Source organism: Psittacula echo, assembly GCF_963264785.1.
Source record: "Psittacula echo genome assembly, chromosome: 12".
NCBI classification, from domain to species: Eukaryota; Metazoa; Chordata; class Aves; order Psittaciformes; family Psittacidae; genus Psittacula; species Psittacula echo.
Window position 1 is genome coordinate 2783467 of NC_137747.1, and position 72089 is coordinate 2855555.

Consider the following 72089-nt stretch of genomic DNA (forward strand, 5'->3'; position numbering starts at 1 on the left):
CTAAAAGAAATTAAAAAGCAAGCTACTGCCCACATAGCACTCCTGCTGCTATTCTGGTCTTGTGATAGGTGTCAGTAAATGACAAGACTGAGATATGAGTGGGAGAGCTGTACTCAGAGAGGCATGTGATTGCATGGGCAATTGCATACTTCATTTACACAGGATGACTCTCTCAGTTCCTGGCTAAACAACTGCTCTTGCAATGTGCCAGTGGAGCAATAAACAGCTGGGAGGATTGTTCAGGCCAAATGCTAGTGGTTCTGTGTTCTTCATGGCCAGTATCTCAGAAAACACAGCCTGAAATTCCTTCATGTTCAGAAGGCAAAATTAACAGTAAGGCATCAATCCTCATTGGCAGAAGCACTGCCAGTTATTTGAAGTTTTGTAATTAAGTATATAGATGCTGCAGGGTTCCATCTACAGAAAAACACTTTTGATTTCTAATGAAGGATACTAGAGAAAATAATAACTCTTATTACATATCCTTGTTTCTGTTCTCTGTTCCATATCATTGTCTGTAGTGCTCATAGCCTAAAGACGAGGGTGTAAACATACCTGAGTATTTGGAAGTGGGCACTGAATGGCCTTGCTAGAAGTGCTTATATATGCATTATTAATATAAACCTATAAACCATGACATCCATACATTATTAATTAAAAAGCATTAAAATTCAAGTTAGGCATAATTTTAAATCATGAGACTTATAAAATGACTCAATACTCATTTATTTTTTTTTTTACTCGTTTCTGAGGCCTTAGATGATCTATATCAGTTTTCCTTTCCAATAGGCTTACATTAAAAAATTGGTGTTTTTTTTCTTCATGAAAATCAGAATGTTTAAGTCACTTCACTTTTGCACCAATTCTTAACATAGCTAAGTAGTTAACATAGTTAGTAGTGCTTTGGTATAACGCAGCTGTATTCAGAAATCATTGCACCACGATGGCATCAACAAAAAGTACCTGAACAAGAGCAGGGATGTCAGAGCTGCAGTGTGTCAGGACAAGGAGTGTTGACTGACAGAGTCTTGCAGGTCTTGGTAGCGCAGCTCAAGAAGCTCCTGCCTGCCACTGTTTATTACTGACTGGGGTTGGTGATAACTAGCTGAGAGGTGGGAGCAAACAAACAAGATGGCAACTTCTTAACTTGTTCCAGGTAGATCCATTTACAAAGTGTCAACTTGTGTCCTGATGTCCTGATGTGTGTTCAGTCTATTGAGGCTGCTGCTTGTTTGGCTAAAATTTTGGCACTACTAGTTTAAACAGGCACATTAAAAAGAAGCTAATAAAACTGCATTTCTCAGTGTGGGTCCTAGGGGGTCGGCAGAGCACTGGAATGAATGAATGAATGAAATGAAATTAAACCCCTTCACAGGTAACTGCACCTTAGGCTCACATAATGCAAAGCTGTTGTTTTATCTTCACATCTGACATGCCACTGGCCTTATTTGCAGAGAGCTGACCTTGTGTCAAACAAGATGATCTGAATGACATTTTCTATTTCTGGAAATGATTAATCTGTTTATAAAAAGTTCAGTTAAGAAAAGCCTTGAAGTTTCCTTCTACATTTTCATTAATTTCTTAAAGATTGAGTTACATTTCCCATTTGTTAGGAGATGTAGAACTTGCTGTTCAAAAAAATGCTGATTCCAGTGTTCTGGCATGGGCAGCAATTGGACAGTTGCATTCTTACACGTGGTTTACTTATCCTAGCACCATGACACACCTCGCTATAACCAACAGAAGCATTTTGGTTCTAAATGTGCTTTAAAATTTGATGGTGAAATACTAACAAAAACCATTCTCACCCCCCCTGAATTGTGCAAACCCTGCTTGGGAGTTTCATTTGTGTGAGTCTGACTATGCTGAAAAGTTCACAGGCACAGCTAGATCTGATGGACCAGGTCCTTTATAGAGAAACTCAGCTCTTGCCTGAGGTTTACAAACTCGTGTAAGGAATAGAGGTCTTGCAGCATCTGTGGGCAACTGCAGCTGCATTTTTACCTTCATATACAGTGTAGATAATATCCCATCTCCTCAAAGCCACGCGATGCCTTCTTTGCCCCACAGAATGGCAGTATGTGTTCTCTTCAAATTTGCTTGCATTTCATTTAATATTTTCCAGTCTGTTCTGAGCTATAAATACTCTCATGATCCATTAGGCTTATATCAGATACATTCATATTTCACCTTCTTTTGGCATTCCAGTTCCCAGCTGAATCTGATAAGCAGATCAGTCACTGCTATGTCAGCGAAGAGGAGCAATGTTGTACCTTAATATTTGTCATCATTACCCAACACACCCATGCAGAGCAAGCTGTGAGGAATGCAGGTTTTCATGCTTTATCAGCTGTAACTAAACATCTGGTTACAAAAAAAGAGATGAATCACTCAAAGTTAATGAAGGTTATGATTTCATATAATCCTTTTCAAGCAAAACAAATTCCACTGGAAGAATATAATAGATTAACTGTGGAACTGAATCAATTGAGGTTTTAACATCGCTGTTATTTACAACCTATCCATTTTCCATTCTAAGCTCAAACTTTGTTTTGTCATTGCCAGCAGGGTTTTTGCATTTCTTTTTAAATGCACTCTAAAATCCTCCACTTTGTAGTTTCCTAGAAACGTAACCACTACTCTGGCTGTGAGCTCAAACAAATTAATTCCATTTGTGTTAGTGAAATCCTGATTTAACAAATGGGGAAAAAAAAAAATACATGCATTCTTTAAATTCAGGTTATTGTATACATTCTTGATGTAGGGTCCACCTACAACAGTGGAGTAACGTGGTCTTTTATAGCCTTTCTCATCAGCAGATCTGAAATGCTGCACATACAGTAGGAATATCTTAGCAGTGCCGTGCCAGGATGAGGAAGGAAGTTTTAATTTCCCTTCCATGGATGGGAGGAACCGGGGCACATGCTGCAAGCGGTGTGCAGTGCTGCTGCCAGGGGTGGGAAGAGCTGAAGCAGGCAGTGCTGTGCTAGGCAGGAGGACATTATCCCCAGGGACAGACACCCCAGCCCTGAGCAAAATAGCACCCTGGTACCCAGCAGGGCACTCAGGCATCCCCACAGCCATGCCTGGTTTATTCCACACAGTTCCTTTGTCTCATCAGCTTAGCCTGATTTCCTAAGGAAATGAGATTTATGTGATTGTAATCCCTGCACCTCTGTCTGTTTATGTGTGCCCATCTCCCTTGTCCCCTTCCCTCCTGCAAGAAATTGCCCAATTTCAACTAAATTTGAAACAAGTAAAGGTCCCAAAGGAAGATCAGTTTCCTAACATTTCTGTGTGTGGAGTGGAAGGAAGGAGATAACTTGTAGTGTGCTGATGGAGGCAGGATCAGCTGCCTGGGTTTTCCTTGGTAGAAATAAGAGAATCTACACAGGCAAAAAGCAATGTAAAACCAGCTGTGTTCCCTGTTTGGTTTTGTGTTGTCTTTGGTTTGTGGCATCACAGCATTTTGGGTGCTGAAGGAGGGAACAAAAAATAAAAAGCCCAAGTGACTGCTGACCAAACCCATCCTTTTATTCCACCCTGTAATTCCATTCCCAGCCATCAATTCCCACTGCATGGGGATTTGGGAATGGGCAAGTTTGACCAGACTTCTGTCCTCGCTTATCAAGTAAAAGGAGATTGGTGTGAGGTGGAAGTGGGGGATTGTGGAGAAGTGTGGTAGAGCACCAAGGAAAAAGCTCCCATGAATGCACACACGCTGCTGGGAAGTGAAGGGTACTCCAGCGTTACAAGTTTAGCTCATCAAGCTGTCAGCAGAAAGGGTAGAGCATGGAGTAGTAAATGACGGAGCTTCTCTTTGTTACTCATCATTACAAATGTGCAAAGGAGGGAGCTACTTTATGCTGGTGCTCTTGAAGAGATGGCTGGCGTTGGCAAAAGAGCAGAAGAGGGGACAGAAAGTCTGATAGCAGCCGGCTGGGCAAAACCAGCAAACCATAACAGAGCAAAGAAACAGAACAGTAGTCTCTTGAATTGAAAAGGGATGCACAAGTGCATTAAAACCACTAAACAATTTTTCCTGGCACATGGGCGGCAGTATTTTTAGAGGCATGGCAGGGGAAAAGTGCTTTAATGAAGCATTTGACTTTTACTCAGCATCAAATGATAATTTACCTAAATGTAACTTCGACTATTTAATTTTTTTAAAGCAAAATTAAATAAAACTGCCTGGTTTTTAAGACTGCTGTTCTCTGTATCCCAGAGTCTGGGATTTAGCAGACTAATGGGATCAGTCATCCCCTACTTAAATACATCATGGACAGCACTCACAGGCATGTTGTTGTTTGTGTCCAAATGTGCTGTCCTCTTTTTAGCATCTCTGAAAATAAGTGAAGATCATAGCAACTGCAGATGGTGCCAGGTCTCAGCAGGCCGTGGCGGCAGGAGCATTTCTGCCAACACGCTGGCCCATGTCCCAGGAGGATCTGCTTTCCCTGGCTTATCCCTCTAGCTCCTTCTAGGCTTGTGATTTGGTGACCCCTGTTCAATGTGCCCGAACTCTTCCCTGCCCACCACTGGTGAGTCTGAGGCATCAGCCCTGCAATGTGCTGGTCCCAGTGTTCTTGTCACAAGCAGGGTCATGCCAGATCCATTTCCACACATATTGGAGCGGGCAAGTGACAGTCATGACTGCCTGGGTTTGGAGGCGAGCAAGAGGCAAAGTCTCCTTGAGTAGCAGTGTGAGCAATGCATTGGCATCTAGCCTGTTAGAGAAAACACTTCTTGAGTCTTTACAAACTCAACTCAGCCAAAATGACAGATAGCTTGTTAGAAAAAAAACATTACTCTTAGATACACAACAATTCAGCTTTAGACCCATAGCAGTAAGCTGAAACTTCTAACTGGAGGAATCCCACTGGGCTCAGCCATGTCCTCTTGTGCTGCAATATAACTCCAGAACAGTTTGCTTTAATGAATCTGAAGACAGAATGAAGCCATTGAGCATTAACTGAGATTAATCATTCAGTGGGAAAGTACGAAAACAAATGGATTCAGGATCTCGCTGGAAGGAGAATATGAGCCACAAAAATAGAGATGCTTTGACAGCCACTGTTTTGCTGGGTAAAGTTTCACGTCCTTCCAAACGACACCCAGTTGTCTCCTCTGTGTAGCAAAGGTCTCCCACTCCTTTTACAAAGCTTCCATGACTTATCTATTTTTGTTTTTCCCAGCTGTTGCTGTAAAATCTGTTATCTTTAATGTATTACCCTGAAAAACAACACACCTTTGAGAAGGCCAGTGGACTGTGACATAATTAGATGCAAAATGCACATCTAAAAGCTGTTTACTTCCTGTAACACTAGGATAACTACTAATGAATCACTGACTCTGGGGATTCTCAGTTTGTAACTGGATACTCCACAAACTTCTTATCAGATCAACAATGATTTCTGTCAAAAAAGAAGGAAAAAAAGAAGAAGTGGGGGTGGGCAGGTTTTTTTTCCCTGAAACCAGAGTTTAGCCTATATGCATCAATTCTAAAGCATTTTTAGCATGTCAGGCAGAGTAGTCATGGTGAGTTTGAAGGGATAAGGGAAGATAAAGTGTATCAAAGCAGGATCTGACACTCGTGATGCTATGCAGACCTTTCTTTCTGAGAGCATCTCGCAGACCGGACTGACAGCAGGGATTAATCCATGCAATGGCAATAAACAATAGTTGAAGTGGGGTTGAGGCCTAACACCTGGATGTTATGTTACCATCAGTAAAGAAGCCTGTTTCATGCTGGGGATGAATATATATGATTTTGACACTGTTGCTTTCTCAGCGACAGGTAAGACTCCTCAGACCCCTTTTGTGAAAGGATTCTTTTTTTTCCTTTTTTGTTTCTGTATGTGAGAAAGCTGCAGGATTCAAGTGAAACGCTTTAGCCTGGTTTGCATATGACCCTGATTGCCAGGTATGAGAGGCTTAGATGCATGGACTGGTATTTTATCTATAGAGGCATATTTATTCTTTCTGTATCGGTCCCACTAAATCAGAGGATCAATGCCCTTGTTGAGCATTTACATCTCTAGGTTGTTAAGGTTGTCTCAAGGGGTGTAGCTTGGTTTCCCACGCAGGACAGTGGGGATGTCCTCTCAGCAGTTTGGTGGTGCCAGTGGAGGGGTCAATCCTGCATCAGCAGCCACCAAGGCCATCACGTTGCATTGTCCTCAACAGGACTGAGTTTGCCACATCTGCTCGACTGTGCCAGCACCACAGAGGGGTAAAAGAAGGAAGGAGGAATCTTCCTCTATCAGCCTCTCCCTAAAGTTATCCTTTTTGGTACTAAACCTTGCCAAAAAATTTAATAAAGAGCCTGAAATGCCATTAAAGGACACAGAGAGGCTGAAACTTAACCAGGTACTGAGTGGTACTCAGGAAGTTGTAGTGCAGCTAAACCTTGTTAGGAAGTTCACCATGTGGGGGCTTTCCTCCATTTTTGACCTCATTTACTCTTGTGTATTATCTCTGTCTCTTCAGGGTCAGCCTATGTAGGTCAGGGATTCATTGACATAGATGTTCATCTCTCTTCTCTACAAGAAAAAGGGCAGGGGGGAGGAAAGAGAAAGCGGGTTGGATAGACTGACAGAAGGCCCCAACAACCATGTCCAGAAAGTGATCTGGTGGGAGGATGTGAGAGCAGGTGTGAGAAGAGGCAAGAAGGAAAAGAAAAATTCTTCAAGAGACTCTTAGGGCCAAGCAATGGGAAAACAGGTATGTGAGAGCTATTGCACTGGTCTGGAAGTACTTCACCTTGGTCTTTACAGTCCAGACCTGGTCTTACCAGGCTGAGAGCAGAGAACTCAAGACATGGGGAGAGAGCTGGAGCTCTCTGTGTGCCTTCTTCACTTGGCAGACTCAATTGTTTTATAAGACTCACCAGCCAGAAATCCTGCGGAGAAGTTTCTGTGGAGAAGCAGAAATGTGAGTGAAGGTTCCTCAGTGAACTGCTGCCTCCTCTTGGATGCAGATCTGTGCGCTGAACTGGGAAAAATAAAAACATTCCCATTTTGAGTGTTTTGACATAGAGTAAGAGACATGTACGTGAAGATGCCACGGGGTTGGAAATCTTAACAGTAGACACAGAAATGGCCTTAAAAGGACTTGTTATTTTACCAGTGTGTTTTCCTGGCAACAGGAAGGAAACTCATCTCCTACAACATGCTTTATGGAGTTACTCAGCTTATAGACTGATCCACATCCAGACTGCAACAAATTCCCAAAAGTAATTTCTCATGTAGTTCATTGCCTAGTCTCTTGGCAATGAGCTGCCAGTAATCCTGGCCATGGAGGTGGCACGCACTGCTTGGGTGGCCAAGCAGATCTGGGGCTGGAGTTCTTGCAGCTAGCTGGCTTCAGTAAAATTACTTGGAGAATTTAGTTATCCTAGATAGCCCCTGAGAAAAGAAAAGGAAATGTGAGTATTTGCCAATTTGTGTTCTCTTGCAGACGTGTTTTACATTCAGCAGCACTAGACTATACATATTGAAGGTCCAATTGCTAGGTCACTTGGCCAAGATCAAGAGCGATTTTGCTTAGGAAAGCAACGAATTAAATCCAGATTTCCCAAAGCCATATGCTTACTCCATCCTGTCAGCGTGGACTCATCCACACTGAATATAAATCAATATTTAACAAGGGATAGCTATTTGACCATAGTTATCGTGAGGTACAACTGGCTATTCCGCTTTCACATATCTCATCTGGCTCTTCATAACTACACAGTCCTTCATAAAAAAATATTCAATGTGACTCCTTTGTGAGCTGTTCTGTATCAGCTCCTGCAGAGGCGTTACCTTAAATAGGGAGCGATGATTTTTATTTTTCTTTTCCTTTGTCACTTTATCTTCCGGGATAGATGCTTAACCCAATTTTGCCCCCTTCCTCTGCTAGTTGGCTGGTGTATTTAGACGTTACAGAAGAGATTTTGTACACGCTGAATGCTTAAAAGGGCCAAAGTCTGAGGCTGGTAACCAGTGAGGTATCTGGAATACAGAAGTCAGTCTGTCTAATTCAGTCCCACTCATGTGTTACTGGAAGCCTTTCTGCTAAATTCAGGCTTAGGATCAGGCTGTTAATGTTTACAATGTGGCTCTTTTGGAATAGATGGGAAGGATTTGCAAAGTGAATGTGCCTATAAAATCTCTTATTTACATGCATCATTTGAGTGATTGTGTGTGCAGAAGGACAATGACGTGAGTTGTTTCCTATGCAGTGTATTCAGCAGTCTTTTTCATGCAGCAGCGTGGGCACAATGGGTTTTTAGGGGCATTCATCAGTGCCCTCCTCTGTAACCTGCCTCACAGAGTTTACAGCAACTAGATTTTTAAAGAGTGAAAAAAAAATGCATCAAGCAAGGCTTGGAAGTCTGGCCAGGTTAGGGTTTTCTGTAGGACCTGGGCAGCTGCTCAGCCTGGCAAAGAGTCTGCAGCCACGGGGAGTCCCATCCACTGCCCTCTGCCTGATGTTTGCACCTCTTCTAGGTCTCAGGGTACATTTTTTGCCCAGGTCCTTTTAGGCGTTTAAAAACCTGTTTCTAGAAACAAAGGCCATGCTTGGGAAGGGAATGACCTTTCTGTGGTTATGCCTTCTGGATGAGAGCCAGATTCAGCTACAGTTAAGTAGGAACCACATGATGAAAAGTCTAATGGTGAAGCAGAAGGAGGACCCCACCAGCGTGGGGTTTATCCTTCATAGCTTAGGTAGTGACTTGTGCCTTCCTCCTCTCCCAGCCCTTGCATGTCTTGTCCTTCCATGGGGACCTGAGGTTGGTGGCTTTTTCTCATTTATACAGGCTAAACAGGGCCCAGCACACAGAGGCTGATCGGAAAACTCTGGAAGCTACTGCAACACAGATAATGTATTCACAATATTGGCTGAGTGCATCACATAATAAAGCCTTCAGGCTTAAAAAACCAACTAGCAGCAGAAACATGCAAATCCTGCTCACAATTTTATGTATGTGTGGGTTGTTTTTTTTATATGATAATAATATTGCTTCACAGGTCTACAACTTTGTTTTATCAAACTGTTCCAAACTGCTTTCTACATGTTAATTCCCAAGGTCTCACTGCAGTACTGAATGGTAGATAACCACCCTATTCACTTACATTCATTGAATTACTGTATTAAACCAAACCAAAGTCAAACAAAATCTGCATTCCGTTTTACTCGGTGATGAAACCTGCTTGTCACTGCAACAGAAATTAATCTTTTGTCGGCAGCTGTTAACAGGAGGGTTGCAAAGACCCTGACTTCCTAAACTGCGGAAATAGCCAAGAAGCAGCAGTACTCTGACATCTGAATTTTAATACACTAACCCCTTAGGAAGCTTATCAGAAGGGTAGGGGGAAGTATTTGTGCAAAATGCTTTTATTTGACTGTTTTCTCTCCATTCAGGAAGAGTAGTTGCCCTAACAATGGCATGAATCTAGTGTATCAGTGAGTTGTATCCCTTGAACTCCAACTTACAGAACAAAAGACTTCTAAGAAGCATCCATGCAGCAGATGTTTAGTTATCTGAAGTGTCAGAATGCCAATTAGATATTGAACATGGCAGGAGGAGGGTGGAGTTTCCAAAACAAATGAATGATGAATAGGAACAGTTCCCGAGTTTGGTCTAAAGTCCTGCTGTTCTTTTGTAAAATGATTTGTGGCAAATTTGTTTTGTCACTGAGGCATAGTTCCCCGTCAGGATTTAAGTGATTTTTATAATCACTCCAAGGAAACTTTGGGAAAAAAAAAAAAAAAGAGGGAAAAAAATAAAAAGAAAGAATATGAGGATAAAATACCCTATTTGTTATGAAGAACAGGCACCAAAAATGAACATGTTTTAAAGTGTAACCAAATAATCCTGTCTTCCATGTGGATCATACATAGTGGCTACTCTCCCACAGTGAAATCCTAGCCTTGCATTGAAATAGAAAGGGGGTTCTTTTTCAGGAGGGAGTGAGGGTCAAGACATGAATGAATTTAGTGAAGATTGACTGTTTCAGAGATTATAAATGTTGATGCTACTGAGTGCCACTCACTAGCATCAAAATCTTGTAATGGTGACATGAAGGGAGTTGAAAAAAGAATCAGCTAGGTTACAAAACGCCTCCATAGCTGACTTGCACTTTTATTGTCATTGACCTCAGTAAATCATTGCTAGAAATTAATATAACATGGACATTTTTAGTTCAGTGGTTTATGTAACATTATGTTTAAAGTAGTCATCTTTGACTTGCAAAATGCTCTAGATTATTCGTGCTCAAAAGTCACATGCAACTTGCAAATGTACTTAGGACAACTTATCCTGTGCGTGTCTGTGTCAAATAAGAATAATACTGGACAGTATAAAATACCAGGCAAAACAGCAGAGAGGAAATTGGACTTGCATTGACTTAAATAAGCAAGTGCTGTGACAAAATTGTTTAGTTCTCTTTTGACCTTTTGAGGTCACGTTTGACTATTTATGCTATCTCCTAATGCTCTGCTTCTCCCTGCCTGGTAACAATTATGTGTTTATGCTGTTCTTTGCCTTCCCAGTTGGTATATTAAACAATCACTAATTACTGCATAAAAACATACATTCTTATTTTGGAGCTTCCTGTAAACACCCATCTACTTCCAAATACTCTATTTAAACAGCTGAATGAAAACCTACATGTTTTAGCCATGTTGGCTGATTTGTTTGAAACAAAGGCATAGAAATAAAAAAACCCAATTGGCATCAATTGTTGTTCCATCCAGATATGGGGTACAGAGAGTGAATAACAAACTATTTGGGGGATGGGGGAGTTGAATGATGTAAGTAGATTGAGATTTTGTTTACAGCAGTGTTAACAGACGAAAAGCTCAGCTGAACACAGTATTAATAGGTGCTTTGTGATCATCTTTAAGGGTAGTATTTGGCCCTTTTTTTTAGGTGGGGTATTATTTAGAAAAAATATTAGTGTAAGAACTCTCTGACTCTCTTACAGATGGCAATTAATGTCAAATCCAGCAGGAAAGGCAACAAGAATTAAGGGTCTCATGGCTGTCTTTAAGAACTTGATATTATAAAGTACTGAGTTCTGCGTCTCTGAGAGCTTTCCACATTCCCATTGAGGTTTACAGATGTTACTTAATTCAGAAGGCCACCAAACCAAACTGTAGCGAATTTAAAGTTGGATCCTGATGCTCATATTTAAGTCCTTGAGTGAAAAACATTCGGTATTTAAGTTATTTGGAGATTCCATCTTTTACTAACCAGCAGTTACCAAATACTGTCAGAAAATATGGATGATGATAAGTTTTTATGGAAAGTATCCAACCACTGTAAATGATATTTTCTTTTCCTTTGGTTTTTTTCTTAATGTTATGTCCTGTAGTTCAATGCTGCAACTTGAAAATGATTCAGGCACTTTATTGTTGCTACCATTGAGAACCAGATTGAGTGATTCCACCCAACCCAGTATTTCAGTGCATTTCAATGAGGCTGTTAAGCACCAAATAGGTCATGTGCTTTGTCCACCTGGTTCTTTGTTGTAGTGCTTAAAAGCATTGAAGTCTTATGGAAAATTGTTTACAAAATACAAATTCTTTTCTTGCACTCTCAGTTTATGAACTCTCCTTCCACACTGAATATTCCTTTAGAGAAATTAGTGGTGTGCAAATGAAAATGCTGGATGAATAATCTGCTTCCCGGGTAGACTTCACCTTTCTGCTTTTACTTTTAAAACTGCATGCAAGGGCAGATGGTTTAAAGGGAGTGTTAATTGTGTCTAACTGGCTCAAACACCTCTGGCTTCCCAGTTAACCACATAAACGAATCACCACTGAAATCTGAACATGGCTCTTGCTGTCTTGTACTGATATTAAATCAACACTGCATCCTTTAATAGATCATCTTGATACTCCAGAAGCAGAGAACAAAGCGATATGACATGCACACCCCATATTAAGCAAGCCAACATAAGCTGACAGAATCTCTGCACTTGATGACGTTACAGTACGTAAAGCAGTGAAATGGGACAGGAAAGCCATTTCCCATGCTATTTCCTGATTTCCTGCTCTCTGCATTCCTGCACATAAACCTTTAATTCATTTCAGAATGCAGAGGTCATGACAAAAAGTCAGAGGATAAATATACCCTTTTGACAAACAGAAGGTTGACAGCAATTTTTACCGAAATGCTCCTGAGGCCAGGTGTTTCCCATACACTGTATGGAAACGGGTACCTCCAAATGTTTTGTTAGTGTTTGAACTGTAAACACTCTTAGGCATTATGCATGAAAATAAGTTTTTGATGGCAAGGCAGAAATATTCACATCTGTATTTATGTGAGACCAATGGTCTAACCGAAGAGATTTGGGGTACCAGTGACCTAGGGACTGTATGGTGTAACTCAATTATCCCATTCGAACACAGCAAATGGCAATTAATGTAGAAATTATGTACTTAATATTCTCTTATGATTCAGCGATGCAAATATTTGCTTTGTAGTAACAGAGCAAACAAAGATTTAACTAAAAATCACAAAGGAGAAACTAGTGTTGAAAAAGAAAGTACCCTGCTCTTCCCCCCCCAAGCATCACACTGCTCCTGGGTTCCATAGGAGACAATGCAAGGTCTAGTGCAGAGTCCCACAAAAGTGGAGTCTCTGCACTCTCTGCAGTACAAGCCTTGTATAAACGCATAGAAAATACACTTTTAATTGTGGAGGCTATAGTGGCTACAAGGCTTCCCTGGGTGTGTTTTGGAGGCCAAGGCTGAAAGTCATTGGGAAAGCGTGCTAGAGCCTGGAGGCTCTGCAGGATGTCCCCTCTGCAGCCAGGGTGTTCAGCCTGAGCCTCCACATGTTAAATCTTCCCTCTGTGTACACAAGCTTTGAAATCTTTGCCCTTGTGTCCTCTGCAGCATCAGTGCTGCAGATCGCTGGTCATTATGAAACCACATTTGTCTCCACAGGTAAATTTTGTCAAGATGGGAGGTGTGCATAGGACACGTGTGTTTGCAGGTGTCCGTAGAGACTTAGTAAAATGTTTTCTCTCTCCCTCACTGGAAGCAAACCAAAGCCTGCCTGTTTTTCAGATGAAAAGGAGTTATACACCTTATGAATTTCAATGCCTGTATTCTCATGTTTCTAAAGGTCCATTCACAATGCAACCTGCAAAACATAGGGACACTCAATCTGTGCATGCAGGAGTGGTCAGAAAGCAGGTGTGATTTCATATTTCATCTGTATATAGACAACTGTTCTCTGGAAAAATTCTCAGCTCTTCAACCTTTGTTCTGTTGGCAGAATGTCTGTGGATTTAATCACACGTTCTTCAATTAATTCTTTGTAGGCAATTCCTAGAACTGAAGCCAGTGGTTTTACTGGAAATATTTTCTTTCCCTGATATCCATATTTAATTCCACTAAGAGCAACTACAAGACATGCTCTCCTCGGTCTTTTCCTCCCTGTTTACAAGCTTTGTTACTGTCCATACCTGCAGGTATGAGTGAAAAATGGGGTAAAGTAATACTGAATCCAAATGAAGGAGTGGCAGTAGGTAAAACTGCTGAGATTGGAAGCTCTGCCATGTGAGACATACTTTAAAATATTCATATTCTACTAAGTTTCAGCATAGTGAAATAGATTTAAAGAATATGTGTGATTCCCAAACCATTATTTTTAAGAGCTGCTTATTAAGAAAACTTATTCTGTTTCAGAACCATTGCCCCTTTTGCAAAACAAGTCAGTAACCACATTTTCATTGTATTCCCCTTTCCTACCATCCCCTATCTGCTTGTATGCCTGCTTCTATATAAATACAATTAGTGATTGAAGTTTACATATGACACATGGCTTGACTGAGTGCTGCAAAATAAAGAGAACAGATGACTGCTTCAGTGTACTGTGAATTATAAGATGAGGCAAACATCTATTACATAGATATTACTGTAATATTACTGTATTAGAGCATATACAATGTTATTAATATATCAGCCGTGCTTGCTGTAGGGTAGGCACCTATAAGGTCTGCCTCTGAGATTTGAAAGGGAAAGGAGGAAGATGAGCTGAGTTCCTGCCTTCTCTGGCATGGCATGGTCAAAACTGGTGATTTGATTCTTGGTTGCATATAGTGGAATGCATCAAGGGAGGGGAGAGGAGTTTTATCATAGAAAGGAAATAAAGGGCTTCTTAAATAGAAGATCTAAGGGCTGGAAGATGGCCAGTTGAGCCAGGAATAAGGAACAAGCTTCTGACTGATAGTAGGTTATTGCCCAGATAATCTACCAGGGCTAAATCCTGCATTATTCCTTACATGTATTTTAAAAATACATATTTGAACTGTTTTAAATGACCAACCAGAAGCATGGCATTTGCTGTGGTGTGCCGACAGCTGCACACTGAATCTACCAGAATGTAAGAGAGTAGCAGCTAAACTTCTGCAGTGAAAATGCAGAATGCATACCCTTTGGTAACCACTCAGGTGGATTGCACCCCAGGATGCTGCAGTTTCCAAAGGCATGGTGGCTATCCGCAAGTCCTAGCTCACACTAGTGGTTACGTGCCACAGTCCAAGTCAATAAAGTACATGAGTTTCGTTCAGCTAAAAAATCTTCAGGATTAGACAGCTCAACTTCAAATGATGCCCTGATAAGCAGAGAGAAAATACACACCACCAGCTTGATACTTATTTCGAAAAGAAAGGTCTAAAAAGGAAAGGGGTAACTGTAAGTGACTGGGAGCAGCTGAGGTTCAGTGATGCTGCAGATGGTCTTTATAACCATTACAGCCTACAGGGCTTCCCTGCTGAGATATTCTGGCTTAAAATGACTTAAAAGATATTTCGGTACCTTTAAATTTTGGGGATTTTTTCCCCAGAGCAAAAGGAAGATTTGATCACCCAAATGAAAAATAGAATAGGACCTGCCTTTAAATAAATCGTGATAATATGAGGACAGGTCAGCCTACCTTCTGCAAGTGCAAGATTTTGTGTTGTGTTTTCACTTGCATGAGGTGTGGGACTTGGCAGTGGTCTGTTGGACCAAAAAAAAATCTGGACTGCTAAATAGTGATAGGGAATATCAGAAAAATTGAGAGAAAATGAACTGGGGGAAAATCAGTTTATTTTTTTCTGCTCTATTTAGCTCCTTTTTCAACCTTCTTGAGGGTCTGTGTTTGTGATGCTATCCCCATGCCAAGGATTTACAGTCGTACACAAGGCACAACTGAAAAACACACAAAAAGGGTGGCATTGAGGAGCTGTTATTGCCCGGATCAATGCTTCCTGCAGCCCAAACCACTGTACTTTTCTTGAAATGAATTGATTGCATTTGTCCAGATGTCATTGGCTCCCTGGCATTAACCCTCCTCGCATCTTCCAAAGTGACTTCTCCCCTTGAAAAATTAAAGCCTATTATGTGCTTAGCCTTATACATCAGGTCTCCCGAGGGACATCTGTGCATTACTATGCCTGATTCTGACAAGGGTGCTTGTAATGGCTGATCTATGCAAACACACTCTGCAAATGGTAAATGCCATGTATAACTGCAGCCTGTGTCAAAAATTGTTTGATAAAACCTGGAAAATATTACCGAAAAATGAAAATATCCCTTTTGCACATAACAATTACTATTTGCTTTACAAGTCAACTTGGTTTCATTAAATATCAAAGTTTGAAAGACAACCCTCCTTGCTTGCATCCCCCAAATAAAATGGGAAGGAGATAAATAGATTAGGGTCCTGTTTGCTTATTGATAAGAAAAAGTACATTACATCAATGTAACCAAATATCTTATCACAGCCACTACAGACTTCAAGGTCTTTATTAACATGAGAGCAGGGAAAAACTTTAGGGGTGAAATAAGTTAATTAACAGGGTTGTTTTGTTCTCCTTCAGTTTTTATGATGTGAATTACTATGCACTGTGGATTTAATGAAGTCGTGGTATCTGCTCAGATTATTCAGCTGACCTAAACCTCCTTAAATTCCTCCTGTGTTTTAAAATGACTCATGTACAGAAACGTTTCCCCTAAACTGTAACAAGAACACTCTGGTCCCTGTGAGATTGGACCTGGTGTTTCGTCTGTGCTGTAGAGAAGACCTTGCAGTGCGTTCACACAGTGGTGGGCTTTGAGTTTTAAGTTCTTTGGCTAATATGTGACCAGAATACAGAGGAAACATACATGCTAAACTCCACAGGATAATGAGGAATTATATGAAGTTCTGGCAATTTTTATTGGACTCAAGTGACTAAAGCAGGATGTGTACTGTTATTTTGGTTGTGTTTCCTTTCGTGTTTTATGGTTTAAATCCAGAACATTGAATCATGATGTGAAGGCTTAAAATGTATTTTTCAGGTGTTGCATCAACTTCCATGAAACTTGGAAAATTAGAGAGGGAGAAAATTTACTGCATTAAGAATTTCCCTTTCCTTTCCACACCACCTCCAGTGACCTGGCTAAAGAAATTTGAGAGGATACAATGAAGGGGTCAGCACACTGAGCAGAGATGTCTAAGCTAGTCACTAAGAAAAGCCACCTTCCTCTAACAACCAGGTTCCTCCCTAAGCACTGCCTTGTCTTGTAAAATGAAGAAATCACTGTGATCTCTTTCCTAAAAGATGACATTTATAGAGGAATAATTCCAGAAGGGAACTTCCTGGTATTATTCAGTTTCTAATGTGAGGTTGCTCTGGGCACACAGCAATCCCTGACAGCCATTCTCATTTGCTTTTCTAATATGTTGATACTCTCACTCTATCATGTACTATATTCTTATTAATTTTTTTGTTACTGGCAATGTTATTAAGGAGTTTCTGGAATATTAACCAGCTTTCTTCCCAGTGCAGACCTCCCTGGGACAACACAAGTCAGACTGACTGTGAGGACCCTTTTTATTTCTAGGTATATAGTGTATGTTCCATCTTTAAGCTGCCAGTCTAGCATCTTTCATCACCATCGGTTACCAGCCTTGTTCGTTTGTTTGTTATATCTGTAATACAAAATGTTGTTACTATCTGACCCCAAGCACCTCTGGAGTAATATGTAATTCAAAGATACTTACAGGCTGTGAAACAGGTCTGCTGATGTACATTGGAATAATAAAAACAACACGGGGAATGCAAGTCCGAGATTTCTTAGATACTACCTGTAAAACTGGCATGACAAGGTGGCATTCTTCACAACTGGAATTTGATGGCTTTAGCATACCAGTGCGATAACACAGTCATGAAAATAGTGCCAAGGGCCCACTTTGCTGCAGAGTATTTGTTCAGCTCCCAAACTGGCTGTAACTGTGACTGAAACCTGGTGTCTGCCCCTGGCAAACAGCAATTTATGCCCTTGACACAAACTGTGAAGCCCTACCTGCTACAGAGAAAGTTTTCTTCCTTCCTTCTGTAGACTGAATTTGGGGATTTGCTCTCTTCTCTTCTGCATGGTCACTTCTCATAGTAGTAACTCTATAAAGCAAATTCTTCTGTTAAGTTGTGTATATATAATGCCTGGTGCTGGACAAATGCAACAAATTATCTTCTGAAGGAATAAATTTAGATTTGCTTTACATATCAGTGTATTTCAGAAGACTATCACATCCATGAAAATTCATTTTGCTGCACAACGGGTATTGCTTCTGTTGGCTCCAAAAAAAATAGTCACTGGGGTACTGTCTCCTTCACAAACTCTTTAAAGGAAATACTGTGTAATTCAAAAACAAAAACGCATGGGAACTGGCAATACATGAGTCTTCACAAGCTCAGAGTTTGAATTCACTGTAGATAAGCGTGTTTTTCCCAAATCTCTCAACCTCCTGAGTTTGCAGAACTGGGACAGAAAATCTCATTTGAAAACAAAGGGTTGCGATGTTTGGTTTTGTTGTTTTATTTAAGTTTAATAACATGGTTTAGATCCAGACCAAGTAGTGTTCTCTCATCGAGTTTCACAGCATGCATGAATGTGAAAGCGGTTTATACACGGGCTAAACCAGAGCTCACTGAAATTGTGAAAGCGTGACAGCAAAGACAGATTGTCTTCAGAGGGTTTTGGGGTGGTGCTCTGAATTTTCTGACCTCCAGGGTAGGTTGGCAGTTTCACTCTCAAACCACGTAGACATTTACCAGACCAGTAAATGGGGAGGGAGAAGGGGAGTGCAAAATGTTGTTCTAGTTTAAATTACAGAAGGCCAAAACAGGGGACAGGGAGAGCAATCTCCGGCTCATTTCCATTTCTCTTTTCCCGCTGAGGTCTGTATTATTTTTGGACAACCACTCTGTGAGTCTTGGCATAGAACATCTTTAATTCCAGGGCATACCTACAAGGCAGATTGTACCAGGAAAAGGGTGACCAGCTCCTTCCCAGCTGGCTGGGAGCCAGGATGAGGGAAGATCCCCAGGTCAGAGCAGTTGTTTCCAAATCTCTTTCCCCCTTTCTAGAAAACAGGAGTTTTGCTTCCATCTGAAAGGTGGCCAGCAGAGCAGCATCTCCATTCAGCAGCTACTGGAAACTAAGGGAGCACATACACACTTTCAGGATTTTAATGGGGTTTTTTTGGAAGCTGAAAGGAATTAAATTGCTTTGAGAAAGGAATTTCTAAAGCCAGGATGTCAGCACTGCAGTGAGGAAGTTGCGAGTTTTGTTCAGCTTTTCATCTGGTATCATTTTCCTGTCCAGCCACCTCAATGGCTTCTGGTTTTGTTCTTTTCTCTGGACAGTAGCAAATTTTGGTGTCCCTTTTGTGCATTATCTTAGCTCCAGCGGTGCAAACTGAGTGCAGCACTTCTATTTTGTAATGCCAGTGATGATTTCTTTTAGCACTGATTGTCATCAGCCTGGACCAGCCACTGGGATCTGAACAATGGCAGGTTTTATCGTGTGATATTCAACACACAGGCTGTAAAGAAAACTGCTATCTAAGAAACGATCCAACACAAAAGTACACTTTGTGACCTGTCTTCTTCCTCCCCTCTTCACAAATGGGGTAACACAATGAAATTCAACTTGGGGCTTGCACTTCACCCATTTGAGATGGGTTTTCCGTTTCTACATTTCCTCTGAAAAATAATGAAGAGAGTGTAGGAGTGTTATGGGATCTGACACAAAGAAAACCTACAAAATCACACTCAAAGAACAGAAAACCAGGTAAAAGCAAAACTTGTCTATATTTAACAAGGATCTAGCCGAAGCTATAGAGAACTGAAAAAACCAACCCCCCTGTATCAACTGTGAGGCACTGTCAGCATGTCCTTCCCAAAATACATATGAGTGAGGAGCTGTCCTGGGGAACAGCAAGGCAATGTTTTCAAAGTTTCTTTTTTCTTTCCCCCCACAGAAAATCCGGGACTCCAACCTGAATGATTGTTTCATGCTAAATAATATTAGCATTTAAATAGCCCAGCATTGTAGTTAACAACTGGGTGAGAGTAATGGGAGGATGGCAGTGCTGGGTTCACACCTCTCGCCCTGGCCCTCATTTGGCTGGGGAACACTGCCGCCTCCTACCCTCAACTGTGTTAAGGGGAGGCAGCCCTTCTCCCCCTTTGTGTAAGATCTTTGCAGGGATAATGAAGATCTAGCAGCAGCTATAAAAACCCTAAAATGCTGGGCCTGTCTTTGCCTTCAACTGCGTATAAACCCATGTCTTCAGCTTGAAATATTACCCTCATCAATTAACTCTCAACCAACTGCTTGAAACACCTTTAAAAATTCTCTTTTTGTTTCGTTTAATAAGCTTGATATGCTTTCACCTACCAGGAGACTGCACAGACTATGTGTATACTCAGGTGTCCTTATTGTCACAGTTGATATGTTGCCATGGAGGAAAGCTATTAATGAGAGGAAATTAAATTAGATCACCTCTTTGCACATTTATCTGCACACAGCACAGCTTCAGTCTTAAGGAGAGGGAGTTCTTGTGGGAAAGCAATTAATAGATGCAGGTGCACAGGAGAAAAATGCATTTCTTATAGACCTTTGAAAGATGCAGATGGTATTCAGGTCTATGCTGCTCTTTGGCATGCTAATCACCAAATTTCACAGATATGAGGTGATTTATTTTGCATACATTTCATAATTAGCAAAATTTATTGTTTTCTCCAGAGTTCCTTTCAAAAGATAAGAGATGCAGTTGTGTAAGGCAGTGGATGTAAATGATTTGCAGCCATGGAGAAACCTGTTAAAGATATCACGGTCTTGCAGTTATCCCGAAGCAGTTTGTCGGATAAAAAGGAGGTATCCTAATGCCAGAAAATCCTGGGGTCTTGCTGCAGCTAAGAGTGATGAGAGGCAATCTAGGTAAGATGAATGTGTATGATTAGCTGGAGGAGGCTGTATTTAAAAGAAAATGGATCTTCCAAAAGAAGGACAGGAGGCCATGGGAATAAGGGCCTTTGTGTCAACAGGAGCTTTCTGCCCCAAATCCATGGAAATGAAAAAGATGAGACATAGGTAAAATCTAAACCAGATACTCGGACTGATAGATTTGTTGGTGGGTTGGTTTTTTTCTTTTTCCTTCTGTCAGATGTTTAGCAGCATCTCAGCCCATAGTACATAAGCGTAAAGCACTGGAAAAAGGGTTAATCCTGTGAATGCACCAGTTAATGTGCAAAAGCAGAAGATGGCTATCCTGGTGCCTGACCTGGGAGCAAAGGCCTGGAGCAGATGTCATGGCCACCACAGGGTGAGAAGTGCAGAACCATAACCAAGCACATAGCTGTACATTTGGGTTTTCCAGACAGCCTAGGAAGCAATAGTCCCTGACACAAAGATTGAAATATCAAATATTATTTATTCATGTATGTTTTAGTTTCTGGGCCCTGATTAGAGCCCAGTTTCAGACAATGGCTAGGCTGGTTGGACACAGGTGGCCACGGGAAGCAACTGAAGGGTAACTGCAAGGAGATCCCCATGGGATCACTCCAGTGGGCACTGGGATAACCAGCAGCGCATCATGATCCCCTGCTTTCGGAGGAGGGGGCTGTGGACTATTCAGACTAAAACCATATTGGGGATTGGCCCAAGTAAAACTAACCTGGCAATAATAAGAGTTTCAATTACTTTTCTTGCTGTCAAACTGTGATTGTGGGTGCCGAGGTCTGGGTTTTCATGGCACAGACTTGCTGCTGAGGTCTCCACATTGCCCCCCATGGTTTTACTGGAGTTGGTTTTTTATGTCAAGTTGAAGGAGTTAAATTCGGAGGGGTGCAGAGCCAGGGCAGGGGTAGGTGGGCAGGAGCCAGTGTGGGGAGCAAGACCCTCTCCTCCCACAACCCCTCCTGAGTACAGCACCACAGTCTACGGATTTCCCTCCTTAATGAGGAAGGGAGACTAATTATTAGCCTTTTGAATCTCTGACCAATGAATTCAGACTCTGTGACAATACTTAGCACTGATTTTGCTTCACAGGGCGACAGATGAAATATTTTATAACTGTAGTAATTGTCCTCAGTTTAAAAACAAGAAAATGGAGCCCCAAGGTCACCAGAACTACAGTCAGATACAACAGGAGGTGCTACCTGCAAGTGGTAAAAGTCCACGCTATGAACCATGAGCTCAGTAGGAAGTGACACAAACTGTTTATTCTGGAAGTGAATGCATTATATTATGACAAAACCATAATTCATATCAAACACATAAATCACCTTAACAATGTTATATTTGTTTATCATTAAACCAGATCTAGCTGATTTAAGTATTATGTCACCCTAAAAACTGATAGGATTTTTTTAGTAGACTTTGGACTTCTCATTTCTTGAGAGGAGTACTTAAATTAACTTAGTTTAACAATATGCACAGTACATTTTGTGAGGTTTTGTCACAAAGGAGAAGAATTAATTCATGGCAACTTTCCTTTTTCTTCTCTGCTCAGCTATAATCCAGGCAAAATCTGTACAATAAATTTTGCTGTTGGGCTGAAATCCTGTATGACAGGTTGCAGCCTGGAGCGAAATTTCAGAGATGAGCCACGTAAGCCCCGAAAATTGGAGCTGATAATGATAACAACCACTGACAAACCTTTAACTATGCCTGTGCTAGTGTGTGTCACTATAATACAATTTTGTATGTTAAACAACAGATGTCAAACAGAAGAAAGGAAAGAGGCCTTTGCTTTTCTTCTGTTGTGGACCTTGTTCTTCCAAACCAGCCATTTTTTCAGTTGCCATGACAGTGTTAATAGGAGTTTATCATTTTCCCATGCCTGCTGCATACTAATGAGGGATCAATTCATGAATGTTATCTGTAAGGCTAAGAAGGGTCCAGCACCACAGGCACTGGTGCATTCAGTACTTGGAGCGGCACCCCTATCCACAGCCCTGTGCCTGCAGTGCAGAGTTTTACAAGGAGCAGAATTTCTGCTATTCACCTTTTAACCATCACTGCATGTGGATATGCAGCAGACAGCTAACAACTGAATGCAGTGACCAAAAAGTTTGATTTGCTATTTCCTGATTTGTCCCAGGGAAAAGCAGCTGTGAAATATTCACAGAGATAAGGGAATTGCTTCAGCTGTGTGTCATAGGGAAAGCAGAGATTTCGGTGAATTTGCCTTCATTTTGGGCCCTGGAAACGTTTATTTGGAGCACTTTGTCTGAGGCAGTTAGTGAAAAGGCAAATCACACCTTTTGAAGGAAAGCACTGAGATCTCAGATGCATTTTGGCAGTGTCTTGTGTGCAGTGGGATTGATCCTGCCCCCGCCAACCATTTTCCTCAACTGCCAGTGGTGAAAATAGATGAAGTAACTGAGATTAGGAACTGGTTGGAGAACTCGTGGGGGCGTGATTAAAGTGACAGTAAACAGTTTTGCTGTAAAAGTTAAGGAAAATATTGCCAGCTCCGTGATACAAAGCATGGTACAGCGTCATACGCTGGAAGAACTCTGTTCCAGACATAGATGTTTTTCCTCCTCACCAGTTCATCAGCTGCACTGGGAAATAGTCTTTTTAATTTGTGATTATTCATATTTATGTCATGATTTGTAATAGATAGCACATTGAGATCCAAACAGGGTCTTATTTGAGTTATAGAAGACTTTTCAAAGAGATTATATGGCACTTATAGTGCCATTGATTCCTATATGTAAATCTTTCAGCTGTTTTCTTGGTTCTGTTCTTTGGGGTCGTTTGTTTTCCTACTATAAAAAGCCAAAGAAATGAGGCAAAAAAGTTTTTCCCTTTTCTCCACCCCAATGATTTTTTTTTTAAAGAAATCTGAAGGCATCTGGGGCTTTTTGCCTTTTTCTTTTTTTTCTTTTCTTTTTTGTTATTTGCAGTTGTTCTTTTATCATTATCTTCAGGAAGCAGCATTACCATGTTGCAGATAAGAGGCACATCCCAGATGTGCATATCAAAGGATGAACAACTACTTATTAAGAAAAACTTCTTTTACACAAGCCAGGTTCAAAGGAATAGTAAAGTCTGTGGCATAAGCGACAAAACTGTCTGGCAATTCTGGTCATTGTCAACCTAATGCACAAAACTAGGGGAGAAAACAATTTCATCAAAAAGAAGTGGTTGCGAAATGCATGTAGAGAGAAGAAAAGGCACTCGGCTTAAAGGGCAAACACCTTTCTAAATAGAGACAATATCACCCATTCCTTTAATCCTTGTGCAACAAAATATAGCCATTTTCTTAAAATTGTTGAATTTTGGGGGTTTTTCTGCCCTTTTTTCTTTTTAACCAGAAAATTCCCAAAGTTTGTGGAGTGTTTCATGGCTGTATAAAAAAGGTTTGTGTTGCACCCATTTTGCTCTTCAGAATATGTATTTGTTTGAGTGGAAGGCAGATTAAGCCAGACTGATGTATTCCATTTGTATAATCTTCAGAACTGTATGAGCTAGCAATGAATGTACAGCAATGTATTCATGTATTACTTGTCATCTTCATAACAAATTCTGCCCTCTCTTTAAAACTAAAGCAAAAGTATGTTACAGTATATAGCTGTATAACTGTGCAGCTCTGTAATCATGGCATAATTTAGAGTTCGGATCTGGGCTTTAAGTGATCTTAATTAAGCAGAGTGGTTCCTTCTCTGTCTACGGTGAGTACAAGCAATGTCTCAGATGTCCTGAGCCTGTCTTGCTGAACAAGTACAGCAGAGAGACAAGCTGATGTTAAACGGTTTCCTGGTAAAATGGCTACAAACACAATTTTTCCCTTTTTTGCCTTCTCATATAAAGCCACTGGCAGTGCAACCTCCTTTCTTTGTTGGATGCCTATCACAGAACATTAGGGGACCAGAAGATTTAATGCAGTAAATGTTACTCCTTCTGATTCAGTTCCACGATTTGACTGCTAACATGATGCTTTATTTAGTGCACTCCAAGCTAACCTGGAGCAAAAGTACCAACTTCATCTCTATTGCATGTTCGGCGGTAGAGCCATGGATCTAAATCTGCTGAAGTGGCTGAAAACTGGGGTTTTTCCCTCTCTGTTTCACTGTACTTTCTAACCAGAGTCTGGGAAGATGTCTGCAAGTAGATATTGTATTCTCCTAGGTGGAATCACTGCTTTCTGATAGTCCTTCTATGTCGGTGCAATAGTTGGACTTTGAATATCTGAAATTATGCCCCACTTTTAGGACTTGACGCATGTAAAAATGCTGCTGAAGTTCTGAAGTCCAAGATTTGCTTTTGGGTGGGAATACGTGGCTAAGGTGAGCAAGATGTATTCAGGCCTCATCTTGCAAAGTGTTGGGTGAAATTCAGTTGCAAGCAGCAACATTTTTCATAGTTATTTGAGAGGCCTTTTGATAGATTGGTTGTTCATAATCAATCTTTCACTGTGACTACATTGAAATTAAATCATATTCAGGTTCACATCCTGGCAAACAACACAAAATATGATAGTTTAGCAGCTGGCATAATCATCCTAAGTTTCTGATCTTTTTCATTTTTAGCTCTGTTCAAAATATGAGATTGTATAATGCACTATGGTCTCTGTAACAGCCTCACATGGCTTTACGTTATAATTTCACATCAGTTTTACCTCAGAGTTTCTAACAGGTCAAGTAACCTTCTGATTTCATTTAAAGTTTCTATTATTCTCTCCTGAAAGGGAAAATCTAGCTCTTGTTTGGACAGCTTTGGTAACTCCAAAGGAAAAATTGGGCATTATAGTGAATACAAAAGATTCACTTTCCATGCATTAGGCTTTTCAATTGCTTTCTTAATGCAAAGTTGGACAGGAGAGTATAGGCAGGAAAAAAAGATCATTTTGTGTCCATGGTCAGATGTCAATATTGACAAAAATAAATGGAATGTAACAATAGATCCTTGCAAAGATGAAGGTCATATGACTAAAATGTCTAACTAGACCTTGCACTATAGCTGTATCTTATTGCTCTTTGTGATAAATTGTTGTTTGGGTGGTTTTTTTTTTCCCTTAGTTTAAAATGTGCAAAAGGAAGGAAAGTCTGGAATTTTAAAACTACCTCATTTTAAGCGGTAATATTGAAGGTGAATAAGAACGGAAGCACTAAGGGAAGAAAATAAAATTAAATAAATTTAAAAAAATAAAAAAAAAAGAAAGAAAAGGAAGAAAAAAAAAGCAAGAGGAAAGCCTGAGGAGGCCAACAGTGTTTGGTCTCACTGAGGTCTGTGCACATCAGTCCCTGCTGCATTTTTCAAACTTTCTGTCTTCAAAACTGAGATGATGCAAACTGCTCCCTGTGCCCAGGGCGCTGTTTGGAAATTGAGTTAATTAGTGATAGGCTGTAAACTCATTGTGTCTTCAACTGAGAGGTTTTTTTGCTTCTTGCCTAAGCCAATTCTTTTATGAAAACAGCTTTTGAGATTCTTCCAGGCTTTTTTTCCTAGTTAACAGCATTGTTTTAAAAGTAACAAGCAAAGATAGATATAACCTTGATGCTGTTTAGCACTGAAGCCTTTTCCCCTAGAGATACTTCCCAACATGCAGCAGCAAAACACAGCCCTGCACAGCACCATCAAGTTGGTTCATACATGTCTGCCTGAGCAGAGGACTTCTGACCACATCGGCAGTGTCACTGAGGAGTGACCGAAGACTAAACATCAAGCAAACCTGCTTTGGTTCACAGGGGTAATAAAAAACTTCATTTGTGTTTGAGACCTTTCTCTTGGAGCCTCTTGACACTTTTGAAGAGCCATCATCTATATAGTCTCTAAGCACAGTTTCTCTCCTTACTGTAGCATATCATGCCATTGGTGTTCGTACCTCTTTTTCTTTTACTGTATGAAGGTCTATCACACAGGTTATCTGAATGGCTGCATCTCTTGTGAGACTAAAATATAAACTCCTAGATGCCTATTGTTCCCTGCTCAGAAATATTGTCAGATATCTACTGGAAGCCAATTCAAGACCAAAACCAAAGCCAAAACAGCTAGTTAAATAAATACTTCAAGTACTTTAATTTGTAGCTGATTTATGGACACAAAAGCTATTTTCTGGACTTGGAATATTTTTTTTAAACAAATTACTCTCTTTTATTACCACTACAGTCTGAAAAGTTCCTTGTGTCTTCTCTTGTATGTGGAAAAATTGACCATTAACTTAACTCCGGAAGACAAAGCAGTAGACAAAGGTTTCCTAACCATGGCATTGTCCTTCCAGAGTGCTGAACAGCCCCACCAAGTTTGTTTCAATTACACTGCCGTTTCCTAACTGAATCCAAAATATTTCTCCAAAAGGCTCATCTGGTTTAGGGTCATGATCATAGGTGGAAGGTCAGTTAGTCATTGGCTGAGACATTCACTTCTCACTCAAATAATCTTTCATAAATCTTAAAGGAATGCAATAGTTTATGCCAGAAGAAGCAGAGAAGGTGGATGGCAAGAGAGGCTAAACGATATTACACAAAATGTATTTCTTCAAATTCAGTGTATTAGATTTTTTCTTTGTAGCTCTGAAAAATTAGGCTGTTTCCCTTCCTCTGACGTGGAAGGAGCTGCACTGCTCCCAAGCACAGAGGTCTTTGTCCAGCACTGATGCAGGATCTGCCAGGACACTTAGGTCAATGTGCCTGTGTCCAGTGGTTATATATACATACCCATGTGTGCATAGAATAACGCCGGATTTAGCCACTCTTGTCTCTATGTGCCAGCAGAGCTCTTGTGGGGACATGCAGATAAAAGACTGAGAAAAATCCCCCTGAAATTTCAACAGAAACATCAGGTGCAGGTCGTTTTGTTTTCTGATCAGCTTGGTTCAGTTTGTAGCAGTGAAGGGACCTACGGACAGAAACTGAGACCTCCTGATGGCCCTGGTGGACATGGCACTGCATGCCTGCTTAGCTGGTGTCCTGAGTGGGTCATGCGGCTACAAGGGGATGTGATGCTCTGAACTGCCATTTCCCATCCATCAGCAGCTGGACCCCAAATGCTCTTCACCAGTGCTGCTGATAACTGCTGGGGAGAACTGGCTGCCTGGTCTCATCCTTGATGGGAAACTTTAAAGTACTGCCAATTTTAGTGCAATGCCAAGAGGCATCATAGAGATTAGACAGATTCATTTCTCTGGTTCTGAATATGAATAGTAACACTATGGGAAATTCTTATTCTAAATGTGATCAGTCTGGCTCCTAGACTGCTGTAAGTGTGCCTGGGGCTTATCTGATCCTGGTGTAAATACAATGTGCCTGTCCCAGAAAGCCGACAGTGCTGCCGCTGAATGGCAAAAGAAAAGTATGTTAAATAGATAGTAAAATAAACTATTACTATTTATCACATGCAAAGAGTAGAGGAATAAATTCCAGTGTACTTTAGCTGTGCTGGAACATGTACAGAAGTTGTCTCAGTGCTTCAGTTTTCCCATGTAGCCAAGTTTAATTATACTCTTTCCACAAGGGTGTTTTTCCTCAATTACAATAGTTTGTGAAGTTTGTTAGATGAAAGTTGTTAGAAAACATGTCGAGTATTAGTAGCAATATATCAGCATTGGTTTTGTTGCTTTAAAAAAAATATTGACTTCATAAATCTGTGCTATGGATTTATGCCATGAAAGCAGAATTTTTAGTGTCTCTAATAAAAAATATATGGGCTGATTCTCCCCTCATGATTGTTGGTAGAGCACAACAAAAGAGTTCTCCCCAGCGTTTCTGAACATGGGTTTGATGATGAGGTGTGAAATGTTTCAGTGATTTGTTTTGTGTTTGTTCCTTTCATTTCTAGATCATTCATGACAAACAGCAATGTATCAGCAGGACGAGACAATTTACCAATTTACCGCTGCATGAGCTAAAAGGTGAAAAAAGTTCCATACATTTTATATCCCTTTTGTAGACACTAAACTACACTAAAGATGACCACGGGTCACAGTGCTTGTACTCACCATAGTTTATGTGACAGTAACTTTTTCAGATGATCTCATCCTATTTATTTTAGTGTCTGTCCTTAGATAAGGATGCCCATTGCCTGGGCTTGCTTTCAGAACAACCCCTTTCCTCACAATTCAAGTAATTTCTTTCTTATTAAAATTTAAAAAAAAAGAAAAGAAAGAAAAAGCAAAACCAATCCTCAGCTGAAGCTTTTCCCCCTTCTCAGCTCAATGGATTTTTCCTTTGTTTGTACAGGACAATTTGGGGGGGGAGAATTTTGTGCTTAAACTACCCATGTGACTGAGTCACATGCATATCAGCTACAAAAGGAGCTTTGGCATGTTATGTATAAATCTCCATTAAGAGAGAAAATAGGAAAGTTTTACGTGACTGGTATCTCATGCACAATAATTAACTCATTAGCTACCTAAAACTGCTGCACAATCAAGGTCAAAACAAGCAGGCGAAAGATATTTTTCTCACATTGTAGCACCTACAGGAGTAGTTGGTATTTGTGTTTTCGGTCTCCAGTTCTCATGGTATAAAGTAAGTCTTTATAAATCTAAAACCTACTGTCCTGATTTATGCAGGAAAGGAGACCTGGGTGATAACGCGGTGTCTCTTATTCTGCAGACATTTCCCCTCAAGCAGCTCTAGAATTTGTCGTCTGGTCTGACCTAAATTTGATGGGGAGGCAGAAGTCTCAAAGATCATGATGCATTTCATGGAAAGAGCTGTATATCAGAGAAGGTCATCTGTATTTCCAGACTGCAGAGAAAGGGCTGTGATGTGTTCAGTCTTTACCAGACTTTATTGGAGTATTCTATTGCACAGTCTGCAGGAAACCTTTATTAATTTCATTGTTCATGCAACAGAAAAGGCTAGAAAGATAAAAAGGTGAGTGAAAAGCTATAGACACATGTCTCTTTCCAGTTTGGGACTTACTAATGAGGCTGCAGCTCAGGGCAGCTTGTCTTTAATGTCTTCTGATGGAGCTCACTGCTAATCCATCCTGCCTCCATGAGATGGCTTGGTGTGAGCTCTGATAGCCCCCTAGTAATCTGCTTCATCCTGCACTCACCTGGCTGTGAGTGCTGACAACATCACCATTCTTCTTCCTAAGAGAAGGAAGAATTCTTCATACAGAAGCTCATAGAGAGTGAATCCCTCTGTGATAACATGTGACTGAGAGCTGCGTGAGCACTCGCTCCCTACATGCAGACACGGCCCCTGGCCTTTTTTACCTCTGGAATATGCAGGGCTGTTTGGATGTTAACCTGCTGGCTGGTGGGATCCAACCCTGAGGGAACCTCTAGGTAGGTGTTAGCTCACCTCCTGTAGTCCCAGCGCAGACTGGCCCTGATGCTGTGTCTTCCTTGCCCCCATTTTATTTCCCATGCAGGATAGCAGGCAGCAGGAGCTGTGCTGCTGTGAAACCCCAGAGGACACAGTGCTGCTTGAGCGCGTGGTGAATAGGTGAGGTCAGCAGCAGTGGTGAGGAGCTCACCTCCTCCCAGTAAACACCGAAGTGCCTTGTCTCCACTTAGTTATCTCACTGTAAAATCCCACTGCAGGTTTGCTGGCTGGTTGTAAAAAGACACCTTTGTGTCGGTGAAGACAAAGCTTTGCAGATCCTGGTTCAGAAAAGCTTTGAAATACACACAGGTCCAGAGATGTGTAAATCCAGCAATGTCAGGTTAAGTGTTCTTCCCACAGTCATGTTTCCAATGTAAATTATTGAAGTTGATTTCCCTGAACGTTTTCTTCTATGTCAACAGCTGCTCTTTCTGTAAGAAATCTCCCAGCAAGAAAATCTCTTATATGGGGCAAAACCACAAGGGTGTGGGAACAACAGAGTAAAATTGCTATGATTTTATCCTTAATTTGAAACAAATACTGAGGTTTGTTCCCAGCCCTCTGCCTGCCAAAGATAAGCAAGCCCTTTCATCTCTCACCATATAAAACTGAAAGGAAACAAGTTAAAACAGCCTGGGCAATCATTCTTTTATCCATTAACATTTTATGTTAATTTTGAGTGAAATATCTGCTGGAGTTCCACTCTCTGAGAACACATCCACCTCCCTGGCAGTGTGGAGGTGACTTCTGTTTTGGAAACCCAGTGTAACTCTCCTGCAAGACATTGACTACTAGGGCAAGATTCCTTCTTTAATACTAGGGGAACTCTCTGAGATGTTCTGTGCTCATACAGGGCTGAAGAAGTGCTCTAATGTTTTAGACATATCAGGTTTGTTGCCTCTGTTTCAGCCAAGCATTTGCATTGGTGTGTGCGCACATCTCAGTGGGCCAGAAGAGGCCCAAGAGATGGTACTGTTCCAGACAAAGAGGGTAGAAGAAGGATGGTCTCAACCAGGTACCCCGATTTGCTTTCCTTTCTCTTTGCAGCAGACACTGGAGCTGAGTGGTTGTTGTTATTAAGCTGTAAAACAGGAGTCTGCATGAGGAGAAAATGGGCACATAAAATCCGCTACAAAAGGAGACATCCCTGTGATTATTCTGGTTTTAAGAGCGCTTTTAATTTGTCCATTGGTGAAAGGGAACACAGCTTTTGTGCCGAGGTTCTGATAAATCTTTTTATGACAAGTGGCACTGAACATGTGGCAGGGGCAGGTTCTCTGTAGGTGTGAAAACGCTCTGGGGCTGACTGAGCTGTGTCAGCTGAGGGTATGATCTCTGCCGGAGAGAGAAGCAAAGCATAGCTTAGCCTCCAAAAAGCTCTGACAAAACAGGGTGGTTTTCAATACCATGCCCTGTCTGTGAGATTGACTTCTTTTTTCATGACACGTTAATAATGTTGGAGCAAGGTGAAATCAGGAGGTGAAAAATAACAAGTAGGTGTTATCCCAAGCAGCCTGTGTCAGCGTCTGCACGATTTCCACTTGTGATGAGCTTGCTCCAGCACTTGTGGCTGTAATTCATGGTCAGTGGTACAACACGGGCTGGTTGTGTGCCATCCCCAGTGGGAACTGTAGGAGACAGCACATCCTTTGAGAGCTACAATATTCCCTAAAAACTTGGGGGGACCATGTCCACCCTATTAGTCTTTTTGAAACTGGAGTTAAGGCATGCTCCTCTGTTGGAGCAGGGAATCTAATAGGCCATTGAAGGCTGTGAACAACCACCCTGGCATTCCCATACATTGCCAAGCACAGCGAGCCTTGTATTTACAGGATCAGTCTGCAAACTGGTCTTGACTTGCTTATGCATCTTTTTAATCTCCTGGCCTCACAGTTTTGGTTCTTAAGCTTCATTGCATGCAATCCTTTCTTTTTGGGGCAGTATGAAACTCCAGCTTGTGTTTAGTGCTGCAAGAAGCAGCTTGACTTTGTGTTCTGGGCAGCTTACAAAGGAAGTCTCACTGAAAATGTTTATAGTCATAACCGAAAGACACTTCCTTTCATACTTTGTTTTAAATGCAGCTCTGATGCTTGCTAATAGCAAAATACAAACTGGTCCCTGCACTTGAAAAAGCTAGCAAAGCACATAAGTGATTCTGGGATTTTCTTGTTTCCACTAAAAATGGCCAATGTCCTGTATTTGCACGGTTGCTAACATGATTTAGGTCTGGCCCGCTAAGCTCTTTTCAGTATACTGTAGGTCTAATTGTATGATTTTTCCAAAGAGGAACACCAGCTTTCCCCCTTTCTATGGCACAGAAACTCCCCTGCTGTGAACCTGCAGCCGGGCTCAGCATCCCAGCAGGGCACGGGGGGGCACTTCCAGCCCCACTTCCTTCACCAGGCAGGGAGCGGGGGTCCCCAGGGCTTCCCCGCTCACCTTCGGGCACTGCTCTTTGGCGTTTGCCAGCTTGCAGCCACACCTGCTCAAGGCCACTAAACTTATTTATGGGAAAAACGCCTTCATACCTTCCAGTAAAAATCATTGCCGAGGTTCCCACCCCCTGTGCTTCCCTTCCCATTCCCCTCTTCATCTCCATTCTGAGCCCAACTCCCTGCCAGCCTGAACGATCCCACCTCTGTTTTTTATACATTTGGTATAAACATTTCCTGAAGCTCATAAACACCTTTGTCATTTATCAGTGCAGTGAAAGATGTTTATTGCCTAAATACGAAAACTATGATGGGATTAGAGCTTAGGGAGGCTCGCTGCCTGTTCCCGCATAGTGATGTTCCCCAAAGTAGGGCCAAATCCGGGGCCAGGTTTTCATACTGAATGCAGAGGCCCCCTGCTTTTTAATTACTCATAGTGATGATTGTAACTTCCAGCATTAAACAGTGAGCACTGTCTGACCAAAGCTCCTTTTACAGCAGTTCTGGTATGTACCAAATTGAAGGAGGTAAAAGAGAAGGGTTGGGGTGGTGGGGGAGGAAGAGGAGATCTATAACTGGCATGTTAATAAAACTCCAGTTTGTCACTTCAGCAGCACACCCTGAGTGTAATAACTAAGCTTCCTTTCCATACCCCCTATGAGTTCCTTTGTATTGACAGATGCCATTTGTTCATTTACGACGTGATAATAAAAACCTTCAGTTTTACTGAATGTTGTTCTTTTCCTCCCCTGACACTGGGGCACCAAATGGTTTGTACTGCACTCAGCAGGCACTTTTCATTAAAGATCATGGCATGAAAATGAACTGTATTTGAAAACCATTTAGTAGAAGAAGTTCTGGTGTTGAATAGGCTGCATATAAACCTTCGCTAGCTAGGAAGCAGCTTCCCTGGAGCCTCTGCACGCATTTGCACACACATGCTGAAATAAGGGGTGTCTTTATGTTCAGGCAGTGCTGCCGCATTTGGGAGAGTCCAAGCGCTCAGATTCCTGTAGCAATTATTGTATGTTGGTATCAGTTTCCTGTGATTTTATTTTATTTTTAATCTCTGCCTTTAAACGGCTCAAAAATCCTTCTTTTACTTTGTCTGTACTTCTTCAAACTTATGATTCCAAATATTTCCCAAAGTTTTCACACAGACACACAGATTAAGCCAAAACTGTAAATTCGGATGGCAGGAAACTAGCATTTGAATTGATAATTAAGCCTTTAGTCAGGAATGCTTTTAAACATCAGCCCAAACTATATTTTTAAGTACTAGTCAAAATTCAGCCTTACAGCGCCTAAAAATGTGACTTGGTTAGGAAAGACACCAAATGATTAGAATTCCCATTGACCTGATAAAAAATACAAATGCATAGTTTTGGGTTAGACTCATCTTTGAAAATTATGCCCATAAATTTGCAATGCTTCATCTGAAATGTAACACTATAAAACAAGTAAAAATAAAACTTTAACAACAGATAAAACGTGTTGAACATCATTTGTTCAACACATTTTATTTATCTATTTATTTTTATCCTGGGGGGTAAATAGTATTTCTCTCTATCACTCTGTAAAGGAGTCTGTTGTAAGTTTAGTAGCTAGCTGTATGTATTGCTGTGAGTAGTAAATTTAAATTTATGATAATTAGTAATGCATAGCAATAATCTGAATTATTATTCATAATTAAGTAAAATAAAATCTCATTAAAGCAAAATTAATTGGGTCAAACTGGAGCACCACCACATACTGTACTAATGGAGTATGAACGCTGTCAGCATTCTTCCCAAGGCAAAACTCTAGCAATACATGACAAGCTTCTGCAATGCTGTGATATGACAAGGTTGGTCTCTTTTTATTTTTTTATTAGTATTATTATTATAATTCTTCATATTTCAATATATTTGGCAAAATATCTGCAAATGAAGTGTTTCCAAACCACAAACGAAAAAGGTAACAATAACTGTTATCATGCTTCCCTGATCATCCAAGGGAGACTTTTATCACTAACATTATCACTTGTTGCCAAACAAGTACAGAGATGTTAGCCCGGAGGATGAAATAGTTTAATCATGGGGAAACAATTTGCAGTGCACAGATCTCAGCTGGTTCCCCTTTCATCTGCTCTCAGTTACTAAGCGACTTCTGAAAATCTGTTTTGTAGCTGTAATAAAATTCATTCTATAGTCTCGCACGCACACACCAAATGGTTTGCCTAATTCAAAAGCGTCACAATCATCTGGAACAAAGAGACAACTCATAAGGTTTTTTTGGGTGGGTATTTTGGGTTTTTTAATCACATAAACATAATATTTGTCTTCTGAAAAGAAAAATAAAGGGGGCTTCTTCCTCTTGATTTCTCCTGGGGAAAAAAAAAGAACCCAAACCAAAAACCTAACAAAACAACAAGCAAAGAACAAACCAAGCAAACAAATCCCCAACCAAAAAACCATTGAGGTCAAGTTAGACAAATTGTTGCAAAGATAAATCAAATTTAAAGTGGCATTAAAATCTCAATATCCAAACCTCATAAACTGCCAGAATAACACAATGGTTTCAAGTCTATATCTACACATGCTCCTGGAGCGTATTCTCCATGTTAAATAAACACAATTTTTAATCTAAGGAAATTCTGAACAGTTGATAGAACTCAAGGAAGAGGAGGAATTTCTGGTATTAGCACAGGTAAAAGCCTCTGTGAAATCTCTTTCTGGTCTGAAGTCTGTGGGATTCTTCACAATTATTTTGAGTCTGTATTTTTGTCCTTGTGCTCCTGGAGCAAATCTGTACCAAGACATCTTCTGACTCAGAGGGACAATATAGTCTGTTATAACATTTAGACTTCAGATTAAAGTCCTGTCTTTGAAGCATGTAAGTAACTTCCTCAAAGTGTCTTGCTGAATTGGTAATAGCCCAAGAACATCATGCTGACCTCAGATGACCAGAAACTGCCCCTGCTGTGTTAGGACTGAAGCTTCCCTTGGACTTCATGCGTTTGCAGCCCTGAAGTTAGCATACCTATATCCATTTAACATGCTTTGTTGAACTCTGTTTCTCTGTTTCTTCATGTGACATTGAGAGAAAAAGGCCACAAAGCTATTTTTACTCATTTTTTCTTTTATGTTATGCATCATTCAGATCTCAACTTGCAACTCAAGAACCTGTGCATGAACTTCAGGCTTGGTACATGGTTTGCAACCCATGGAGTTTTGCTAAGTACATCGGAAGTGTAGATAAAAGCACAGATAGCATGAGGAAATGGAGGATGTGCTCATAGACTGTCTATCAGCAGGTAGTTTTGGATTTGGTTTCACTGTTTCTTAAAATCATCACTTAAAGCCACCAACCCCGTTCAGCTGAACTGAAACAGCAGCATGGTGGGGTTTGATACCCTTACTCACACTGAATATGACTTCATCATCAGAAGCAACCCTGTTGAATTAGAAGCCATTTTTGTTTATTTACAGAGAGAGTAGATTGGGATTATTTATCCTTTCATCTTTTATGAAAGATTATGAAACTTGTGTTTGACTGGCAGGTTACAATCAGCTTCCAAAGTTGAGTCAGGAGGTTATAGATGTAGGGTTCTGACTTATCCCTAGATCTATAAAAGCTGTATGATCGTATAAGCCATATTATGTGTGTTCTCACTCTCTGTATAGTTATGGTGTTAAAACACAACAGGTATATTTATTTAATAGCCCCTTTTTCTTAGTGTGCCCACAAATATTTATTAATATGTTTTTGCTATAATATAATTTCAATATGTATAAAAATGTATTTTTTAATGCATCTTAAGAAAGTGCTCTATAATGCTCTTTAAGCCTCTGTGCATCGGAATATAAGAAATGGAAATAAATGTCTCATGTTTTTCATATTATTCTTATCTTTTCCTCTTGCACAAAAATTACTTTTGCTGAGCGGCAGATAACTTCTCTCAGCACAAAGCACTGGGGTTGATTCAAAGTGTTCCTCACCCTTCTCAGGCTCAACTGCTCGTCAGGGTAAGGCAGGCCGTTATTGTGGTAATGTAATAACCAAAAAGAGAAAGTGCCTGGTTCACCCTGGAAAAGGAACTAGTAGAAACCTATCTACAACAAATCACCCAATGCAGCATTGAAGGTAGGGCTTATGTACAAAGGAAAGCAAAGGGAACCTTCTAATTCTTGTGAGCAAAAGCAAGGAAGTTCAGTTAGGTCAGGACGTCCCTCTATCATCAGCATGTCAGATTGTGTCTGTGAGTTACTTCAGTCTCTGGGAGAGATTTATTGTTTGCTGCAACAATACGTTACATGAGGGTACATGTGAGATTCAAATGCTCAACATCCAGCCAGCAAGCAATGGAGCAGAAGTCCCGATGTGTGGGGTAAGTTAAGCAACGACAGAAGGTAAGAGGTTAGACTGGTGCTGGCCAATGGCTGGTTGGTTTGTAAAAGCACTGTTTTCTACCAGCTAAAGCAGTATGGCTGCCTTATCCCCCCACCTCATGCCTCTTATGTCTTTACTCACTCTCCTTACACTTCTGAAATGCTGCCCTGTCAACCTCCCAGTGTGATGACTTGGAGAGTTCACAGCGTGATGCAGGGCAGCTCCAGCCCATGATTCACTCTTGCAGCTGGATTAAACAGAAACAGCCAAGTATTGACAGCTGGGCAAGAACATATAATCTAGCCACCAGACTACTTGACCTGCTATTAAAGTCCATGATTTGCTCACCATGGCACAGAAGTCAGTGCAGGTTCTGTACAAGGCACAAAAGGGGGGCATATGGCAACATGGGGCCTCTTGCAAACTTCTGACAATGATTTTCCCATCAGATATAACATCTCCATGTAGTTTACACAGCTCATAAGCGCCATTGTTAATGAAAACCTCACAAATGCTAACTTAGCAAGAGCTGAGTAGAGGGCAGTGTGCTGGGTGAGGACCCTGACTGCCCATGTTTAGGTCCTCCCTTGACTGCAAACTTTCTGGGCAACCAAATGCAATTTAGCTGCTCTCTCTCTGCCTCAGTTTCACCCTTTATACAGGGAAATGCACAGATTAAATATTTCTCAACATCAGCATGATGTTGTGAAATATCATATTCAGATACTCTGTAGTAGGGACCATATAAATTCCACAGCTACTTTATCTGATCCAGTAGTCATGAGGCTGCCTGTCTGAAAGTTGCTGCTCTTGATAAGGAAACATTCCTGCTCTTAAAATTCCTTTTGAGAAAAGAGCAAGGAAAGTCTCAGTCATGTTCTGGTGAGCAGGTGCCTGAGCTGTAGCAGATTAATAGTCACTCACCATGTCCTGGCCCAGTGCTGGCACTTTGTTAGGTGAGAGTCTCTGTAAATGTGCATCCTGAACCCTGGAGAAGGTGCAGCTATTTGACAGGCATTTCTGCCACGTTTCTACAATGCTAAGGTAGACCTGGAGTCCAAACCGGAATGTCATCCCTTTTCAATAAACTATGCAAGAATTTTAAGTTACTGTTCTCATGGGTTTGGCTTGTCATATTTTTTCAATCAGCAAAATAATGGAAATTAATTATTATAATTCCATTTGAAAATGCAACTTTTAATGTATTTAAATATGCTTAGAAGCTCATGATTTTACCCACTCATGAATGAAGCCAGTTTGATTAAATTTTATCTATCAGTTGCAGTTTTGCACCTAGTTTCAGCAAGTTGCAATAGCCTCTGAATATCTTTGTTCATTGTGGGGTGACAGCTGACTCTTAAATTTAATATGGTGTGTATTATTTATCTTCTGGTGTCAAAGTAGCCAAAAGAACTCCAGAACACACATATATTACTCCCTGTGCAAACAAAAAGAGGTTTCCAGGTTACAAATACCAATGGCAACACTGGAAACATCTCAGCTAGGCTGACATCATGACAGCGTCCATGCGAATCCTTGGAGAAATGCCATTAGTGCTACTTCTGTGAGCCCAAAGACTGAGCAGCTCTAATGCTGTCCGTACACGTGAGCTTCTGATCCCACGGCAGCAAAGTCAGAGACTTGTAATCTTGGTGTTTGTTACCAAATTTTCCCCTTTCCTCTCTACCATTTCATTTCATCTTCATGCAATCTTACATGGTTAATTTAAATAACGTGTTTATTACTACAGCAATTCACAACAAACGTGATTTGTCCAGTTCTGTTTAGAGAGCATGTAAACATTAGAATAAAATAACAACAAAGATCAAACCAGTTAAATTGCCATCTGTATTTAAAACTGATCTCAAGTCTTTCTTGTAACAGAAATACCACTGTGAACACTTCTGAAGCTTTTGGGACCTAAGCCACTGTATTTTCCATTTTTAACGATATACATCATTATCTTTTGTAATGGTGGGTTTTTGCTGTGTACATTTATTTGTGTTTTGTTGCTATGGTAGTTGCTGCTGGTTTTGAAAGGTAGGCCTGCATTATCAGTCAACTGAAATCAGATTAATTGCCCTCCTTCTAATACAAAGATCTCAAATCAATACAGCGTTCACCTTGTAAAATGCACTTCTTTTTTTTTTTTCATGCCTCCTGAGATCACATGCATTAAAATCCACGTGGAACGAACTTTTCTTTCTCTTCTCACCCCCACACTTCCCCATATGTGGCTCTGATTTTCCCCTCAGGGTACCTATGGGAGGTCTGGAAAACTCTTGGGAGCTTTCAAAGAATGTTAATATGTATAACACTGCAGTTTTAGTTTTAAATAAAACATGTAAAGATTGTTCTTTTTGAGGATAAATAAGTAAAGCTGCTACTTAAAAACTATTTGGAAGAAAAAGTTCCTTCTTTCCATAAAAAAGCTTAATAACGTTTAATGGTATTTCATAGCATTTGGCACCCATAGCATTAAGCATTTACAGTTCCTTGTAAAATGTCTGGGCAACGCTGACTTTTAACTCTCCTGACTTCTTTTTTTGTTGTTGTTGCTGTTGGGATTGGTTTTTTTCCTTCTTGGTAAGAAATTTCTACCTAATGTTCTTGTACAGCATTTGCTAATCCTTAAGCATTTTGTTTGCCCAAGAGCAGAATCTGGTCCCTGGTATCTATGCTGATCTTTACAAACCTCTTTTCTCTGCTGTGATACTTACTGTGAGTACTGTGATTGCAATCACAACTGGGGGCAGAGCTTTCTGCTATAAGTAATTCTACAGATAACAAGATAAACATTTATAAGATCAAACTCTCCAGCTCAAGCACACATGCTGACACAAAGACATGAGTACCTTTGGGCAAATGGCAATTTTGTGGTGGTGATCAACATGCATTAAGTTATTGGTTATAGCTGCACTCCCTCATTTTACCCTCACTTGAAAAGTTAGCTAGTCAGTGCTTCAGATAAAGTCTGTGAAATTTGATCACTGGAACTAAAATGGATGGCTTAGCTGCCTAATCTCCTCCATCCCGTTATCATCAGCTCCCAATCCCCTCCCCACACCATCTTCAAAATTGGGAAATAGCCCCAGACTTATGGGAATACGCTGCTGAGTTAAAGTAAACAATTCTCTGAGACTGTGTGGCCTCAACCACAGGCCACAGGTGGGCCTGATGATGGGATCCAAACAGGGAAAATTAACTTCTGGAGAGGTTATAGCACATTTGTCTGTTGGATCGGCTTGTTAAAGTTGATAACGGATTGTGTTGATAGTAATAGTATCTGGAAATGTCTGCTAATATATTACTAATTTGTATAATCTGTCTATTCCAGCAAATTACCTCTGAAGACTAAATCCTCACAGACAAGGTATGCTATTTACAGTAAGAAGTTTAGCAAGTCTGGAGAATCAGATCTCTCTCATCAATGCAGTGCTCCAATCAGTGCAGCACACAGGGTAAGACAATGTGTTTAAACCAGCCCTTTGAATGAACTCCTGCAATGGACATCAGGATTTCTTTTGTTTCAGTGTGCTTTTCCCTAAAAAAAAAGGCTATTTCTCCATAAGTGCGGATTAAGTTAAGTTTTCTGCACCATGTTGCAGGATTGGTTACTGCCCCCATTCCTGTGGATACACAGAAAAGCCAGACTTGAGGGGAGGAGGCAATCCCAGCTGTGTTTTTGTGCTGGTTTTCTGCACTGGAAAGGATGGTGTGCTGGCTGCCACTATCTGGTACACTCATGTATCTTCCAAGGCAAACTCTTCTCAGCTTTGCTAAATGCGCATAGGCTTGCTATCTTGACTGTGCGTATGTTTTGTTAATGGAAGTTCTTTTACTAGAATTACTTAATGGGAACAAAAAAATAATATTACTACTGACAGTACATGTCCCTTTTACATTGACAGACGTTACTGAGCTTCACAAAGGGGGAAAAGTTGTCTACATTTTATTGATAGCAATTGTAAAGTACAACTAAAATCCCAGTCTAATAGGAGGTGTTGATTCCATACAGGAGCACATAGACATAATAATATCATAATATAATAATCTTATAATATCCCAAATTTGAACTGAATTAGATGCTGGAAATAATTTTATCAAAAAGGGTGTTTTCTTTTTCAAATTACTACAATCTCTGTGTGAGAAAAGATAACAAAGTGGGACAGAAAGCAAACGGATTGGGTTGATAGTCTGAATCTCTGGCAGTTTCAATAATACATGCTTATTATTAGGTTTTAACTGAACACCTTATTGTGCGTGTTGATAAAGTATCCCCCTCTACCTTCTGTACTAATGCATTTCCAAAAGATATGAGTCTCTGGTAATTAAGCGAGATGTGATTATCTAAAGTGTTCTACAGGAATGTTGGATTTGCCAGTTTGGCACTGGTCTGTGGGATCTGGGCTCCTGCTTCTGGCTGGGAGCAGTGTCTGCACTCTGGGCAAGAGTGAAAATCTCCCAGGTGAAGATAGAATGTTGTACATGGACTGGGGACTTGGCTTTAGTCTTCACAATGTGCCATAAGGATTGTTGTGAATGTAAGTAAATGATGGTCTATTTTACTCTATTATCATTATACAGTATATATTTATTCTATTTAATTTCAAATCAAATGTCCTGTATCCAAAAAGAGAAGTATTTCTGACCCTGCACTCCCCATCCCCCTTACACAACCAAGGACATATTTAAAACTTAAGGGCAAATGTTCCATAAAACACTGCCCAACCCTTTGCAAATTCCCTGCATAACTCTCACATGCATCCTCTAACTTTAGTCCATCCCTACTCCAAAGTTGTAATTTGCCCTCCAGTCCTTTTTTTTTTCCTTCTCTTTTTTCACAATCTTTCAGATGGCAATTAGCTCAAGAGATGCACTTAGAGCTTTGCTTCAATTACGGATCCCTCCTCTCAAGCTATATGCTCTGCTGTTTTATGCTAATTTAAACATTCTTTTGCATGAAACATCAGTCTGAATTCTCTAATTGTTCCCCCCTTATCTGAGATTTGTCTCATGCTTTCCACCCATGGGTGTGGTGATCTGCATCCCACATAGTCCCAAAGGCTGACTCTTTTGCCTGGGCCGAGGTTTTGTTAAAGAAAATCCCTTGAGACAGAATCACTAAAGCTAAAGAAAAATAGCAGTATTAGTGCTGACCATTAATACAGTCTTCTCCTCCCTAGAAATCTCACAAGCTTCACAAAGAGGAGTAAACGTTGTCATCTGCATTTAACAGGTACATAAACTGGGGCAAAGAGCAGAAGGTTACATTTGATAGATCAGGACAAAGAGCTGATATGGAACCATAGAGGTTTGGAGTATTTGATACTTGAGGACATTATGCCCCATTTTTCCTTAAATGATAATATAAAAGGGTGATATAGCTGAGCTGCAAGGTTATCATGATTTTCCTTTCTCTTTATGTCCTTCAGTTTTTGTCTTGAATGCATGCAGGTGAACACTTGAAATAAATGTTACTCCTCCTGTGAACCTCAACACTTCTGTCTTCAGCTTAACTCTATCAATGCTTCCCAACTCAGCCTCCAAAGATATTCCTTCTGTCTTCCATGAAAACACTTTGGTGCCGAACACGTTTAAATAATGTGTTGCGGGAGAAACATTAGGTTGAGGTACCAGAGATCAGAGTACCAAATGCTCTGAAGCAGTCACTGGAAGAAGCAGCACAAGATGCCCTTGAGAATTGCAAGGAAGCAAAGACAGCCTGTCTTCATGCCAGCAGTCCTGGCTGAAAAATGGTGCTGGACTTAATGGCTGCAAAGACACAAAATTGTATGACACTTTCATTCCTGACTGTGCTCCTCACCCCCAAATTTGTGCTGCTGTATATTAAGCATCCCCCTTGTGAAGTTAAAGTAGCTCATAAAAATGTTAAGTAAGAAGTCAAAACTTACATGGGAACTGTTACATTTTCTCTGTGTGGCCATAACGAGGTTATTTATGGTACATGTAGGAAAGATTAAAGGTTTTCATAATAAAGGAAAGCAAGAGCTCAAGAATTGGTTGCCTCCTAGCAGCACTGACTCTCAAGACAGGATAAATCACCCAAGCAACCATTAAAACTTCAAGAAGATTGCTTGTAAACCTCCAAGCAATGCCAATAAAGCATATTCCTTGCCATATAGCAGTCCATATGGTGGAGCTCAGCAGTTTTTCAAAACTGAGGGCTCTTCACAATTTAACCCTACTGTCTTTTTCCTTAGAGGGCATAGCGCAAATGAACCGCTATCAAATCAATGCAATCTTTAAATGTGGGAGGGCAGGGAACATGGAGAGCAGACTCAGGAGAAGTTAACTTACCAGGCTTCTCAGAAGCATGGAGATGGGTTGGATCCCTGTGCTTAAGAACTCAGTGCCATTTTTCGTTATGCTGCTTCTTGGGGGTCTCCCATCGTAGCACAGTGTTAGAGACATGTTTTTATGGGCTCTCAGGAAGTTAGGAAAATATTCCAAGGCCTCTCAAGGTTCTGGTTCATTTGCATTTTAAAAAGTCAAGTCTGCCCGTCCCTTCTACTCTGAAAGGCCAAGGTAGTGAAAACCGCAATAAATCACAACTTAAGCTTGCATGTGGCATAACATCAGCAACTGTATGGGACACAGCCAGAATCCCTCCTGAAGTTTTACACCAGAGAAAAGCCCCAAACCAAAGATATAGGTTGTTATTTTTATTTGTTAGTTTAGGGGTATTTCTAGGTTTTCTTTTCTTTTAATTTCCCTATTTTTGTTTTCAGGAAAACCTAACCTAGAGTTAGAGATGTGACCCTACTGGCTCAGGCTATGCAGAGGGAAGTACTGAAGAAAGCAATGTCAAAGTTAGTATAGGCCAGCACATGCCTAAGAATAATTCCCAGAGATGGATCATGTCTGGGCCAAATCCTGCAAGCCTTCCCGGTGTATTTCTCTTTTGTTTCATTTTCTTCAAGTCTTACTCAAGAGAAGTTTCCGAGTCTGATCTTCATGTTAATTCTTAAGCTTGATTTAAAACAGTAGAGCAAATTTATGAAGAGCCCTAATTCTGCAGCCTGCAGATTCCCCATGGCGATGTGCAGCCAGCTTCTGGGGAATTCTGGTAACAGACTCACTTCCCACAACAACAGCTTGATTCTCACTGAGGGATTTCTAGTGTTATTACATAATAAATAACAATGATTATAATAAAGATAAAGAAAACCTATCAGTATTCAAAGAATTCAGATTGAAGCAAATGTTCAGATTTTGGCAAATACTTCCCCCATTTCCCCCACCCCCTCCCCTGGCTGTATTGCATGAAAACACTTCTGGGAGGAAAAGGAAGTAAATCTAAATCACTTATAAATACATTAACATTGGTCACTTGTGTAAATCAATTGAACTAGTACATCAGCTGATATAAATTATCATTCTGTTAGCTCTCAGAGACTTACTCTAAAGCTGTGCTGAAGTAATTGTCTTATTCAGTTGAAATCACTGGATATCTTTGTCCAGTGACTTTGGTGCATATGTGAACTGGGACTTAACAATAGAGGGAGATGGATCCAAAGTGCCTGTCTATACAAACTACACTGTCACAGTCTTCAATGCAAAGCCCACAGAGGGTTCCCTGGAATAAGCCCCTCCAAATAAAGTGGGAACATAGACATAGTGAGGCAAAGGCTGGAGGGACCAACAGTCCAGCAAATGCTCAGTCGTGGTTCTCCTGCCGTTGCTTGCACTAATCTAGGAAATTCTAGTCCAACACTTAGCATATAAATGGGGAGAGAGAATTTCCTGTCTGGGGACACCAAATTGCATTTTATGCATAGCCAAAATGTATTTTCTTTGTCTGTGGGAAGGTCAAAAGCACAGAAGATTCAGACCTACAGTCAGACCAAAGCAGAGGGAGAAAATTGGGAACCAATGTTAAAAAATTTTGGCCCTGTGATGCAAGTCCACTAAAATCTCATTCCTATTTATTTCTGCTCCCTTACTCCCCAGAAATGTGTATGCTGCCAGTACAGTGTCTGTATTTCTTTTTAAGTGCCCTTCTGAATTAACCATTGTATTTGCAGAGCAGAATCATTCAGCAGTCCACCCAGAAATGCCCATGAGATTTGAAGGTAGCCTGGAAATATTTCAAAGGACACCAAAGATAACTACACTGGGTCTTCTATTGCATTTCCATTTTATGGCATCTTTTTATATTCTGTAGTAGGCTTTTCTGAATAAAAATGAGACAGCCTCTTAAGAGGTCTTTTTATTATTTGCATTTGGCAAAAACAGCCTTAATGAGCTGTTAAGAGTCATTCCCCAGTCCTATTGTTGGCGATGCATGGGAGCCTGTAAAGTGTTGAAAAGCCAAAAGACAATTTATGATCCCTGATGCTATCCCTTCCTGAGACAATTCTTCAGAAAGGAAGATATCTGGGGAGTAGGAAGTCCCATTATTTAAATGCCTGAGTAACTTTTACTGGAGTCATAACTGTGGAATTTGCTATTTTAATTTCAGAACTGTTTACACTCTCTGTGCTCACTTTAAAAGCAGCAATGTCATGCCTGCCCTGCATGCTCATTCTAATCTGCAGCACTAGAGAATAGGAAGATGACTCAAGGAGAATTCCCCATTCATCCTCGGGATTGAGTAAATAGCACCAAATTCCAAGCAGACACTAATCAATTTATGAATCTGTTGCATTCTTTTCCAAGCAGCACTCATGCTTATTATCTGGAGGCAGCGGTCCTTTTGTCAGCACTAGTCACATTAGCCTGGTCCACACAGGTCTGGAAAGTGTAAAGGAACTCAGATTTACTGACATATGGACAAGAGGGTTATTCAGCACGGTGGGGAAAAAATGAAACAGAGAGTTTCACAGGTTTCTGCAGCAGAGGGATGTGTGGTTCTTGGCATTGTTTTCGCTTTGAAAATGGGCAGCAGCCGGTAAATGTCGGAGGTGTTTGTTACTGACTGAGGGTGCTGATGAGACAATCAAATATTTGTGACAAAGGCAAAGACCTTGGACGTTATCGTTGACACCCAGACGTCTCCAGAAAAGAGCAAATATTGCATTCTTTGTATTGTCTCTTACTGTAAATGACAAAATGACATCTTTTACCATGCTCATGTGTATTGATCTGCTTCAGCCCTCACTAACTTAAATACTGTAAATGGATGAAGGATAGGTTTGTCTGTTTGACAGTAATTAAGTGATACTCTCACTGTCTGAACAAAGAGATGACCCAATGAAGCCTTACAACCAGTGCATTTGTTCCTATTTTGAGAGCTGTAATCACTTCTACTATTAATGAAAACAAGGAAGATATTAAAATAGTTGAAAAGTAAAAGCTCTCTTTAAGAAATCAGTTTTTACACAAAATATTATCTTTTAATAAAAACAGACAGTATTCTCCATTGTAATATTTCCAGCACATGCCTGGTCATATAATCTCAGCAAAACTCAGGTGTACAATGAGCACTCTGTACTGTCACCCAGCACTCAGAATTGAAGCATATATAAGAGAAGGGAAAAGTCATTCAAATGGTTAATTGAAGCACCTGGGGAAGCTTGAAATAGTGACTAGCCAAAAAACACCACACCACAATCCAACCAACAAATGGCTCCAAATGCTGTTGTGCCTCTGATAAGAAACTCTCTGCTACAGTCTGTAATTGCAAGATACCTGCATGTCACCCCAAAGCTGCCAAGTAGCTGACAGTATAAAGAGAGCAGAAAAAACCCAAGACTGCTACAAAAGTGGATTGTAGCCAACTCCAAGCCCCCTGATCTGAACAGGAGGTGGGTCATCGCCTGATTTTGGTGTGTGGATCTGCAGTCACTGGGACATTTATACAGGGAGCATGGTGGAAGCAGTCCTGATAAGAGGGAGCCCCATGGGGTGCATCACCATAACCCAGCCCAGCATGGAGGGACTGATGCCTTCCTTCCTTTAGCCTTTTAAGGGTGGTGGAAATCTCTAATGGGGATGGAGGGAGCAATCTCTAATTCTGGGTACCACTGGCACAGATAGAACCAGGCAGTGAGAATTCAGGCCATTGTTACATTTGGGATTTCACCTGGTTACAAAGGACACACTGTATGCTTTATTTGGATTTAGATGCATAATTTAAAAAGTATTTTTTACTAAATAATTGTACAATTTGATTGCCTTCCTGTTATTGGTACATGTAATAGTCACTTATGTTCCACTGTTACAGAATAGTGTCCAAAAATAAAGCAACTTGGTTTAATAAAACTGCCAGAATAGGTACCACTGTTAAGCCTACCTATTAGTAAGCATGATAAAGTATCAGATCCTGCAGTGATTTTTCCAGATCAAATTTCCGTCAATTCTAGCCTGCGCCTGATCTCTAATTTCTTTCAGGCACAATAATATTCTTCTGTTTGAATCTGATTTTTTAAATCCCCTGAAACTTCAGGGTCTGACGCTGACCTTGCATCCCAAAATGCTCAGAGTGACTTTAAGACTTACTCCTTCTTCCATTAATAGCAATATAACTGCTGTATAATTTTGTCTTTCATGGGGGAAATACTGCTTTGCTGTTTTGTTCAAGTCATGTCCTTTGTCTGAAATGTAATCATCAGCAATTACCCATGTGCAGAGCATTTTGTCACAGTTACTTACTGCTCACAAGCCAGCCCGACATAGTAAACTGTCAGATGTGAGGCCAGCCTCGCTGGTGGAAGTGGCTGTGAGAAGTGTGACAATAAAGAGATGCAAATCCACAACAGCTGGATTCTTGGCTCCTCACTTGGCTTCTGATTATTTGAAAATGTTCTTTCCTTCTGTAATTTTATTTGCATAAAAACACAACACAATAATTTGACAACTGCTCTCCCTCACACTGTGCATAGGAGCAAAACAGCTTAATACAGAACTGAGCAATCAATTAGATTTTTTTTTTTCCTGAAATCACACATCTTTCACTTTCTTTTGTATGCTGTGACTTACAAAAGTGACTTACAGTGCAGCTGGGTTATGCGGTAAAATGAGTAATTCGTACTTGTCAAAAGAAAGGATTATTCTTCTGTTAACTCACGGAACAAAGCTTCCCAATAAATGTTGTACTCTGCTATGCAGTGAGTGCTTTTGTCCAGTTCATAGCACAAATCATACTGTTCCCCGGTGCTCATCCACAGCAGTATTCTTTAATGCTTAACTCAGTGACCTCACAAAAATAATTGGTGTGAAGCAAATTTACTTAGCCCTCTGCCTTTATTTGCAGTCTGAAAGGCTCAGAGAATTGTGCATATTGTTTATGGAAATGAAGAGGGAGAAAAGAAAACAGAACGTTACTCCCCAGATAAAGATGGGCCCATGCACAGAAGAAACACAGGGGCTTAGCATGATGTCCCTGCCTGCATTATAGACACTTAATGAAAGATGCTGATCGACTAATACAACTGCAAATCAGTTCAGTGACTGTGAAAATCCATTCCAGCTGCTGCAATTTAAAACAGTTAACATTTCTGATGTTGTTCTTAAGTCAAAATTTCAGGTTTAACTGTGAGTGTTGACTAATACTTATCCCCCAGATGCAAATAGCAATGATTTATGAGCAGATTTCTGTTGATTTACAATTGAAAGAATAAGCCCAATTCTCATTTCTCAGTATAAATCTGTATTTAAAAACCCTATTTGAAACTTTGGGGATTTTTAAGTTCCAGACCCAGGCCCTTGTTCGCGACTCTGCCTTCATTCTGCTCTGTAAGCACTGATATAGTCAGCAGCCTCACGGCTGGCAGCCCCTTTCATGGCAAGAGCCTTCAGAGGAAGGGGTGGGAAGAGTGCTGAGCAACAGATCAAAACACTGGTTATTTGTCTGCGTATATATTTATATGTATATGTATGTAAATCTTCCCCGTGGAAAAAAACAACCCTTTGGTTTAAAACAGGGTGATAGACATAACAGAATAGTCTTGCTTGATGTGCATGTGATATAACCATACCACAAAAGCAGCTTACCAAACAGCTTGCAGAGATTAGCTAACAAGAACTAAGCTATTCTTTTCAGAAGGTGTTATTAGCATATTTTTCATCAATACTATACTTAACAGCTACTACATAGCAGGAAGTGGTATTTAACCTCTTGTTACAATGTAACAAGATTACTTTGTATGGTTATGTTACATTCCATTCATAAAGGCCCTCCTGTGTCCAGTTAATTAGATTCACTGTTTGGGAGCATTAACTGGAAGAAAAATGCAACCGAATGTATTTGGAATATCGAGATTTTAAACTCGGTTTGGTGTTAGCATTATACGGAGAGCTATATGAAACTTGATGTTGAGAGATAAATAGCATTCAGTAGACTACTCCATCAGGGTCTGAGGAATACAGAGGTTTACTCACTGAGATTCCCAATGTTTAAAGGAAAGCTAATTCTCGAAGTTATAGTTATCTGAAATAGATGAACACCACCTGATTTGGGGCAAAACCAGGTGAAACTACTTTTCCTTGATATGGTTATAAAACCCTGAGCTACAGAAGACTCTTCTTGAAAGACTTGTGCTTTTCAGTGAATTATGGTTTGGTTCGGAAAGGGCAGGAGCATCCTGAAGACATTTATCTGAATTCAGAATAAAGCTATAAAGCAGGTGAGTCCTGTGGGATGTTGTATTTCTGTTTTGAACAACATCTATGGTTCTAATAATCTTTTTCCTTAAGATTGCCTGGGTTGCCAGAGTGCTATTTGTTATTTGGAAGATGCAAAGTTAGCTAACAAAAAATATAATGTGAAAGAAAGAATAAACTTGTAGCAGCTGCTTCTAGTTTGGCAGAGTTACAGCAGCAGTTCTACCCTTTTGTAGAAGCTGTTCTGTGCTTCTGCACAAAAACCTTGGAAAACAGTTAACCAAGCCTGCTCTTCCATCCCCTGTGAAAACATGGGTTACCTCTGTAGCAGAGAAGAGGGGGGAAAAAACCTAATTAAATTCAGCAATGTAGCTTAACAATGCTACTATTTTGCTGTTTGGCTGTACAATGAGCATGCCCGGCTGCAGTATTACAGCAGCAGTTTTTGTGCAGCAGCACAAAAGACACACCAGATCTCTTTTTTTCAACTCTCCTTCCACCCACCTTCCTAAGACTCCTCAGCACAGCCCTTGCCCCCAGAATATTTTTCTTTAAGCCGAAGGGAAATCTACAAGTGAACAGGGAAAATGTGGGTTTGTGCCCAAGATTTAAATGTAAGGAAAAAAAGGAAAAACTTTGCTGGGATTTTTTTTTCCTACATGAAAAAATGTAAATTCTATTGAACTGCCTTTTAAAAGTATTCTGAAAGTGCTAATATGTCATCATGAGTTTTACAGGGTGCCTGGTTAGGTGGGAAAGTTAGATGAGCTACCGTCCTGAGGACAGCCAGAGAACAAAGTGTAATTTATGCTTTAGGAGCTTGTTGATGCGGATTAAATCCACAAGTGAAATCATATGCTAAAAAAGCGGGGGGGAGGGAATGAGATGGGATCTGGCTGCACTTCTGAGTCTACTCTGGCTTTTCCAGGAGGTAGAATGGCATTTGCTGTGGGGGCATGGAGGTGTTCTCCGTCTCTCTCCTGTGTGTGCAGCCCCTCCTGTACTCACTCCTCATCCTTTCCAGTGCAAAGGCAACTTTGCCTGACATGAATAGCAATTTTCTGGTGGATGGATGGATGCCTTATAGCTGCAAGAGGTAGCGCTGAGCTGCAGCATCCCACCAGGCTGCCCAGCCAGCATGCAAAAGGGGACCCCTGTTTGTGCTTCACACACTGCTACTGCTGGCAAATGTCTTAAAGTAAATCAGCTTTCACCCCAGCTTCCCAGCCAGACCTCTTCTGATCTCCTGGCCCTTGTGCAGAGGACCCAGGTGAATGCAAAGAGAGCACCCAGGCAGGCCACCCTGCCATGCCATGGGTACGCTGAGCCCTCCAGACCTTGCACCAGACAAGCAGTGCAGTGAATCTCAGCCTTGCCACTGCTCTTCTTGGGATAAATTCTTTAAAAGATTTTGTTTGCATGTTTCCAGGCTGCAAAGTTCATTTAAAGGGACACTGTCAAGGTTAGCAAGCTCAGAATTCGATTGGATTGGCCACGCAGGTTTCCTAATAATTGTTTAAAAAAGTCTGCATAGTTCTACTTTTTTTCCATCTTTTATTTTTTTTCCTCCTCTTTCTTCAAGAAAAATATATTTCTCCAGGGAAGTATATCAAAGCTGCAGGTCAGACTTCATAGGCAATCCTGCTAAATCTGCCCAGTGTTCATACATAATAGAGGAAAAGCAAATTAGAATGAAAGCAAGCTTCCTTTTTTAGTTTTCCAAAGGAATGAGTTTATTTAAAAGAAAAAGAAGCTGACCCAGGAGGAGGACTTTATAAATGCTGTACAACTCCTTAAGCAAAACTCTTTGAAATTTAAAAACCAAACAAACATAGCAAGTATTTGTCAGTGGATTATGGGGCACTTATTGACTCCCACAGTGGTTCCCACACTTCCCAGGGTCACTCTTAAATAGTATCCCCTCACATCTGCTGCAGCCCCTCCAGATATAACTGCTAAATCCTGTCATCCAGACACTGGAATTACTGTGTGCTGGACTTATCAATTATTCAATCAATAACCTATAAGATGCATATCCTCTTATATCTGTTCGCATAATCTTCCTTTTCTCCCCCTGTTACTGTGACCTTTATGAAACAAAACATGGTGAAGCTTTTGGGTTCTGTGCTTCTAGGGTTTGAGTTTTTTCAGGAATGAAATGAGGGCACCTGTCTTTGTTTCAAGAGCAGCTAAGCCTTTTACTTTTTATGCTCTTAAGGTGTAGAGAGACATTAAGTAAATATGAACCCTGAAAGTTGCTTCTAGCTCCAACAGGACTGCACTTACTTTTTTGGAAGTATTCCCAGGAAAGCAAAGGGTACTGTGATACAGGTACTCAAAGAAATCTTTGCAATACTAGGGCCACCATCAACAGATGAATTAATAACCGAGGCATTTGGAGTCCTTAGCATCTAAATGTCAAATTCGTATAGTCTCTCTGCAAGTGCATTACAACTGTGCACCCTATCTATCATCACCATTGGCTGAGAGATCAACGAGTTATTTTAGGATGCTGTGGAGTATGGATAACTCTAACAAAATTGATGCCTTACAGAACTTGATATAAATCTCATAATGCTCAAAAATAACTTCCCAAGTTTCATTTGTCACGTCTTTTCATGGCTCTTAAAAATACCACTTGCGTTGCTCCTGCTGGTCAGGATGGTGAGCACATTTTATACTCTATTTATCAGGATCAGACCCATAGTCTTTTCTCTTACACAGAGATAAAATCTTTTACCTCTGCAGATGCAGTCCCCCAGAACTGTTAGAAAGGCTGTGATTGAAAACTATGAAACACTGGGAAGTTAGTTAAAAAGTTCCATTGCAACTCATTTGTTATTTTTCTGCTTTCAAGGATAATCAAACTGGGTTTGATTTTAGTTTTTCCTTCTCTTTTCTATAAGTTTTTTGGGTTGTTTTTTTTTTTTTTTCCCTTCCACTGGCACAGTAGGGACTGAGAGAAAACAAAACAAAAAACCAAACAACTTTCTTTTTTCTTGCAAGATGATTATTGCAGTAACTTCTGAAAAGCAGCTTGAAATTGAATTTTTAATTTTGCTTTTGAGACATCACACATTTCCTCATGACAGCCAAATCCCATGGAATTATTTCTGCAAATGAGAGCAAGCAGAGAGCTCTAGCTGAATTTCCCGTGTGTTTCTACAGCCGCTTGTGGATGTTTCTCTGGACTCCTCGTGTACGTGTGCGGATGAGCAGAGTGCCCTGGTCCCACAGCCCCCCGGCCCTGCAGCCCCGGGAGCTGTCCAGCAAGGGCTGGGAATGGAGCGGCTTCTCCACCAGCAGAACAGCCAGCGAGATGCCCTGAAAGCCGATAAAAAGCTGCTTTGCTCCTTTATGCTAGGCGAGAATTGAGGACTGTTTGTTTTCACCTCCTGTAAGCCTCACCGAGTTGCATCACCCTCCTAAAGCAAGAAACTGCAGAGGGAAGTGATGTGTGACAAGTTGCTTTATGAGCACAAGCACACAAGCAGGCACCCTACATTTACAGGCTCCATGTTTGCACCGAATAAACGTCCTGCAGCCCACAATATCCTCGCTCTAGCTGCAGAGTGGGTGCGTCCAGCACCTTAAATTGTTCCTGCAAAGGAATGGTTCACCTGCCACCATGGGAAATACGGTTCTGTTCAGCTTCCTGTAAAGCCCTGTAGTGATATTATAGGGTTTTAAAGGCTTCATTGTATCACCTGTGTGAAATGAGTATCTGAAGAAGCTGTCTTAACCTCCTTCTGCAGGCTTTTGTCCAGCATCTTTTTTCCCAAAAAGAAAGCTGTCCCATGCTTTAGGACTCCTTCCATCTCACTTCCCACTGGGAAGGCATTAAGCTTGAGACCAAAAGACAACACATCTGTTCCACTTGTTTCATAAAAAGATAAGGGATAACTATATATGAGGGATCAATTATTTGGCTATAACTCAGCAAAGTACAGAGCCACGCACCAAAATTTAAATGCACATGTTCTCTTGGGATTACTTATATGCTTAAAGTCGGGCTCATGGGTAAGCAGTTGGTTGAATCAGGACCTAAAATGGCATGCTATCGCTCAGTATAAATTATACTTTAAAGCTCATGCACCATGGTAAAATAAATCTTTATCTTAGCGACTTAGTGCTAATGAAAAACAATATTATCAGTACTTTTCCTATAGCAATTCACTTAAAGAGAAATGTTGTACAATTACAGAGAATGTCTAACCATGCTTCTTGATCAACCTGATAATTAATAGGAATAGGGGAAAAGCCCGGTATTTCTGAGTGCTGATCAGGCAGCAAAGGCACTCCAAACATCTGAAGAAAAAACAGTTTGTTAATTGCTGTCTAGACAGTTTATTGCTGCAATAAGATCAAAACACAGAATACTGAGGTTTGTGGTATGAATCATGCAGACTAAACAATTGTTTTATTGCATTTACAGAGCACTTGATTTATAATGCAGTCAGCTTGGTAATAAAATTCCTCCATTGTATATCCTGAATAATTTCACCTCTTTTCACATCTCCCTGTTTTAATTCTATATCAAGATGCTTTAAAAATGTCTGGATGGAGAGGGGATTACTGTCATGTATATATAAAGTTCTTTATCTTGGGTCTCTGTTATATCATCACTGAGCATATAGAGTTCAGCTGAGCCTTGATCAGCTGATGGTATTCTGGATACACTGAAGAACAGATTTATTGGGCTGCAGCCTGGAGTGAGTGCACTAGAGGGGAAATCAGGCTGTCCCATTGCAAGAGGTTTCATTCCACTTTGCATCCAGCCAAAAGAGGTCAATCAGGCAAGTGACTTCTTTTAAAAAGAACTTTATTGCTCTCCAAAGTTTTAGTCACTGAGAAGAAACATTCATTTGTCCGTTTCTGTGGGTATCTCTGAGGTTGAAGGGGAGTGTTTCTGGTAACTAAAACTCTTGGGATGATGGAAATTCCTCTTGTTTTAATTTAGCGCTGAGCTGGGATAAGGGAATAGTTGCATGAAATCTCAGTCTGTGCGAAGTGCCAACTTTCCCTGAGAGCATAAAGTGATGCTGTCTGAGTCTTTGTATGAGACAATTTTGTTGGGGTTTGGATTTTTTTTTCATTTGCTTGTTTTAATAAATTACGATCATCCCAATATCCATGACGAGCAGAGAAGTAATAGACCGGATTGTGGTTCTGGACCAAAATCAAACCAGAGACCTAAATCTGGAGGATCCTAATTTCACAAATTACACACTGCAATCCTGGTCCCATAGGTTACAGCGGAAATGTTGTCATTGCCTTCCGTGGGTCACCATTACACCTACAAACGTGGTGAATTATTTCTTGATAAATCTGACAGTGCAGGGGTAAAGCAGATGCTATTTCTCACTTTATAAATACCTGTTTACATAAGATTTTGAAGTACAAGCTGTTTGGATAAGTTTAGATAAGTATCTTCGGTATAAGTATTGGGGAAGGGGGAGAAGTTCTTCTGCAGGGTAATCCCCTGATTAAGAAGATCTGTGCTGTCTCATCGTAATATCTTAACTTGAATACTGTCTCTGTAGTTGTATTTCAAGTTAAGCTATTTAAAAGGGCAGGCCTGACTGGTAACATATGCCTGAAGTGGAGGTATCTTTGCATATATCCACACTAGGCTTCACCAGTAAGAGCTGATATTCCTTTTGGTCAAATGGAAATTCTTTAAGCTATTTAAGCACTAGGTCTGTATCAAGACTGTTCCGTTCACAAAGCAGCTGCAGGGACTCTTCATTATTTCCTGGTACAAACTTCACTCCAGGGAAGTGACAGAAAATACTCCTGCTGCTTACCTTCCTGGTGTGTGGAAATCAGTCCTGGCTCTCTCAAAATTTCCCAGTATTACATTGCCTGCTTGCCTTGTAATTCTTCTTGCAGCTCTGCAGGAAGATCTTAGTGGCTCCATTTCAAGCTGCATCTGGACCTCTATCTTCTACCCAAGGCAGAACTAACCTTGCCGAATGTCCTTAGTGCATGAAGAGCCAAATTTGCAGGGGAGAGATGGTCCCTGAGAAATGTAGAGGCAAGAGTGTCTTGCAGAGGAAGAGCACTGAAGGAAGGAGCCAATGTGAGTCAAGGTAGGTCTCTGGGTACCAGCCTGGAGTGTGTCTTGTGACTGATCCCACAGGCTTTGCGCTTCTGGAAAGCAAGAGTCTCTGAGCATGCTCAGGTGATGATCCTGCTGAAGGGTCATGCACTTTCAAACGAAACCCACAGGTTCTTGGAGAACAGACAAACTCAGGCACACAAACCCAGCGAAGAAGGGAAAGGCATTCAGGCAGATACAGTGCTCTCAAGAACACCACCTCCACAGACTTCTTTCTTCTCTAAATGACAGAGAAACAAATACAAGCAGAGAACAAGAAAGTGCCTTTTTAAACAGCTTGTTTATTTATTTTTTAAAGTAATGGTAGTCTAAGACAAAAGCAAATACTAAAAGCCACTATGATAGGGCAGGGCAAGACAGGCAAACTGGCTTTTAGCAGCATAAATCAATGCCTTGTGAACAGAAGAATGTTGAAAAGAATACCTGAGATGTAAACAGAACTTGGTAACCTTGCAGGCAATTCAGGAACTGACCATTTAGACCTAGAGATTTTCATGAGTAAAATTGTAAATCTATAACACCGATGTCAATAATGCAGAACTATAGTTCTCCAGTTTTGAAAGTCCAGATAATTTATTTGGTTACTTTCTAACAAAAGAGAGTGTCTGTTGCTGCCCGGGAGGATTTGGCACCAAATTAGCTGCTGGAAATAGCAGTAAAAGCTCTTTTCAGAGCCCAGCTTGTATGCAGGTATTTCTTAAAGCAGAGTAAATATTTTGAGAAAGGGTGCCTTAGTTTTCTATGTTAGGACACTGGCCCACATCACTAAAGCTACCAGAGGGGGTTTTTTATACCAGTTCAGGAAGTTTTCTCTTCTGGATCTCCAATGCCTTGTGTGTAACACAGCGATGTCAGCCACCAGCACATTGAGCAAAATTTGTGGCATGACTCCTGCATGTATTGCCCAAGATGCTCTGGAGTCCATTCTCTACTGCAGAGGACCTACCAGGCAGCTCTTACCCATCCCACTACAAGTGGCCAAAATACACTGACAAGTCAAGGTATTCTTATGAAGAGCTTCAAGAGAAAATGATGGAAATTTGTTTTGCTCACTTTTCAGCCTAATTTTGGTTTACTCATCCCCAATGGCCTTGAGTGTGTTATTGTAGAGAACGACTTCCCCCACCTGCTTGGAGGGTGAATCCAGGCAGGAAGGCAGCACAGATGATGTGTCCTCTGGTCCAGAACTGTCCTTGAGACAAAAGAGCAGAGGAATTTATGGTGGGGAAAGGCAGGCTGAGAGAAGGTTGATGTCTAGGGAAAGACACCGAAGTGTTGTAGATATGGTGACCGACAAATGTAGGTGCTGAAAGGCGTTATAGACCTAAGACCCAGGGAGTTACAGCACAACAGCCAGTGTGTGACAGCCAGTGCTCCTCTGGCAAAGCACCTTCTCTCCCATCAGTGCAACACAAGCTGTTACAAGCACATGTACTCAGGGGCAATCAGTATGCTTTCTTTTACATGGCTTTAAATGCTGTCAGAAGTATTTCTGTCATTTATTGCTACTCAATAAAGTTTTATCTTGTGAAAGTCACGCTTTATTTACTCCATCTTGCAGAACAGACCTATGCACTCTCCCACATCAGCACCCCTTTACCAGATTCATAAAATGTGTTAACAATTCATTTAAAATTCATATACTAGCCAAGTACAGCTCCTTCACAACACTGCACCAAGTAATATAAAGCAGCACGTGCCCTGACATATGGCACACTGTCAGTGTATGCTCTTAAGGTCTCCTTCAGCTGTAAGTACTTCAGTGTGCTTCTGTAATTGTTCTTGCGCGCAGCTAGTCAAACAGCATCTTTCCATTCTCCAGTTGTCACAGAGCTTTTGTTAATTTTCCTTCCCAGCTACCAAGAAAACAGATTGTAAGAATAGCTGGTTTAGAGAGGGTCTGGTCAAGAGTTTATCTCCATGCTTTCAGTTTATCAACTGCTTGTTTAACTGGGGGCTTTCACCTGCCCAGACAAGATGCAGCTTTTTGCTAGCCTGTGTGAGTTATACAAATGAAAAGGTAAGGTGGGAATCAAAATAAGGGTTTCTATCCCAGTGTGTCCCTCTAGGAAAATCATCTTCGCCTGTAGCTCTTCCAACAGTCCTTCTGAAGGGTGCAATCATCACGTGGCATCAGTGACCTTTTACTAATCGCTGTGAAATATCTCTGGTTATTCATTTTCCCCAGTACATTTGGTTTTACTGCAGCATGCCTGCTCACAGCACAGGTATTTCCCTTTGCCAGCACCAAAGGACCCTGGCTCTGAACCTGACCCAGAAGCATCTTGCCTCCAGGCTCTTTGCAGCAAGATGCCACACTTCCAACCTCCTCCAGGTGATGCAGACTTATGGAACAGAGTCTCAGACTTTGTTATCCTCTGGTGTGTCACAGTATCTGCATAATTCCCAACACAATGAGGTGGGAGGGATCTGTGAAATCTCTGCATCCTGCTTGTTTCTTTCTATTCCTTTTTTAACAGGGTCGTGCACTGGCAAAGACAGCCTGATATTTGTGAATTCCAGAGGGCAAACTACTGGCAATTTTGTGCTGGCCTAAACAGCAATGATAAAATTCTGGGGTGTGGACAGGACCCAAGTGTGTGCTTCAGGCCTTAACTGTCCTTCAAAAGAGCACCCAGCTGCGTGACTCCGCTCTCTGTGAAGTTAGCAAGAGTCCTTGCTGCATTCCTCACAATGTTGCTACACACGTTTGTGCAATATTTGGCTTCTTTGTGCAACATAATTAATGAAACATGTCTCATTGGCACCAGCATCCCTAGGGACCCCAAAGCAAATAGGAGCCTTTGAAGCCTTACAGGGTCTTAAAAGCAGAAAATATTCACCACAAGTTTATTAAACCAAGCTTTACCAGTAACAAATCAGCAGCCTGTAGACATGTCTTTTTCTTGAGGAGCTGATGTTAATCTTTTAGAGAAATAGAGTAACAATTTACAGTCTTCATAGCACCTTTCAATCTTTCCATTCACATGCTGTAGATATACTTTGCTACTACAACCTCTAAGTTTGGTGTGGTGTCCCTTTCCAAGGCAGGTCCTCTGCAGAAACCAGCAATGAATCAAGGGACTCATGTCCATATTCAGTTCTCAGAAATTCCGTAGAAGACATTGAGCCTTATCTAGCACATACAGGTGCATGCAAGCAAAACCCCACGCATAATACCATCATTTTATTCCTTTCCCATAGCCACTCGTCCGTGATTCTGGAAGCATTTCAATGACTTTATGCCGAGTCTCAGTGATTGAGCTCGGGGTGGCTGATAGTCTGTTCTGTCCCTACATCTGCAGTTCAGGTTATGTGACCTTACCATGCTGTTTTAAAACCACAAAACACTGGGGGTGTATTTACGGATTTGCACGTCCCTTACACTGCACCATTGTATGGTAAATTATATTGGAGCCTTTTCTGAGCTCATCAACAAAAGCCCATTGTTTGAGGGTGTTATAGATCCCACGTGCTCTGCCCAGGAGTTATGCTTGTATCATGAAAGTGTTGGCGAGTTCACATGAGAACTGTTTTCTAGTATTTCTGTGTGGATTTTTAATGACATTTGTGCAGGTGCACAGCTTAAAAAAGGGCTCTTTTCTTAGCCTACAGAGGTCTTCCAACATTCAGCTGGAGCAACAGTCATAGCAATGGTTGTTTTTTAAGAGTGATCTCAAAATGTTGTGCTGAATTCAGTTTTGTTTATTGACAGCGTTTGAGTATCTTTCCACTAAATTGGATATATGAATGGGGACCAGCTTATGCAGTTCAGCGAAAGCTAAATCAAGTCCAAGGCGATTGCAGTTGAGGACGTGTGCAGATTAAGAAGTTATTGTTAAGAAGTTCCTGGTCTAAGTGTAAATGCTGTCTTAAGTTAATACACAATGAAGACAGGATCAGGCCTTACGTGTCAGGTAAAATTTTCCTCACTGTGTTTGCCATAACGTGGTAACTACTAAAAGGTCCCAAACCTGTGGACTGAACTGTGACATCTGTGACGGAAAAGCTTGGAGACAGAAAGGGCTTAGAGTGTTCTTGCCCCATTGCGCTGTTCCCAGTTCCCATCCCGAGCTGGCTCTCCATCCCTTGGTTTTTTATGTGTGTGTGTTTTTAAGCTGGATCAGTTCCCTGCACTGGATGTCAGACTGATTTCACAACTAGATGGGTCAGCACAGGAAGGACTGTGGGGCATGGAAAGAAGCAATGTGGAGGGAATCCTGGATTGCTGGAAACCACAATTGCCTCAAAACTCGCCGTAACATGAATCCACAGATCAGGTTAGTCATAGCCTGCGATGTGCAGCTGATGACTGACCCCATGGGAGAATCGCTTCCCAGCAGCGTTGTGCAAGAGGCTGATACTCTGTCTTCCCAAATCCTGGAGGGCTGAAGCTTATTTGCACACCAAACAAGGCCCAGTTGGAGTTTACCGTGCAGAATCGTCCCTCTCTAATATAATTCAGCTGTGTATGTATTTCATTGCAAAGAAAATATACCTATGACTTCTACTAGGTTCCTTCTTCAATGGCCGTTACGTTTGTGCTTAATGTCCATTTGACTTACACATGCTAAAAGTACGTTGGGCAGGATTCCGAATAAATGCAAATCAGAGGTGCATCATCTAAAATATTTGGAGTTACAGGCACAAGTGGGATCCGAGTCAAGCAACTCGTCCTAGTTTCTGTCGCACAAATACTAACCCTTTATAAATCATTAATTTCCAGACTGTTTATTATCCAGGGGAAGTAACAAAACAGTAGTACCACATAACACATCCTAAGAATGCCTTGTTCATTTTAAGAGCAAATAAAACTAAATAGCACCAAGTTGTTAGTGATACAGCCTACGAGACCAAGCAGAAACACAAAAAGGGGACCTTAATCAGGGTGAGGCCACAAAATAAACAGGGGAATGGGTAAAAAAAGAAGAAAAAGAAAAAGGTTGGACAAGAGTGACTTCACATGGACTGTCTTCACATAGATACTCTTTGTTTACTGTCACGTGGAAATTGCCTCTGCTCATTACATGGTGGGGCTTTCACCGGGGACACCGCAGCCGTGCTCTTACAGCGTGAATGGTTTCCACAGCTGCTGCTGCTGTTCCCCTTAGCTGCCTTTCTCACAGGAATAATTTCACACCTATCCACAGGCAGAGAACTGAGCACAGCACCATTTCCAGTAATAACCACCAAAATTAATTACTCCATCAAGAAAGCAAACTTTTTGTTGTTTTGTTAGCACGGCCCCTCCTCTAATGTGTTTATCATGTGTTGCCCAGGAGCTGCTTGTGATGAAGCAACAACATTCATTCCCATCTGAAAATGAGGCAGAGAAAGAGCAATAATGATGTTTCTCTTTCCTGTAACTTCACTGAAGTTCACCTTTTTGTGCAGCACCAGCTCCAGGGGCATAGAGTGGATCCTGCCATGGGGAGAGGATGCTACATCCCACAGACACGACCAAGGCAGAGAGATTCAATCATGCACCTTGCTCCAAAATATTGTGACAGGGTTGCAAGCAGGAAGATGAGAGTTAGAAAAAATAGGTGGACATTCTAATTTATTTTGCAGCCTTTCAATGGATAGTGCTGACAACCGAGAAAAGCACAGTTGTTTATTCCTCGTGGGTTTGCTAATACAGCAATGCCAGGAATGGGACTGCTTTGGTACTGTTGAACCTCAACAGCACAAAAAGTACTGGGTTTTTGTCAATTTAGCTTAAATGATTTCCCACTTTAACTAGTAAAAAGTCCTTTTCTGGCCAGTATTCCAGAGTTTATATTGAACTGCCTTTTTTGCTGGCCTGATTAAGTACTGAGTAAAGTATTGTACTTCTAAAAGTGCTGTTAGCAAAACTAATCCAGGCCTCACACGTTATTTTGGTCCATATGTTAGTTATTTTAGTCTCTGAAGGTTCCCAAATACTATATATTTACCATTGCCCTTTAAAGTTATTGTTAGTTACAAAATATTAGAAACATAGTTTTATCTATAAAATGCATAATTAAATTAATCTTTACCATAATTTTTTTACATCACACAGGAAATATTTTAGTCTGATGAATACCCTGGATATATAATTAGTACTTTCTACCATAAACTAGATTATAACTTACACTGTCCACCCTGGCTCCAAAAATCCTTGCAGATTTTAATTCAATTGCTGCACTTTATCTGGATGAAAGCATTTGAATTCTATTACTATTATTCAGTGTGGATTTGTGCCTTAATATAGGTTAGATGTGGTAGCAGTTTTAAACAGAAGTTTAGTGGAAGTCTCAAATTAAGCATTTTTGCATCTATATTTAGGCATCTACCAGATTTTAAACGCTGAACGTCTAATTTTTCTAGCTGAGGTTTGCCTAAGTTAGGGTTTAATGGGAATCAAGGCTGGATGATAAAAATAGAGGGAAACTAATTCTGAGGTATTTCTGAATTTCAATGGGAATCGGGCTCAGACTCTTTTGAAAGCCCTCTTACATGCCTGTCTGTGCCTTTCAGCGCTTAAACACCTTTCAGAATCTGGCAGGACGCTTTGGATAAATGTTTAACAGTAAACCCAATAAAATCTGCTTGTCCTCTTTGATTTGTTCATTCCACTGCCTGAGAAGCATTTAAGATATTCTTGGCACCAAGACATCCCTTGAGGTAGATCTGCCCTTTTTAATTTCAGCTGTAGATAAGTTAGATGTGGTTGCAATTTAAAGACATTTTAAAAATGGGATCCTGGAATTAGCCATGCACTTCTATATTTAGGCATCTCCCAGATTTAAACACAGAGCTCCTGGTCACGGCATTGATCTGCGGTTCCTCGCTGGAGCCCAGGGCTCCGCGGGGCGCGCAGCCTCCGCAGGGCTGCTGCAGGAAGCAGAGGCAGGCCATTCATTCTCCTATTACAGAGCCATTCCTGTGTTTATACCATCTTGTTTAGCTTACTCCTAATGCACATCCTAAGACGTACCTCTAATACACATCCTAAGACATGTTTATGAAAATTCTTTATAAGCAAAATATTTTACTTCCATTGAGTAAGTTCAGATACAGAACAGCCTCAGCACTACGGCCTGCTTCAACTGCACTCTTGCTCTCTCCCTGTACGTCTTTCATTTCAAAACTCAGCCTTCAGCCCACCCACATTACCACAGCAAGACCCAATAATTGTAACATATGGATTCTCAGCCAACCTTGTGCTGGTTTTGCTAACATGTTTGCAAGCAGTAATTATTCTTCTAAAGATTAAATACCACTTAGAGCTGCAGAAGGTAGGTTGTTAGCTGGAGAATGAGCAACTGGGCTTTGGACTCGTTTTGGGGTTTAATTCTTTAAATGCTTCTTCAGAGCAGACAGTGTACCCCTTTATGAAGCACATATTCCCAAGGTGTGATCCTCCACTCTCTGGTAATGAGGAAATCGGTAGCATCAAATGGGCTTGAATCAATGGCATCGGCGAACTGGCTAAGCATCAAAACCACGCCTTGATCTGAAAAGGATCTTGAGCATTTACAGAGCCCACTGACTTCATTTGTGGGTGCTCAGCACTTCTGAAAATCAGGCAAGAAGCTTTTAAAGATTAAACAATACCCTGACTCCATCAGGAAGTAAAATCATTTAAAATTTGAAGAGACACATAAAAAGGGGACATGACATCCAAGAGATATTTTATTATATTAGACAGCAAATACATAGGAAATGCTTTTTCAGAGAAGTGATTTATTGCACTGTGGGACTTGTGGCCACCAAGACAAGGATTTTAAAGGTTTCATGCACAGACTAGATGACAGAACTATCTTTGTTTAACTGTTATAGCTAATGGCATTTCTGGAAGGGTTGTTTAACCTCACACTTCAGGGTCTAATCCATACTCTGATTTTCAGGTCAAGTTGAAACTTAATGTGGTGGCTGATTATCTTGCACGGTCTTTTACATCATCTTCCTTGAGCATCAAAAGATGTTCAGTACCAGAAGTGGTTAATGAATGATACAGACCCCTTCCCCTTGCCCTGGTTTACTCCTACATAGTCATTTTTGTTGTCATAAAATCAAGTTTTGGTGTTCACACACTGCAGGAAAGGTACTGTGCAAGAATGATTCTGCCTCTACGAGATAAAGATGATGAGCTCTACAGGCACAGCAATAACCAGCTACCTGGACAAAAGTTTTCTTCCCTGGATGCTATGATTAGTCCCCAGAGTCTTACTCCACATGGACCCAATCCCACATGCCCTAATCTCAGATTCATCAGGATTCAGGTGGTGCCACTTGCCATACCCTGAACTCAGCCTTCTCCTACATTATTTATGTTTATTCTTTCCTTGAAAGAAGAAAAAAAAGAAGTAAAAATATTTTATATGCTTTTTAAACTCATAAATATAACGTATCAAGGGCAATTTGGCAAACCTGCTTTATGGCTAGAGGCCCACCAGGGCTCTGCCCACTTAGTTAAACTCAATCTTGCTGAGGCATCTTTCTACCTCTGAAGAATCTGTCACTTGGAGCCAATCGATCATGGTGACGTCCCATCCTTCCCCAGCACTCGAATGCATGTTTCTTTTTATTTGCCCATTCCTTTGCTTCCTGCCATCTATCTCCCTCAAGATTTCTTTTCCTTATTTTTAATACCTTTTCCAAGTTGTATCTCCACAATCTATTTACCCACTGTGATCATCAGACTAAAACCAGAAAGAGACTGAAGCTCATATTCCCAGCAGGCTGAAATCTGATTTCCTCTGCTTGTTTTATTCACGTATCATTGATAGTATCTGGAAAACTGAATATGCACTGGCTTTGGATGAATAAATTTCACAGAGGAGTGAGATAAACACAGCATTATGCCTTGCAGGTATTAGGAGGGGAAAAAGAAATACACACAAAATAACCCCAGACATTAGCTAAAATTACACCAAAAGCTCAAAAATTACTTTAAAGTTATCTGAGATTTTAATATATATATATAAATACATATATATATACACACAGAGGATATATATAAATACTGGATATATATATGCTGGAAATAAATATATACACACATATATATACACACACTAGAAATATATATATATATATACTGGAAATGTTCTGTTTACTTTGTGGGGGTTTGTGACCTTAGGATGAACCCCACAGAGACCCCACATTTTCAAGCTTTTCATTATTATCACATATTTTTTAAGATTACTTTACGGATCTGCAGAAGAAAGGCTTCTCTTACAACCATTTGTTTCTCTAGGAACTTCAGTTCTAAATGAAACAGCAAATATCATGGGGGTTAGTAACCCAAAACCAAAGTGTTTGTATCAAGAAACTGCTTGATATGAGCACTGAGTGCTCTGAATAGTAGTCATTCATTTTCAGAAGTGCCATCAGCTGGCCATGTAATAGTAAGTTCCCAGAACTATGGAGGTTTGCATAAATATCTCCTCAGGCACTAGTGAATTAAACCCTTTTCCCTATTTCTTTGTGCATGCGTGGATGGGATTTCCTTCATATTCCACAGATAACACATTGTCGTGGTCTAAGGATTACATATAAGGTTTGATAAAAAAAAAAAAAGAAATCAGTTTTTCTTGAATAAATGCTGAAAGTAGGGGGTGAGGTAGAAGAGAAGCCGGTGGACCACCTGCATCATGGGGTCAGAGCCTCAGCTGTTGCCCATCATACTGCTGCTGTCAGAGCCCATTTAAACCCACCCAATCCTCTTATAGTTCATGCCAGTGCCTGAGGAACAAGCCGAAGGTTGGGAGGATGTAGGTGGGATGCTGTTCTCTGACTGTGGACTAATGGCACAAAGGAAGAGCTGGACATCCCACTCCTTAGGATTTACGGAGATTAAGCAGGTGAATTTACAGGTTACTTCGTGCTTCCCCTCTTGTATTACAGTAGTGTTCTTTAGCTAGACTGGGTGCTAGCGAGCTAATAAATTGGCACCTTCAGGACTGGTGCAAGTCCATTGCAGAGCCATGACAGAAATTGGAGGGGAGGCTCCAACACCCCCTTGGCAGCAGCAGACCTGGTGTTTGTGCTGTAACTTGATCAAGCCTTTCCTTGTTTCATAAAAATTCAAGTCCTCCTTAAGTTTTTATCTACCGGAAACTTATTTTGGAGTTGTAGCTCCTGATTCACTTTCTGTAGATACCTAAATCTTTGAAAAGCTGCTTCACCCTGAGGAGCACCCCCAGTGCTTCACTGTGAGGAGGGACAGTAGAGTATTTTTAAAGTTATACCCATACTATACAACTGCATGACTTGAGGTAAATGCAGCCTAGCCCAGAAAACTGTATCCTGGGTTATTCATTCAGATTGTCTCTTCCGAGAGCCTGCTTGTTTGTGTATGGCTGCCCGAGGCTATTGCAGCAAAATTCCTTGTGCTGAAGCAACTCCATTCATACAGGCAGGCAGGTCCTGAAATAATGCACAGTGAGGCAATGTGCACCTCATCAGTATTAGCCCGCAGCTCCAGATGTAAACCCTAACTGATCTGAATTCAGTTCTCTTTACATACCGGCCTATTAATGCAATTAAAAATATAGAGAAACAAAGCTGGAGGGAGAAATTCTCGCTGTTTATGTTTCTATCGTGCATCCAGCAGACCTCCCCTTTTTGTGGAGGAGTTACAGAATGCATCAATTGAGCTTCAGGATGGCTGATAATTACATAATTGCAGACTAATTTCCCCTTTCCTAGAGGTGAAGTTACATCGGTAGCAAAAAAAAACCTGCATAACTTCTGAAAAGCAGAAATGCTTCTGCAGACGTGAGACCTGATCCTGCCCTGTCCAGGGCTATATTGGCAAGAACCTCACAAAAGGGAGAGATGCGGATGGTGTAGGTACTGTGGATGGCAGGGGCTGCAGGTGATGGCAGGTGTGGTCCAGTTCCACATGTCTTCACCTCTTTGCTGGATCGACCCACAAGCTTTTTCCATGGCTGAGGTCTGAGGAAATGATTCAGCTGAGGGAGCAACTTTTTTCTTTTCCTTTTTCTTTATTTAACAGGGCTGTTTTCCAGCCAGTGCAGCATAAAAAGAACAAAAGAGAGGTGGGAGCACAAGCTGGTTTAGCCACGATGCTGTTTAGTGCTGATACTCAAATATTAAACTATTTAGTCTGGGGAGGCTTTGGCTCTGTGACCATGACAGAGACTTGCTGCCGCGGTCCTTCTTCCTCCCATCTCCGGCTGGAAACAGGGATGGCTGCAAGCAGGTATTTTGGCTCTTCCCTTCACCCTAGGAGGAAACGCCAGGTCTCCCAATTGTAAGCTGCTTGGCCTTTGTCATTTTCTGTGTTTAAACAGTCCTGAGAATGCTGCCTGTCCAAAATAAATAGTGGGAGAATGGAATGAGGATGATGGCTCCTCCCTGGTTGTAAGGTAGGTGGTGATACCATTTCTACTTTCATTGTTTCACAGAGAGGTAAAACTCCACACCTTGATGATGCATGGTCAGGTCTTTCAACCCTCAGGCAATAACTTCATACTTTCTTTGACATAGCTGCAGGGATGGCAAATATACGCGTGTTTCTGAAGGCTGCTTCAGGTGGTCTCTGAAGGCCCAAGTTCTTCATAATTTTTTTGATTTTCCCAAAATAATAAAAAAAGATTCCTCAACCATCTTACAACCTATTGGGAGTCCTGTAGCTTCAGACTCAAATCGCAACTCAAAGAGGTTTGTAGGAAACAAGTCTGCAAATGTATTTAGTGTATGAAAAATGATTTTCTAAAAAACATACAAGATGTTCCATTTCACCTAATTCTCTGTATTGATTTCTGTGGCATCATCTTCTTCCTTCTCTCTTTCTTCTTTTAATGCATTTCTACTTCTTCCAAACACACACAAAAAAAACCCTGTTTCTTTTACAAAACAGAACAAAGAAGTTTTCCTACCCAATCAGTAATTTTGTTTTCTTTTGTAATTGTAAAAAGAAACTCCTGGAAAATCAATATATTGTTGCCAAGTCATACACAACCGGGAATGGAGCAAGCTTAGTAAATAAAGGAAATTGCAATTCTTTTTCCTCTCTTTGGTCACCCTTTAGTGCATGCAAGGTGATTGCCAATCTCTTTGGTACTTCCCATCTATTCTCCCCTTCTCCCCCAAAATTTTAAAGTTAATCCCAGAGATGAAAAGTTTGAAAATAATCGGTTTTGGAGACAAAATTCCTGATGTCCTAAATTACAGCAACCCCCATCCCGAAGTGACTGGCTCCTTAAAGTAATCTGACCCCTCTCAATTAACTAGCACAGAGATAAAGATTGCTCATGCTGAAGTTGTCACATAACACCAGGCTTAGAAATCGGAAAATCTCAAATAAAAGAAAGATACCTGTTTGGCTGTACCAATAGTTTCAACATATATCAATATTTAGATACGATTTACTCTCTTGATGTGCAAAATTGAGTGAATTTATGTACCTAAACCTAACAAGAAGGGCTTTTTGTCAAATAAGCACTTTAATTAAAATGTGTAAGAGACCATTTACTAGCTGAAGCTTTGAGAGAGCTAGGATCTCTGTTGCTTTTCTCAAGGCACAACTGTCATCTGCAAAATATACACACAGAGTTTTGAAGCTCAGATGTGAGCTGCTTACAAATCTAAGGGGGGCAGAAAAAGATGTTTCACTGACTTGATTTGCACCTGCAATTAAACAGATGCACAGGCTAGGCTAATTTACACTGAAACTTAATTGCAAGCATAAATCTTGTGCATACAAATGACATATAAATAAAACCTCTTCTAGATGTCTATGATCTGCTACACAAAGGAGCCAAAAGTCCAATATCTCCTTTTCTTCATGGTTATAGGTCTCACTCTGGGACATGGAATTACTCTAATGCATTTGTCCTCTTCCCTGGAAATACCTACCTGGGATGTCAAAAAACATAAATCAGGATCCGGTTTGTCCTGGAGTACCTTTAAACAGAGATGCTATTAATTAACAATTAATCAGCAAAAAGAGTGTGGGGAAACACAAGCATGTGGGACACAATTTACTGACTGTAATTCCAGCTTGTTTGAGTGTCCTGTGAAGGTGCTTTGTTGCTCTTCAGTTTTTGTGGAGGGAACCAGTACAGAGTGTTGAATAGGTTATAGAGTTGCTGAGGCCATTTTTATCTTCTAAACAATATTTCATGTGTGGAAGGTCCTTTGAGACTCCAGGGATAAGCAGGGTATAGCTGGACCAGCGTTCTCTGTGTGAGTGCCAAGTTTTTGATGAAGCCCAAAGGAGGAGGTAAAAAAGGGAACATCTGAGAAGGAATGAAAATCAACCCAAGTTGGGTGTTTCCCCTGAAAACACACCTCACAGAACAATTAATTTCCATATAAACTTGGATGTCTGGGGGCTTTTGAGGAGCCTGAATAAGCAGACTGAATGAGGCTAAGGTGTAGAGGGCTCAGAGATCTAAAGTTCTATCATGTCTGGACCAGAATGAAGCACCCTCTCAGTAATGTTGCTGTCTCTATGAAGGCTTATATTGAAATAAAACTAGATATTTTGGGGGTTGAATTTGAATTTCATTTTGTCCCATGGCTGCTCAGTTAAGAGGCTGCTACATTTTTGTTTCTGTTCCACAAAATGTATTCTCTAGGTTTTTCCTACGGAGTTATGAGCCTGCTGTTATTCTGATAAGCCTGTTTATGGTGTGACCTACTTAACCAGAGCTCTGGTGGCTGGAGGCTGACAGTAGTGCAAAGACTAAAGGCCACAAACAGGAAAAGATATCATATGAAAAAAAGTTTTCAAGCTTTTGTCCTTTACATGCTGCAAGGTGTCAAGCACTGAACCAGCACGGAGACCATTGTTCAAGGGACTGCTCTTTTCAAATGGAAATGTCTGCAAAAGCCATGTCAGCAAAAGGAATTCTTTGCTTAAACTGTGGCTCTTAGCTTATAAAACCTGTGGCTTGTTAGTCAATACGTAGGACTTCTTACTAGGTTTTGAAGCTCCTTTTAGGCACAGTTTCAGCCTAATCTGACTGTATCAGTAGCACGTGAAGCTGCAAGCTTATGTTGATTTTTGACTTGCAAATGTCAAAAGTCTGGTTTATTGTTTCCACCAGTGCAATTGCCTTTTAAAAACTATCTTTCTGCAGAAGGTGCTGGAGCAACGCAGGACTAGCTGCGTCCACACAGGAAACAGGATCAAGGATTTCCAAAGGTCTGTTGATTTTTCAGCTTTCGTGGTCTGAAGATATATTTCCTTTGAAGTGTCTCAAATAGGTTAGTATCCAATTATATTTGTAATCCCAACCTAATTCAATCAGGGCCTCCAATTATAGCTGATCTGTCTCTTAATCTAGTTAAAACCTGTAGAGTAGACTGCACCTTAGCTAACGTAACTAAATTAAAATCAAGCTGTTGAACACTTGTAACCAGGGATAACCAAGTTACAGCCAGAACTAGCTGAAAAGTAGCAGGTTTGCAAGGGGAATGAGCTGATCTTCTTTTAATGTCCAAACCTTGCATCAGTTCCACTTCCAGCTAACACTCTGACAAGCTTCTTATTACAAAAGTCTTTAAAAGGTAGTTTTGGGCTGAGCCAAATACAACTATTTTAGCTTTATCTAGTTGTTTTCTTCCTCTTGAATGAACACGTCACCCCAGCTCCCTGGGCAGTGGGCTCAGGAGCACGAAAGCAGTGCCACTTCACAAGTGCATTACCTTGCAACTCTTTGGAGCAAGTGGCCTAGCAGCTGCTTGGCATCTTACCTGCTCACTGTATGGCCATGGCACATCTGGAGCAACCAGGCAGACACCATGGTCCTGCTTAAATCCACCCCAGCTTTACAAAACAACCTTACCCAAAGAGCTTCCATGCACTGCACACTGAGGGACAGGAGACAGATGACCCGACACTCATCGGTGATGGACCATGGTTAAGGTGCATCATTTATGCTACTAGAGGAAGTAATAAGACAGCATTAAAAGTCTTGTAGGTATAAAAGCAGACAGATTGTGAAGGTGCTGTCAGGGAAACTTTACAGACAGTGGTATCCCTGCTAGCCCGCCATGCTGCATCAATGTGAGTTTAGAAAACTCTAAACTTAACGCTCTAGTTAACTAACCAATGTTAAAACCAGCAGGTCCTAAACCACTTTGATCAGCCAGTGTGGACAGGGTTATAGTGAAACAACTGAGCTTCAGAGGTGGGAATGCTTTAGGGTTGCGTGTTTTGGTTTTGTTATTTGGGGATTTCTTTTTAATTTATACCAGAATTGGCTGGCTGAAGTGACCTTGGCCAACAAAACAGCAAAGACGTCCTATTGTGTTTCATCATGCTGGGGGGCAGCTATTAAATTTAATTAGTTGTGTCCCAACTGCTAGTTGCTCAGTTTTAATTTATTTACCCACAAATTTCAGATGCACCATTTCAATTTTAAGGGCTGTACTTAAGCAGCCTTGATGAAGACCATTTTGAGAACCAAGGTATGAACTCTCAACAATCACTTCCTTTGTTTGAAGAGAAAATTGAGTAGCAGCACTGTCTCTTGCTCAAAACAGTGTCTGACAGCAGGAACGCCTCGCAGAAAATACCCATTTACCCTAGTTTGGCCTGAACTTTCTGGTCTAACTTAAGACTTGTTTAGAAAGGCACATGCATTCTTTCGAGTACAGTATTATAGCTACATGGCTATACAGCATCCAGACTGAATAAACACTCTGGGATTTATAGCATCATACCTGTAGCTTGAACTTTTGGTGATGAATCTTCTTGTGTGAAGAAATTAGAATGCAATTTTTCAGTTGTCCAATCTAAGTCAAGATACAGAATAATATCAACAGTGTAGTCTTAACTCCAGTGGCTTCATTCTGGTGTGGCATTTCAGCATCTTTATGAAAACCCAGACAAAATCACTTTAATCATTCATTTAAAATAATGGCATTTGAAATTTTATCAGAACTGGAGATACGCATTTAAACCAGTGTTTCCTCAAATAACGTTACTTACGGCAGACAGAACATACTATTACCTTTGAGTCGGTCAAGAACTGATATGTAGGAAAGTTGGAAGGAGAAGAAGGAAGGAATGACTTTCTTCCAAACTTTACTCTTGGCACAAGTTCTATAAACTGTGAAAATAGAATACCATTCACAGTAAATGATGCAGATGTCCAAGAGCAATCATGCTATTATATCTTCTCCATTTGTCCCTCATTCCTGGCATGAAGAGTGGAGTACTAAGCTTGATCATTTTATATATTTAAGTCATCTTTCTGCAATTAAGCTAACACTTCACACAAAAAAAGCTCAGTTCATTGGGGTTTTGTCCTCTTTCAGGCTGTCATTTGGCTAATTTTTGTTCACTTCATTCTATTTATGGTTTTAAGTACTAATGTTTTGGTTTGTTTTTTCCTATTGCCTTCCAGCGACAACACTTGAAGACAGGGGACTGGAGATTTTTCATTGTTGTTAATTTTAGTTATTTTTTCTTTTTTTGTAGCCAAAAACTGAGCTATCAAAGACTCGAAAGCCTGCTAATGCTCTGAATCTCCACTAACAATTGGTTGTTGGTCCCTCGTTTAGTATAGCATGAAACAAATTCACCTACATGGAAACTAACCAAAATTAGGACTGGGATATAACTGATAAAACTAATTGGAAAAACTGCTGTAGTCAAAAAATTAGAATTAGGTCTACAATATATATATACACATATATAAAAAATCTTATTAATCATAGTCATAAAAGCAGAGAATGAGAAATAATTTTCCTAAGTAAAAGCCGCCTGCTAAGTGGTGTTTTGACATCTGAAAATAATTCAGTTTCGATCTTGGTGCTTCACTGACATGAACAAGGAAATTCATAATTCCCTCTCGGAGCTGTTGTTTCAAGTTGTCTCCACAAAGATGATTGCAGATTGCTTGAGCACAGTAAGCAGATTTGCTTCGCAACCACCAGGAACACTGACCTGGGAAGAGACCTTTTGGAACCAAGCTTAGTTCTTTGCTAGCTAGCGCAGGCAATGTGTTCCATGTGCTTTTCATGAGCTGCTTTTTAGGG